The sequence below is a fragment of the Scyliorhinus torazame genome, chromosome 1 (genome assembly GCF_047496885.1).
Source record: "Scyliorhinus torazame isolate Kashiwa2021f chromosome 1, sScyTor2.1, whole genome shotgun sequence".
Lineage (NCBI taxonomy): Eukaryota > Metazoa > Chordata > Chondrichthyes > Carcharhiniformes > Scyliorhinidae > Scyliorhinus > Scyliorhinus torazame.
Window position 1 is genome coordinate 341,302,000 of NC_092707.1, and position 72,089 is coordinate 341,374,088.

The following is a 72,089-nucleotide window of genomic DNA, read 5'->3' on the forward strand; positions in this document are numbered from 1 at the left end:
CACATTCCACCTCCACAGTATCCCACACAAGCTGCAGATAGTGCCGAGCATGCATGTCGTACTGTCTCACCGTTCCTCGCACCTTGATATTACCCTTGTGCCTTTCTTCTTTCAGAAGTGTAACCTGGGCAGACAGTGGCCTGGAATCTCCGCTTTGCAAGGCCGGAAACGTGACTCACGATCGGGTGGAGAATCGATGGTCGTCAAAAAGTCGAGGTTAGCGCCCGGCGCGAATTCCAACACCATGTATCCAGTCTCTCGCTGGTGGCGATAACCATATTTGCGCATGTCATTTGCCTGGATTTCAATATCATTAGCGGCTTCGACAAATCTCCACCCTTCCGCAGTACATCATCCCTCTTAGGCGGATGTCTCGTGGGCGTGAACTAGTGCAAGTATTTACAAGCAGGGCCTGAGGAAGGGGAGCGGGTGGCAAAACAGCACTGAAAAACCGTTGAAAATTGTCGGGTTTGCTGGGGTTGGCTTCCCAAGCCGGGGGCAGTTGGGGGGATCGAATTAATGCCAAATCCGTGGACTCGGGGTGTCCCTCTTGCGATCAGGGTGGCCTGGCTCTGACTGTCATTGCTGGAGTCTGTTTTTTAAATGTACCCCTTTGGTGCCACTTACAGGCTCCTGGCTATTCATTTTGCTGAGTGAGCCCACCGAGACTGCCCCTCATACCCCAGCTGTTTCATCAAGGGGATGGACGTGGCCAGACGCACCAGGCCCTGGCACTCCTCAGAAGTGCTGTTTATGCAGGGAAAGCACAGCAGAAATCACCCCAATGAGAGGAGATCTGCACCGTGGCCTTTGGAGCCCTTCCTGGTTCTCTGCTCCTCTCAGGGCAGGGTTCTCACCAGTGACCCCCACCCCTCTGAATCTCCAGCTGTCTCCTGGTGAGGCTGACAGTGCTGTCGACCTCTGCCACCACCTCCCAGGTGCTATACAGGAGGGCAGGCTTGAGTCTGCGGCCCACCCTGGGGAAGAGAGTTTCCCTCCGCTCCTCACAGGCATGGAATTGTGGGCCCATCTCGGATTCTCGGGGAGGCAGGTCTTCTGTGAGCCATCTTCGTGGCTGCAGTGAGTGTGCAGTAAGTGGAACGCCTAAAAACAGCTCCGGCTGTCAGGTTCTTACGAGCTAACTCTTGCCTCAGTGGCTACAATACCCGCTCAGCTGGGAATATCTCTGAATTTGCGCCGGCTGAGTGCTGGCCCATTTACATGTCTTGTCTCACTCACCGAATAGCGCCCCCAACGGAAGTGCGAGTCACATGCTACTCAGTCCCGGGAACATTAGTCTCCCAAACAGAGAATTCAGACCACTCTCATTCCATTTCACTCCTGCAGCCACCAATGCAGATATAGACACTATGTGCAATTTAGAGTACAGCAAAGAAGCATAATCTGCATATTGCGAGACACCAAGCTTGAGTGAGGGGCAGCCAGGGCAAGGGAAAAGTGTCATGTGAGTGTCCCTTTAAGAAAGGTTAGGTCTTATCACATGACTTGCAGCACAGCTTCAATGATTTGTGGGAGAAGCAGTGTTTCCCTTTTTCATTTTTAAAAGCTGTTCCAGGGAACTAAAAGCACATTGGGTGGGGCAAACTGCCTTGATACTTTAAAGATAGAGTTGCTTTCCGGAAGGACTTTTGAATCTGATGGTTGAAGGCTGGATCAGAATCTCAGGGAAAGGACCAGTCTCATTCAAGTGAGATTACAATGTGCAGGACCACGCCCTTAAGAGGGGTTTTGATTGATTGGATTTTGTATTGAATTGGAACAGCTACTAAGGGGGATTCATTAAGAGTTATATACATAGATTACTGTAGCTGTTGTGTTTCTTTATGCTTGTAACTGAGAACAAATTATTGCTATGTTTTATATATATTAACTACATTCTGATAATAAACTTTGTTTTGATAAAAGCGCCTTGGAAGTCTGATGAATCACACCTGAAGTGAAGGCTCTTGTGCTCATCCTAACCAAATTCAACATAAAAGTTACAGGTCAGGTGAACTTCATAATACACTTTGGAGTTTCTAAGCCCTGGTCCATAACAAAAGGACAGTGCAGGTGCCAGTTTGCCAAAGGGTGAGATCAGACATGGGTTCTTGTCATGTGAGCGTACCTTTAAGAAATGGGTGTTTTTAAATGGGGGTGTATAAATATCTGTAGTGAGAGCACCTTTAAGAAATGGGTGTTTACCACTGCAGGGATGTCAGAGAGTGGGTGGAGCTGGGCTGTCTGTCAGCTTTTTACTTTCGTTTTGGAGCAGGCTGCAGGGTGCGTTTTTCATTTCGTTTTCAGAGCTGGATTGCTGCAGTCACAGCCAGAAGGTGTGTGAATCTCGCTCTGTAATCTAAGGACTGTAAATTGATCCTGGTGATTTAAACTCATAGTGACTTTAACCTGATGTGTTTCTGTTTTGAAGGTTTTTTAAAGTCTTATGGATGTTAAAAGGACAGCTTAATCATTACTTAGTGTTGTAATCTTTGGGGGTTGTATTTGAATTAATGGTTGCTAAGATGTTCACTGTATGTTTTAAAAAGGTTAACTTGAGTTCATAGAATAAACATTGTTTTGCTTTAAAAAATACTTTTCCATTTCTGCTGTACCACACTTGTAGAGTGGGCCGTGTGCTCCCCATACCACAATCTATTAAAAGTTGTGGGTCAGGGGAACTCCATGATACACTTTGGGATTCTCTAAACCCTGGCCCATAACAGTTCTGCTGTAGAGAGGACAGATGAACAATTTGATGGGACAGTCTACAGAGGAATGCTGATGGATACGCAGAACAAAATGTTTGGTGCACTCAGAATCCTGCCAAAAGCCTACAGGTGAAAGGAGCATGAAGGAGTCCAACACATATGTGGCACAGGGCTTTGTGCAGATCTTGATTCTCATCTTTCTGAGCATGTAGCTGTTGACCAGCTTCGTTCACTGATGTGGATCAATCCATGATGCAGCATCTGATAGTCGATGTCACAGCTTCTACTGCAGCATAAGCAGCAGCCACCCAACATCTGTACTGCAGTAGAAGCTCAGATTATGTAAGGCAAGTCCAGATTGTTTCCATTATGTCTGTGGATTACTATGTGAAAAGAGGCATGCAGCTTGCCATAAAGGTCCAACCATCTGTTATTCAACAGATTAGAGCTTGTGCATGACACGCCTGTACAGTACTGAGAGTGCTGCTGTGTTGGAGGTACCATCTTTTGGATGAGACATCAACCAGAGGCCCTGCCTGCTGCCTCTGATGGACATAAAATAACTCATAACACTAATTCGAAAAAGAGCATGCCTTGGCCAATATTTATCCTTTAAAGAAACATCACTTACCACTTGCTGTTTGTGGAATAGTCTGTGTGCGAAATGGCTGCCACATTTCCTATAGTGACTGCACTTGTTGGCTGTAAGGTGCTTTTGGTCATCCCGTGGTCATGAAAGGTGCTATATAAATGTAAGGCCTTTTTCTCTTTATTGGACTGATGAAATACTGTCCCAGGAGAGTGGCAGTGACTCCTTGGAGCACACACCTGCGTCCTCTCTCAAGAAGACAGCTTTCGTCCTCCCACTCAGCTACTTAACTAGTGCTCTTGCTAATGCCTATCAGTCAGTCAAGCCAGACTGCTTGACATGCCAATGCCTACCATACCAAAATAGTGCAGTCGGTAAGCAGGCCTTCTGGGCCCAGAACTGCTTGGGATTGTCCTCCAAGGCCTTCTGTTGTTTTGCGGCAATGCAGCTACTAATACAGACTTAAAAGAGAGTACAGTTATAAATAAGGAGTGATAAGATTAAATGTAGTAATTCTCCTATGAAGTAGGAATTAAAAATTAAAAGCAGAGATCATGTGCTAGACACACCTGGGAATATTTATGTGCTCAAGGGCATCACCGTCCTGTGGAATAGAATATGGTATATCATCTAATAGAAGGCAGTTCTGAAAAAACAGGAACTGACCTTTTCATCACCTCAGTAAGGTGTTGATTGATATCACAATCTAACAGTGGATAACCTAGAGGATGACCCAAAATAACTTGTAAACTGAATCTTGGAAACTGACTGCAATGACCACGACCTGCATCTCACCACATCCTGTTTGCTTAAAGGATGTTGACTAAAATGGGTGGCATGGTGGCACAGTGGTTAGCACTGCTGCCACATTGTGCCAGGGACCCAGGTTCAACTCCATATTTGGGTGACTGTGTGGAGTTTGCACTTTCTTCCCATGTCTGCATGGGTTTCCGCCGAGTGTTCCGGTTTACTCCAACATTCCAAAGATGTGCAAGTTAGGTGGGGTTACAAGGATATGGCAGGAGAGTGGGCCTAGGTAGCATGCTCTTTCAGAGGGCCGGTACAGGCTTGATGGGTCGAATGGCCTTCTTCTGCACTGTAGGAACGCTTTGGTTCTAAAATGAAGCATGTTGACGAAAGCAAAGGATGTTATCCAGCACGAGTGCTCAATATGCTTCATGCTGGTGTAGCTCTTTTGTGGTATAAATATTGTATCTACACTCCAGCATCTCTCAAAGTAAAGGCATAGCTGCTGTAGTGTAGTGATGATTGTTCTCTCCTTAATTGGAATAGAGGTATCTTGCTAGTGTCAATAGCTTATTATTGGGGATTTCAAGTAAATACTACTTTAAATAATGATGGATATCTCACACATCTCTCTCCAGCATTAATAAGACTTGGATCATCTATTAGAAAACAAGATTATACTTTCTTCTGTTAGAACTATTAATGTTGCAATTACCATCAAAAATGAATTGCATGTTAGATTCTTTGGTAAACGTTTATATCATTTAGGAAGTATGTTATTTCATACAACACTCTGTATCCAAACTCGAAAACCGATCTCCGAAAACTCTTTCAGTGGAAAGTTACATTGTTGAGACCCTTATAATATTTGGGTTGTTAAAATCTTGCAAAAATATGTTTATAAAGGCTATCTGGAGGACAGTAAGAATTCCCTGGTGTTCCCTTCCATTTGAAGAAAGTTAGATCAATTGAAGTGTTTGTGAGACCTTTCTCAATCTTAAGTGAGCACAGTACGAAGTCTTACAACACCAGGTTAAAGTCCAACAGGTTTGTTTCGATGTCACTAGCTTTCGGAGCGCTGCTCCTTCCTCAGGTGAATGAAGAGGTATGTTCCAGAAACACATATATAGACAAATTCAAAGATGCCAAACAATGCTTGGAATGCGACCATTAGCAGGTGTTCAAATCTTTACAGATCCAGAGATGGGGTGACCCCAGGTTAAAGAGGTGTGAATTGCATCAAGCCAGGACAGTTGGTAGGATTTTGCAGGCCAGATGGTGGGGGATGAATGTAATGCGACATGAATCCCAGGTCCCGGTTGAGGCCGCACTCATGTGTGCGGAACTTGGCTATAAATTTCTGCTCGGCGATTCTGCGTTGTCCTGAAGGCCACCTTGGAAAACGCTTACCCGGAGATCAGTGGCTGAATGCCCTTGACTGCTGAAGTGTTCCCCGACTGGAAGGGAACATTCCTGCCTGGTGATTGTTGCACGATGTCCGTTCATTCGTTGTCGCAGCGTCTGCATGGTCTCGCCAATGTACCACGCTTCGGGACATCTTTTCCTGCAGCATATGAGGTAGACAACGTTGGCCGAGTCGCACGAGTATGTACCGCGTACCTGGTGGGTGGTGTTCTCACGTGTAATAGTGGTATCCATGTCGATGATCTGGCACGTCTTGCAGAGATTGCCATGGCAGGGTTGTGTGGTGTCATGGTCACTGTTCTGAAGACTGGGTAGTTTGCTGCAAGCAATGGTTTGTTTGAGGTTGCGCGGTTGTTTGAAGGCAAGTAGTGGGGGTGTGGGGATGACCTTGGCAAGATGTTCATCATCAACAATGACGTGTTGAAGGCTGTGAAGAAGATGACGTAGTTTCTCCGCTCCGGGGAAGTACTGGACGACGAAGGGTATTCTGTCGGTTGTGTCCCATGTTTGTCTTCTGAGGAGGTCGGTGCGGTTTTTCGCTGTGGCGCGTTGGAACTGTCGATCGATGAGTCGAGTGCCATATCCCGTTCGTACGAGGGCATCTTTTAACGTCTGTAGATGTCTGTTACGCTCCTCCTCGTCTGAGCAGATCCTGTGTATACGGAGCGCTTGTCCATAGGGGATGGCTTCTTTAATGTGTTTAGGGTGGAAGCTGGAGAAGTGGAGCATCGTGAGGTTATCCGTGGGTTTGCGGTAAAGCGAAGTGCTGAGGTGACCGTCCTTGATGGAGATGAGTGTGTCCAAGAATGCAACTGATTTTGGAGAGTAGTCCATGGTGAGTCTGATGGTTGGATGGAACTTATTAATGTCATCGTGTAGTCGTTTCAGTGAGAGTGATCACACGAGGAGTATACCTGATCCGAAATAGTCCCAAAAAGGGGCTAGTATTATAAGAACTTTCAGTTGTCACCCAACATGAGGCTTGGGTTGATACAGAAATTGATACTTATAGTTGTATCTAAAATGTATCCTTTGTATCACGAAGTACCGAAGGAGTGTTTTACTGACAGTGGTGCTAAAACCCAGATTTAAGTCTCCAGAGGCAACAAGTCCCTGATCAAGCTCTTTTAGAACTTAAATCTGAACTCCCTTGATTGTGCATTAAGGTTTAGAAGTGTCTTATAAAGTTCAGTTTAAATCCTAGCCGAGGTTAGGCCCTGACAAAATGGCAGACACGATCAGAATTGGCTGAGTCTTTGCAATAGGAAACTCAAACAATTGCTTAATTCAAGCTCATAATCCTATCCCAATATCTCCACACAAGATTGGGTGATCTTTTATATCAACCTTTGCCCAGCTCTCATCACTCCTGTGTGCCAGAATGGGCAAGGTAGCAGAAGGTCCATTCATTTTTTCTCCAGGTCATTACTTAAAACTGCAGCAATTATGCCGTGACATACAGAAGGCCATAGACCTAGAATGAAGGACTTACAAGATACTCCCCTCCCCCACCTCCCCGAGTAGTCACATCAGGACATCACCTAAAGTGATGGGTTCTGTTTTCATTACATTGAGAATCACTTCATGCCTGTTCAGTTCCATTCTTAATTTTTTGAATGTTGAGAGAAGATACATTTAAAAACAATCATGACTATGGTATTTCAATGCCTCATTAAGGCATTACCCCTTCAAGGTCTGATCTGTATAGTTTGCAACTTTTGTAAAAGAGAATGTGAGGTTAAGCTCGATGACAGAAAGAATGAGTTAACTGAAACCCTGACTCACCATCAGTTTGGAGAACATTAGCAACAGGACAATCCCATTAGTTAACTGCAATTATGAATCACTTATCAGTTAAATGGAAGTAGCAATGACATTGGAACAATGCTATGAGCTAAGCGTCCATCACTGTGAGGGAAATCACCTTATCTGCTGTTGTGTAAACTGCAGGGAAGGAGATAAGGAATTGTTTCTGACCTTGCAGTTTGCATATTTCAGGAGATTGAAAGGCCAATACACAGAGACTAGGTAATCCTGCTGGCTGTTCCCTGAACCTACACCTGAGTCCCATGTATGTGATAGTGTAATTGGAACATATTTTTAAAAAAACAACAGTGTAGAGACTACAGTCAGGCGAAGAAGGACAGAGACCGGTCATCTCCAGATCCAGGTCTATAATCAACACCAGTAATGGCCAGCCGCGTGGTTGATTGGGACTTTCAGGCAAATCATAAAGGGGTTTGCATTTGGATTTTGTTGGTTGAATAAACTAGAAAGTTTAAGCTTGACCCCAAACCTGTTTGTCACGTGTTTTTTGTTCTTGTAGTTCCGGGGTTCAAGAATCACTGTGAGGAGGAAGGGAATGGAACCCTTTACAGATATAACCAGGGCTTAGTGTTCTGGGAACTGGTAATTGTGGGAGAACAATCTCCATTTGAGGACGAAAAAGCAAAATTGTCAGGTTATTCCTCTAAATGGGCAAACTGTTGGCACAGTACACTCAAAAGGCAACATTCTTGCAGACGAACAGGTAAAACATTCGGTCTACATGATATCCCCTTATGCACCCAACAAAAGAGAGACCACCTGGTTATCCATCTTGGAAACCCCTACTAGTGATGTACTAGATACATTGCCCAAGGGAAATCGAGAAGTTCCCCTGAGTCACAAATGAGAATAACTCTTAAAAGAAGCTCACAAGGGTATAGGTTGAGCACAATGGTGGTGCAAGAATAACATTCTGTAAATTAATTCCTTTTTATTCATGGTTAGGTATGCTTAAAGCATGTAAAACATATGTGGCTAATTGGGAGCCATGCAATTTAATTGATAAATCATCATTTATTAAACCAACACCATTGGCTCCAATAAAGCCGACTCACTGAATGCAGAGATGTTTTGATGATTTCATTGGACCTCTTCCCCCATCATTGGGATATAAGCATGTTCTCATTTGTATTGATGGATGCACTTCCTTCTGTTGGCTGGTTCGCATAAAAACTCTTTTGGAAAATGCACTTATGACTGCTATTACTGACATCATTACTAGAGCACTCAAAATCCTACACAATGATCAAGGTGGAGCCTTTATTTCCAAGGTCTTCAAAGATTATTGCAAACTATGGGGCAATGGCTTAGAGTGTAGCATGTCACATCATCCACAATCTGTGGGACTGATGGAACATAAAAACCAGGAGGAGAAGTTATTGTCCAAACTGTTGAGTGTCGGTGGAATGAGTTGACTACCATTATATTAGAAGTGTAACTATTGCCTAATAATGTGCCCTCATCTACATCAGCGAGAAGGTTCCCTCAAACTCTGTATTGTTTAATGCACGGGATTGATGTGCATACACAAACCACCAGTCCCACGGCTGTGGAGACATGTCTGTAATGTGTTTTCCAGAAAATGATCTCTGAGCGAAGGAGAGTGCAGGTGAATGCAGTGGCGAGTCTTCTTCCAATGGCTCCTCAACTTCCACATCTGAGGTGGTCTTGGGGCTGGGATTTATGTTGGCTCTGTAGCTTTGTCTGGATCCTCGAGCGCCTCTAACAGAGAGAAGATAGATTTAGTTCATGAACAGTTTGAATACTACATTGCATGTCACTCTCCGAGAATGTCAGAATGTGATGAACTCATGGAGAGCTCATCCATACTGGCTTGCTGGGAGAGAGCAATGTCACCTTCCCCACCCCCAGGGGTGGTCTCTGTCCTCGCCCACCAACTTCGCGGCATCCTCCTCAAATTTGCTCAGCTCCAGGATGTCGGCCCTCCCTCCTTCAGTCTGAGATCTCTTCCTCGTGTTGTGGGCAGGCTTGGTCTGCATGAAGAGAAATGGATGGAATATTATGAGACAAGAAGGACGAGAGATTTGGAAGCATGCATACCTGCTGTGTGTTGAGCCCTCCCTAGTAAGGACTGAGGATAGAGTTTGTGCAGCATGATAGGTGAAATGCTGGTGATGTTAATGTTCCATGAGACAATCAGTGGTAATGTGTCCCCCTCTAATATTGTGTGTGATCCCTGGGCAGTGTAACTGTTTGAATGCATGAATCGATATGGGAGTGTGAGGTTAGAGAGAGCTAAAGCTGCATTATGTTATGATCCAGGTAATTGCCATGCAATCCAAATCCCAGAGGGAAACTTGGCCCACATATCACAACACGTTTTCTTTTGTATTTTGATGATGAGAAGATACGTTTTGCTGAATTCAGAAACAAAAATTCCAGTCACACTTTTGGGATTTTAAATATTAAATTAAAACATTTATCAACAAAAGAGAAGAAAACTGAAATGCACAATATTACATTTACACATTTGAAATTAGTCTTACAGAAGATTCCCCCAAAAAGACTTCCTACTTGGTTAGACTCACAAATAAAAACCCTTTTAGGCAACAATCCCTTGTGCTTAGCTTCAATAATTCCTGTAATATTGCCACAAGGCAACCCCACCATTGCTATAGAGAAGGTACGTCACAGGGATTCTCACGCTGCCATTCTGCTGTGGAAATTCAAGAAACGTTTTAAAACAAAACCCTGCTTTCTGAAAAAGGGACACTTCTCTGGGTTGGCTGGAAAGCTGCCTCACTTTGCCTTTTCACAGCTTTTTTTGTCAGCATAGAGCAGCAACAAGGATGTCCCACAGGACCACCTCAAACCTTAAATATTATTTTTGTTCTGCCACCTTGACTCCGTTGTCTTTAGCTCTTCTTTGAAACGTAGCTTTCCCAGAATATAAATTCTTTCATCTTTGCCTTATTGGCCCCCTCTCGAGATAATGGGTGGGATTTTCTGCGGTGTGTTCTGTGGCAGTGGAGGCAGCCCATCACTGGCCGGCAGCAGGATTTTCGGTTCCGCCACTGACAATGGGGTTTCCGTTTATTCACACCCTCCGCCGCTGGAGAACCCACAGCGGGGCTGGGGGTGGGTGTTCGTTGTCGGCGGGACCAGCAGGTCCCGCTGGTGGGAACAACTGGAAAATCCCACCCATAGCCATGGTTACCTTCTGCTATTAAATCTACAATTGTCTCAGGAGCATTTGGAAGTAGTTTTAGTTTCTTTCATACATCCTTCCTGTACTCACTGTGTTTGGGATTGTGATCCTTAAGTAGTAATATGCTATGTTGTTACCTTTTGCAGAGCTTACATATGAACATATGAATTAGGAGCAGGAGAAGGCCACTCGGTCACTGGGGCCTGCTCTGCCATTCAATAAGTTCATGGCTGATCTGATTGTAACCTCAATCCCACATTCCTGTCTATCCCCGATAACCTTTCGCCCCTTTGTTAATCAAGAATCTATCTAGCTCTGCCTTAAAAATATTCAAATATTCAACTTCCACTGCCTTTTGAGGAAGAGAGTTCCAGAGACATATGACCCTCTGAGAGAAAAATGTTCTCCTCATCTCCGTCTTAAATGAGCAACATTTTGGTTTTAAACAGTGAGCCTATTTCTAGATTCTCCAACAAGAGGAAACCATCCTCTCCACATCTAGCCTTTAAAGACCCCCCAGGATCTTAAAGGTTTCGACCAAGTCGCCTTTTACTCTTCTAAACTTTATGGATACAAACCAAATGGGCTGGATTCTCTGATTTCCAGGTTATGTCCGGAGGTTCCGTGGCGCTTTGCGTCAAAAAAATTGGTGGCGCCCTAGCACCGATCCTCAGACCGGTGAGGGACTAGCAGCCGGGCCACGTACAAATGCCTGGCCTCTACGACAAAAACAGGCGGAGAATTGACGGGTCCATGGACCCGACCTGCCAGATAGTTCACCCCTGGACGCCCCCTCGCCACCCCCCCGGCAACCCCCCACATGTGCCCTTACCCTCACCGAAGCTTCCCTGGCCAGCATCATGGCTCCTACCCTGTGGAGCAACTAGGGATACTCCTAGACTGTGGCAGCGCTGGACACAGCCGGCAGCCGCCACGCCGGGCTCCCGAACACTGAGACCACACGTCCCTTGCACTGTCGGGAACTCGTCCTATTGGGGACGGAGCATCGGGGGAGGGCCTGAGGCCGTCCCAACGGCGTGCGGCATGTACCTCGATGAAGCCGATTTGGAGGTGGCGGAGCATCTGAAAACAGGCACCGCCCCCAATTCCATTGTAAAAAGGGATTGTCCGCCCAATCGGTGATTACGAAATCGGCTTCGGAGAACAGAGAACCCCGCCCAATGTCTCCAACCTTTCCTCATAAAATAACCCACCCATTCCTGATGTTAGTTTAGTAAATCTTCTCTGAACTGCTACTAGCACATTTACATCTTTCCTTAAATAAGGCAACGAATACTGTACACTCTACTCCAGATGTGATCTCACCAATGCTCTGTACAACTGAAGCGTATCTTCCCTACTTTTGGAATCAATTCCCCTCACAATAACAAGTGATTTCCTAATTACTTGCTGTACTTGTCTGCGAGCCTTTTGTGATTCATGCACTAAGATACCCAGATCACTTTGCACCTCAGAGCTCTGCAACTTCTCACCATTTAGATAATAAGCTTTTTTATTCTTCCTGCCAAAATGGACAATTTCACATTTGCCCACATTATACTACATTTGCCAGATTTTTGCCTAGTCACTTAACCTATCAATCTCCTTCTGTAACCTCCTTACATCCTCTTCACAATTTCCTTTCCAAACAATTTGTGTTGTCAGCACATTTAGCAACCATACCTGCAGTCCCTTCATCCAAGTCATTTATATAAATTGTAAAAAGTGAAGGCCTTAGAACTGATTCCAATGGCACACCCTTCCAACCTGAAAAAGATTCTAACAGGACTAGACAGGGTGAGTGGTGGAAGGATGTCCCCAATGGTGGGACAGTCTGAGGATACGGGGTAGACCATTTAGGACAGAGATGAGGAGAAATGTCTTCACCCAGATTAGTCGACCTGAGGAATTCATTACCACAGGAAGTAGTTGAGGCCAAAACATTGTATGTTTTCAAGATGTAGTTAGATATAGCACTTAGGGCGAAGGGGATCAAAGGATATGGGGGGAAAGCGAGATTATGTTATTGAGTTTGATAATCGGCCATGATCACAATTAATGGTGGAGCAGGCTCGAAGGGTGGAATGGCCTCTTCCAGCTCTTATTTTCTATGTTTCTATGGTTCTATGATCCATCGATGCTAATTCTGTTTCCTGTTAGCTAGTATAGGAATCTTTAATTTATGGGAATCTTAACCTGTCGAACTACAGCAAGTTTGGGGGAAGCTTAGTTGATTAATCAAGTCCTGGCGCAATACGACAAGTTGTAAGATTTGTAATATTTCTAGACTGTGTTAAGTTGTTCGATTCCTTGTATTATTCGACTGTGTATAGTTGAAGGAATTTATATCATCTCTGCTATTCGGTTATCAGTAGCACTTTGCGAATACTGGAACTCAGCAGAAATTTGCAGTATAAACTCCTCAGGTGCCAAAAAGAATTGTTTTATTTGTAGTCGCTTGATTACAATTTGAAAGTCATTTAAAAGGCAATTCGTAGACAATTCGAAGCTTTCAGAGAATTACAGACATTATCTTTCTTTGCTTAGGCAGACAGCTCGAAAGTAACTTTTAAAAGGTCAAAGTCTGGCAATGAAACATGAAGAGAGAGAGCGAGCTAATCTTCAGCTAAACTCAAACTCAAAGTCAAAAGTGGACTAACATCACTGACACAGACTGTTAGACTGACAGAACCCCCAAAGACAATTACCTAAAAACTAAACACTAAAACAAAACTGGAGACTAGAATCAAAGGCAAAAACTGACTAAACTAACAGAAAGACAACACAGCACAACACACCTTCAAAGACAATAAAACCACAGACAACACACGAAAAACTAAACACTAAAACAAAACTTACAAAGACAATACTCACAAAGACAACAAAACCCAAAATGGCGGGGAGAAACTTTTTAGTTATACACTTTCATATCTGTTTTAAGTCATCTAATCACACCCCAATATAATCCTAATTGGTTTGGGTTAGACTCAAACACATTTGATTTGATGGCAAGCCGTCCATCTTCAATGTGCAACATCAGCTTTTCTGACCCAGCTGTTATCTGCATTGTGAACAATGTTGCTGTGTATTCAGTCCCTGTCCTTGACAATTAGCACAAGCAGTGTCAAATTATCTTTGAAAATATGCATTTGCCAGAACAACGGACTTCAGTAAAAGTGAATTATGCTGTATAAATGGGTATTAAAACTGGGGCTCAACATTTATGCTTAAACAGCTATCTTTTACCTATACTAGTTGTATTCGAAATACCTGGCTTCTACAGCTAGCCAATCTTCAATTGATGCTAACACGTTACCTCCTGCACCATGAGCTTTTATTTTCCGCAATAGCCTTTGATGTGGCACCTTATCAAAGCTGCGATGGTCAGTGACAGAGGAATGGAAGGTGTGGAATGTTTGTAAATCGGGATTTGGAGATGTGGTTATTTATGTCACACTCTGATAGGCTCTTACTTAGCCCAGGCAGAAAGTACCTGTCGAGCTTTTCTCCTCATGTTTTCGCACTTCAGCTGCTCATCATATAGCACGTGGCAAGGACTGTCCCTCATGTTGGTGAGGCGCAGCATGCAGGAGACCACCACAAGCCTTGACACCTGCTCTGCCAAGTACTTTGCATGGACCCTTCAGAGTGGCACAGGCAGTGGAAATATCAATGGTCTGCTGTATTACAGTCCGAATGGCAGCATGGTTTTATAATATATTTTGTACATGTATGCATGGATTGCACTCCAATTTCATCAATTATTTCATTAGGTGACAGAACTTGTCCCTCAACAGTCACAGAATGATTACTGCTGACAGGATACCAAACAATTACCTGCACGATACACTACCTGTGGTAGCACACCAGCTGGAATGTGATGGAGTAGAATCCCTTCAGTTCAGGGATAGTGTGGTACTAAAAAAACAATGTATGCAGTTAATGGTACCCTACGCCACAGGAAAGCCTGCAATCTAGTGAAGTTATGTGTTCACTCCGCCTACCTCTCTCTGGCAACAGAAAGTGAACGGTAGTTAGCTTTCATTAGGTAAAAAGTCTCAATGACTTCCCTTAGACAAGAATGGATGGCAAATTCAGAGATGTTTCAAATATCTCCAGCTTCATTCTCAGCACGGTAGCATTGTGGATAGCGCAATTGCTTCACAGCTCCATGGTCCCAGGTTCGATTCCGGCTTGGGTCATTGTCTGTGCGGAGTCTGCACGTCCTCCCCGTGTCTGCGTGGGTTTCCTCCGGGTGCTCCGGTTTCCTCCCACAGTCCAAAGATGTGCGGGTTAGGTGAATTGGCCAATGATAAATTGCCCTTAATGTCCAAATTGCCCTTGGTGTTGGGTGGAGGTGTTGAGTTTGGGTCTGGTGCTCTTTCCAAGAGCCGGTGCAGACTCAAAGGGCCGAATGGCCTCCTTCTGCACTGTAAATTCAATGATAATCTATGATTAATCTAGGACAAAGGTTCGGCACAACATCGTGGGCCGAAGGGCCTGTTCTGTGCTGTATGTTCTATGTTCCTATGTTTCTATGTAAATGAGAATCATAAATATCTTCATAGCTACAAGCAATACAGCCTGGTAATGCTCTCAGCTTGCAACAGGGAGAACATTTCAGTGAGGATGCCATTACTGCGGCAGAGGTCTCACAATTTGTTTCTCACTGAGCTTAAGGTAAGGGAACTGTTTTTTTAAAAACATTCTGGGCATGTATGGCCTCTTACTGAGAGCCTCATCTCCCTCCACCCTCTTCTAGCAGTTTGCCCTGCTCTATGCGATCTCTGTTCAATCTCCAAGAAATACTGTATTGAAAGGGGAATGCCTATTAGTGCATTTGTGTCATGGAGCAACTAGTTTGTGCACAGGCCTTAAAGTCATTAAAAGGTCCTGCAACACCTGCCACACCTCCTGTAGAATTTTGCATCTTGAAACAACTCCAGAAAGTATCACGGGGGCGATTCTCCGAGCCCCACATCGGGCCAGAGAATTGCCGTAACCGCGCCCCGACACCGGCGCGCGATTCTCCGAGGTGCGGAGAATCGGCAGCACTTGCGCCGGCGCATTTGGCGTGGCGCCGGCTGCGGGCCGCTGGAATCGGCGGGGCCACCGATTTTCCGGCCCGGATGTGCTGAGCGGCCGCGCGGACACGAGAGAGTCCCGCCGCCGTGTTCACCTCTGGTCGCTGCCAGCGGGAACTCTGCACAAAGGGTCGGGGGTGGCCTGTGGGGGGGGGTCCGTCCCCGGGGCCTCCGATGGGGTCTGGCCCGTGATCGGGGCCCACCGATCGGCGGGCCAGCCTCTCCCCACCCCGGGCCTACTTTCCTGTGCGGCCAGCCCCTGAACACCGACGCATGTTGAGTCGGGGCCGGCGCGCATAAGAAGTCCCCAGCGCATGCGCAGGTTGGCGCGGTCGAACTGCGCATGCGCGGGTTGGCGTGGCACCCATTTGGGGCTGGGAAGGGAGGCTGGAGCAGCGTGAACCACTCCAGCGCCGTGTGGGAGCCAGAATCGATTGTCCCTGTGCCCGTTTCGCGCCGTCGTGAAACGCAATGGCTTTCACGATGGCGCGAACACTTGGGCTCCATTTGGGAGAATCGCCCCCCCACAAGTCTATAGAACCCTAGCAACAGTTAGAACAAATCAACCAGCAACTAATCTGTGAGTAATTGATAATCCATTTAAAATAGCACTGGTGGGGGTTCCTACACACTGCTGATAATGAGTCCGGCTGGGCAAGGTTAAGAGCGGGCATTAATAGAGTCGAACTCCAATATGGCACCACTGGTGTTAAATCAGTGTTGCACAGAGGGCTGGTTTAGCTCAGTGGGCTAGACAGCTGGTTTGTAATGCAGAACAAGGGCAGCAGTGCAGATTCAATTCCCGTACCGACTAAGAATTCTGAATTCTCCCTCTGTGTACCCGAACAGGTGCCGGAATAAGGCGACTAGGGGCTTTTCACAGTAACTTCATTGCAGTGTTAATATAAGCCTACTTGTGACAACAAAAAGATTATATTATGTTATACATTGATTAATGTCATGATCTGCTTATTCGGCATACCTCCAGTGTTAATTCATTGCATGCTCATCGACACCCATCTCCAAAACGACATCCTCTGCAATTTGCTCCATAGCAGATGCCAGTAGTTTCAAAGATCCTCTTAGAGCCCAGAAAATGGGCGCAAACAGTCCCAATTTATGCTTACTAAATACCTTGTAAGATTTTGAATAGTAGATACTCTAGTATTCTAAAATCTCAAATTAAATTAAATCTAGTGGAAGGGAGTGGAGTTGCACTGTTCTATTAAATCTGGGCTCTGGAACAGAATCCAGTCCAGACTGATAGAGTGTAAATTTCCTTTCCCTGATGGGCATTAGAGACTTGCGTTGATGGAGTTTGGGCAGTCTCAACTAAAGTTCCCAGAGGGACACTGAAACTTAGTGTGACACTACACTGAATTAGTGTGAAGAGAAAAATAGCAGACTTGCTAATGTTTGTAACAAGTCTCGCATTCCAAAATTGCCCTTTCAACATTGGTATAAGTCAGCAATAGATGCTTTCTGGCAGTGGAATAATGTAAATTGAGCCAACTGTTGGGGCCATTTGATGTATTAAGAGTGAATTATTTTAGCCGTACTACCAGTGATTATCAACCCCAAGCTAAAAGCAACCTTGATTATACTGCCTGCCTGTAATTCATGCTCTCAGAAGTCACTAACTTGAGGTCACAATTATTCAGAAGATTTGAATAAACACTGAATAAGTTTACAAAATGCTATCAGGAAATACTTGGAAGACAAAACCTTTATGTCTAGAGCTCCTGTTTGAAGCAGGCAAGCACCTCATAAAGACATTCAAATAGGGGATAAGGGATGTAGTTATGAGGTTGATACAGTTTTCTGGCCTTTTCTAATTCTTTCATGGAATGTGAGCATTGCTGGCAAGGCCAGCATTTGTTGCCCATCCCCAATTGTCCTTGAGAAGGTAGTGATGAAACACCTTCTTGAACCACTGCAAATCATCTGGTGCAAGTACACCCACATTGTTGTTTAGAAAGGAGTACCATGTTCAAGAGATATTTTTGAACGCTATTTAAAAGGATCCTCAATTGCACTCAAGTAAAGCTGTTTGGAACTTTTGGAGACCTTTTACTTCTTATTTTAGCTTGTATCTTTTGATTTTAAGAGATTTATAATCCGTAGCCCATTGTGAATTAAGCAGTTGATTGTTCCTTGTTTATTTTTTTACATTTGCTTACTAGAAAAAATACATTCATTATTTCCCATTAACACCCTGAAGCAATGCTCGGCCTTTGAGATGCACACAGATTTCGGGATTATACCAGCAAAGGATGAACAGGGCATGCAGTTTTTCCACTGAAAAAGAGAAGACAGAAGAGTGGACTAATTAATACAGGTGTTTAAGATTATGAAAGGTTTTGATAGAGCAGACACAGAGAAAGTGTTTCACTTAACGGAAGAGCAAAACCAGAGCCCCACTAATATAAGATAGTCATCAAGAAATCAATTATAAAATTCAGAAGAAATTTCTTTATCCAGAGAGTGGTAAGAAGGTGGAACATCAGGGAGCTGCTGAGGTGAATAGTATGGATGCACTTAAGGAGAAGTTAGATAAGCATATGAGACAGTAGGGGATGGGAGGAGGTTCAATTGGAACACCAGATTCGGTTGAGGCGAATCACCTGTTACTATGACTTATATTTCATTGAATTCTATGTGGTCTATGTAAAAGTAGCCTCTCGAGGTCATAAGGCTGAAAAAAGAGATAGCTGAATTCTAGCTTTATCGCAAGAGGTATAGAATATACAAGCTACCAGCTAATTATGAGTCTATAAAAATTTTTAATAAGCCCTCAAGTACAGTATTGTGTGCAGTACTGGGCTCCACTCAGTGAGAAGGATAATGAAGCTTTTGAAATGGAACAATACAGATTCACGACGCTGCTGCCTGGTATGCAAAAACAAAATACAACAAAGATTTGAAAAATTGGACTTTTTATTATCAGAACACCACAGATTACAAGGTGTCATAACAGTGTATAAAATTGCAGAAGGATGGTAGAGAGAATTTGACTATTTTCAGTAGCTGAGGCGACCAAACAGGGAACAGAATCAGGTGTAAGAGATTTAGAACACCAGGCAAGAGAAACTTATTCAGAGTAATTAGGCTATGGAAATTATTTCTGGGGTCAGTGTTTGAGGTGAAAACTATGGGCGCGATTTTACAGCCATGCTGCACACGAAAAGCAGCTCGCCACGGCGCAGCATGACTAATAGAAGCCGGGATACCCCACTCCGGAGATCTACCCGGCTCACGACGCCTCGTGAGGATCTAATGTGGTCTCGCGAGGCATTGCGATGTAGATCCCACCCATTGTGGGCAGGGTACCTTTTTTGGCCAATCTGCATATTAGAGCGAGACAGTTCGACTCACTGTAATATGCCGTTTCCCAAGGTACCTGAAGCGTTGGGATCTATCCCCTTCACCGCGGAGATGTCAGGCGAGCGCAGTTCAGTACTGGTCTCCACAAAAAGGGACCAGATGGAACGGCACTTGTGAGGATCTCCTAGGGGATCGGAGGCCCCTAGGTGCATACCCTTTGGGCAGGGTGGTATCTTGGCACTGCTTGTGCCACCTGGGCACCCTGTCATTGCCAAGATGTCAAGCTGGCATATTTTGGCAACCAGGCAAGATATGCCCTGTGTGGGTATTTGGGGATGCAGGGAGGCCTTGGGATCCCCCCCCCCCTATCATGGGTTGGGGCTTGGGGGTGGGGTTAGGTTTCGAGTGTCGCTTCGGGGCTCCAGAGATCGTCACACCATTTCTCTCGCTACAATGAGGAGTTCCGGCGAGTGGAGCTCCTCAGTGCAAAAAACGGGTCTATGTGAGGCCTTGGCCGTGCATTCCCCACTGAGGTCCCTTATCTAATGCGAGTGCCGTTTTATAGATTTGTGTTTCTGGAGGCTGCAAGCACCCGCTAAATGCGCTCGGTATGGGACTTTGTTCCCATTTAGTTAAATCTTGCCCTATGTTAACATTAGGGGGATGAAGAAAAAGTGATTGAAGGGATATGAGTACAGGTTAGGCACATGTAACTAGAACTTCTGCTTTCGTGGATGGTGAAAGCCAATATACACTGAACCAAATGGTCTGATTTATATTTAATTACTAACTTTTCTATTGGCCTTTGAAGTAGTAGGAAAGTTAGTATTCATCACATTCTGGCTCCCTGCCAGGTCAAACCAAGATGACATAGTCTATTAGATCATTTTATCACATTTCAAGAGTTGTTAATTATCAATTTATGTGGTTCTGCTTACTTTATGGTTTTCAACACACAGAAAAACCAGACCATTGTTGTTTGCTTAGTTCCTCAAGGTTAATGAAATATTTGGACACCAGAAACCGACAACATGCTTGTGAGCCTACATTAAAGCTACTGCAACAATAAAACTCTCTGCAACTTCTTAATGAAACTTATTTTAAGGGACAGCTGAATGAAGAAGTTGTACATTGATGTATGGAGTGTGCTTCATGTATCAAGAACTTGGATAAGTGCTGTCAGCGAACATATTTTTATATTTGTTACTGGCATTTTTGTATATTCGCATTCTGCAAAAGCCAAAATATACTGTTTCAAAATAATCTTTTCAAAAAAAATGTATTCAACCAAGACCCACCACAAAGCCAACTAGATTCTCAATGTTTCTTCAGAAGTTAGTGCCAGAAAGTTTGTCCTGTAACACATTCACACCCAAGATATTTGGCAACTATCAGTTATTCAGAGCCAGGATTAAATAACTTGGCTCTAACGTTATTTCTTTTTTAAAAACTTAAATCATTAAAATAAGCAATTTTATCCAGGCGGTCAACTATTAATTATGACAAGTATACTTCAGTGGCTTTTATATTCAGCTTATGCACCTTTGAAACAAATTGAATTGATGCAAAAAATATGCCTTATCTGTGTCTTCCTATAAAAAAAGTGAATCTCAAAGGACCAGTAAATTCTCAAAAGTAGGCACAGATACACTAATCAGTTTGTTCCATATCATCTATCTGAATTATCACCCAAAAGAGCTAATTTATTTCCTTGTGAATAAAACTAGGCAGATGCTATGTTGGTATAGCTGCCATCTTAGGTTCTTGAGACCATTAATCCAAAATCAAGAATAAAATACAATAAATCTTGAGAGTGAGCACATCTGGTAAATGTTTTTAATGAATGATAATTCTGAAGCATAACTCAAAATAGAAGAAAATTAATGTTAATGACAATTCTTTCAGTACATTTGGGATATATTTTCCTGCGTCCACTAATTTCAGTAGACAGGACTATAATTGATGCGCATAGCTTAAATCACCTTAAAAGACATAACAAACTGTGATCAACCCATTTGCTCTCCCTCTCACCTCTTCCTCTTCTCATCCTCTGCTTCCCTTTTTTTCTCCTTTCCTCTCCCACTTCTCTATCCTTACCCACTTTCCCTCCCTCTCACAAATCTCTTTTCCATCTTCTACCTTACCCTGCATCTTTATTTGTCGTATCTCTCTTTAGTCTCTCTCCCATCACCGTATCACACCCCCCCCCCCGCCCCACTCCTGCCTCTTTCTATTCCTACTCTGCCCCTTCTCCCTCCCTAAGTTTCTCTTCTTTACATGCCCATCCTCCATCCTCCCATCTGCCTTCTTCATCTTTCTTGATCTAATTCAATTACCCACCATCTGTTAACATGGCTTGGCCTCAATACTGCCCTTGGTCTTGACTCCCAGATGCAATGCCAAAGGAGATCAACAAGCCATCTATTAAAATCAATGAGTGGTTTAAAAATTTTAAAGATGGTTCTGTGAAAATAACAAAACATGACTAATAAAGTGCAATGAGGCAGAAGATAACATTACTTGACAGCACTAAACTGAACTCTTGCCTGCACAGAGGTCTTTTCTAAAAATAAATGTGATTATGGCCTCCTAGAAATTAGTAAACTGCACAGACAATATTGTACAACTGGGTCTTCATTTGATGGCCATATCTTCTGAATAAAACTGTAACGTGTAAAAGTAAATGCAGCCTTATCAGAGGTCAAGTGGCAATTTTGAAAGGCACCACAGCTAACAAATATTAAAAACTTGGAAAGGAATGACAAAAACATTGGAGAAAAAAACAATAAGAGATACTCAGCAGTCACTGTCACATAAGGCACCATATTTAACTTTTACTGTGATAGGAGAGGAAACCTGATTGGAGAAATTCAAAATGTGGAGTTCCAGGAAAGATGGACATGGATCTGGCAATGACAACATCTTTAGGGATCTTGAAAAGGAAAGGCCAGTTGAAGATTATTTGCAAGGACAGAGGGATCAATGATTTCTTTTTGAGGAGAAGAATAATGACAGCAAATTTGGAAGAGTGGGACAATACTTGTGGAAAGTTAACGGTTAACAGTGTCAGCTAACACGGGAGTCAGGAAGCTAAGTTGTATGATCGGCCATTTAGTGGGAATAGAGTCAATGGAGCAGGAGGTGTGTCTCATGGACAAGAGATCAGAAAGTGCATGAGAGAAGATCGGAATTAAAAAATAGAAAGATGTGAGTGCATGGAAGGGCAGGTGTAACTTTCGAGAAAATGTCCAGTGGGCTGGTGGAAGGGAGTGAAGTGGTAGAGACAACTGAATAGATGATCTCAATCTTAATGACAGCTGTCTGGTCATGGCGCCTGAAGAGAGAGTCATGAGTTTCTTGACTTGTTGTACCGGAGGATGAGGAGACAGGGGAGAGGAGTTTAAGAAGACAGCTTCCAGAAGAGAAAATAAATAAGGGATTATCTTCCCATTCCAAGATGACCCTGGAATAATAATCAGTTTTGGCAAAGGAGAGTTGGATCCAATCTTGTTTTATGTGGTCTAGTCAGATGTGGCGATGATTTTTTACAACAGTTGTCCGCCACATTTATTCAAGCATTTGATCCATGAACGTAAGGGAGCAGTGATGAGGGCCATACAGGGGCAATGACCAAGCTGAAGTGAATAATGATTTTACTTGATTCAAGGACGACATTTAATCAGGGTCACAAGTTTCTGCATGGGTCTTCGTGTAACTGAACAAGCCAATTTTCGACCCGCAAATCATTGGGCACATGGGGCAGGATGCCCCACAAGGTACTGGAATCTTGAGTGCAGGGTTTGCTTACTTTTCTTCCATTCTCTGCTGTCATTCTGCTTCATCACTCGATTGTTCACTGGTGTAATCTTTTTCCTAGAAGGATCACTCACTGCCTTGGATCTCGTCTGTCTGTCCTATAATGCCCTTACACAGGTCAATTGCATTCAGTCCATTATATCCATCATCCATTTTCCGTCATTTTTTCCATCCAATAATTGGTTCTGTCGACTCTAATGTGACCAAATTATTATCTCTCTTTGATGTTATGCACTAATTCCTCTTTTCTCCAGCCATTTCTGTCTGTTTAGGATATGCAGAACATCCTGCCATATGTCCACATCTCAAACACATCCAGTTTATGAATAGTATCTTTATTGTCGATGTCTCAGACGTACACATCAGATGTTGTAACTCAAAGCGTCAATATACCTGCACTGATTTCCCCCACTCTCTACCCATCAATAAAGGTGTTTTTATTTTCTGATTTCCCCCATTTATAATATTTTCCCCAATGCTTAAATTTGGAAATGTTCCAATCCTCTAGTAATCACTTGCACAGCAAACACGTGGTACGATGAAAATAAAAGGATTAATTTACTTTTACACACGCTCTCACCTGAAGTTACATTTATTTTGCTGGTCAAACAGGAACTGCTTGAGTTAAGCTCCAACAAGCATTATCACAATGCGGCTTGACTGGGGGGAGGGGGGGGGGGGGGGGGGCGGCGGAGGAGGTTATGTGACACCTCCTCAATGTGGATCCAAGGATGTATATTCCAACAGATGGAATCGAGATGTTTAATTAGAACCGGGACTCCTATTTTTGGAGATACTGGTGCCAAGTTAACTAACTGCTTCTCCTTTTGTTGAACCCAGGTGCGAAGTCTAATAACGTTTTGACCACTAGCAGTATGAGCGATTACGTTTTGGGAAGGTTTTCCTTTGTGCGGAGGTAGATGGTCCAGACTCCTTGTCGTGGTGGCTACTGTCACCTTGACATTTCTTCAAGACAACATGGAACTGGCTAAACTATTTGTTAGTTCAGCACTTCTCCATTTTTGACAGCACAGAAAAAAAATTATATTATAAAAATAATTATAAAATGAAGCAAAAAAAAATTTTCTAGCTGTAATTGAGAGTGCTATCCTTTTTGGATGTCTTGTCTTGTATTCTTCTCAGGAAATCTGGCTCTTTAAGGGTGCAGACATGGCAACTCAAACTAATGTATTACAAAGAGGTGATTTTTAAGTAAAATTAAGCCTCACTTGCATTCTTACAACAGAATTTTTCATAGGCTTTCTTGTTGACCCACCTTTTGTAGGCTCTATATTCTATTCCTTCTCTGGGTGGATCATGTGACCAGGTGCAAATGAACATTTATGGATGAAGATCTCCACTGCACCACCAGGGCCTGAAGCAGCTGTAAACAATGGACCAAAACAGAGCTGCAGCAGAGTCGGAGTTGCAAATCGTTCCCTCGAGCATGAAGTTTATTCGGTACTGGGCAGCACTGAACCGGGACTCTTATTTCGCAGTACCAACTCCAACACGCTCAGCCAAGTTTGGGCAAAGTTTAGAGCCTCGCCTGGCATAGCCTAATGGACAATAAACTTCCTCAGGTGAATGAATGTACCTGAGGAAGGAGCAGCGCTCCGAAAGCTAGTGACATCGAAACAAACCTGTTGGACTTTAACCTGGTGTTGTAAGACTTCGTACTGAGTTCACCATCAATTAGAGGCCAAAATTCTGCTCGACTTCCCATAAAATCAACAGGAGATTGACCTAGCTATAACAGCATATTTGTACAGTGCCTTTAACATCATCAACTGATGTCCCAAGGCGCTTTCCAGGAACATTGTGGAACAGAATATGAGCCAGAGAAGGAGATATTAGATGAAATGACCAAAAATCCTGCGATATTATGGTCATGGTGCAAACATAAAACAACAGTTTTCAACAGAAAAAAATGACTTTAACACACTGGTAACTTCCGTGGGTACTTTCCACCTGGGGGCGGCAGAGTGAGTGCACGCTTGCGCGCATTATCCTTCGCGGCAGCGTGGACCTTTGCGCCTTCCGTCATCGCGCCTCGTTACGTCAGACGCATCCGGTTCCCAGGAAGCGTCAAGGAGCACGCGCGGTCAGCTGTCCCTTCGCTTCTGGTCGGAGAAAGGCACCAGGTGTGCACATGGCGGTGCATTTACAGAGAAACATCGTTGCGCAAACTAAGAAGCACACTGCGAGTGTGATTTTCCTTCATGGTTCAGGTTAGACCTCAGTGATTTTTATCATCAGCGAGTGCAGTCGGTCTGGTCACAGGGGTGAGCTCACCCCCAGTGTTCAGCCCTTCACACGGAGGGGCGTCTGAGTGACCCATCGTACATTAAATGTGAAGGAAAGTGTCTGACCAGCCAGAGCTACCAAACAGTAAACATTCACCATTGAATTGTGCCACTTTCCCATCATCTTCAATATGTGTCCAATATGTCCAAAGATGGGCAGGTTAGGTGGATTGGGCATGTTAAATTGTTCCTTCGTGTCCAAGGGTGGTCAGGTTGGGTTATGGGGATAGTGTGGGAGAGTGGGCCTTGTTGAGTGCTCTTTCAGAGGGTCTGTGCAAACTCGATGGGCTGAATGGCCTCCTTTGCCACTAGGGATTCTATAGCATGAAAATATCTCGACATTTGGATACTCGTGTTTCTCCCCATGAGCCTCCCTCCTGGCCTTTCTTTTATAAAAGCAAAATAATAAAAATCTTTATTAGTGTCATAAGTAGGCTTACATTAACACTGCAATGAAGTTACTGTGAAAAGCCCCTGGTCGCCACACTCCAGCACCTGTTCGGGTACACTTGAGGGAGAATTCAGAATTTCCAATTCACCTAACAAGCATGTCTTTCAGGTTCAGGTTCTCGAAACTGGTGCCCCCGGTGGAAATCCACGCAGACACAGGGAGAACGTGCAGACTTCGCACAGACAGTGACTCAAGCCAGGAATCCAACTAGGGTCCCTGGTGCTGTGAAGCAACAGTGCTAGCCACTGCTATCATGCCCCCTCCGCAGATGCTGTAAATCTGAAATAAAAACACAAATGCTGGATAAGCTCAGCAGTTCTGGCAGCATCTGGGGAGAGAAACATAGTTCCTGCTTTTGTTGGGTTTCCTCTCGTACCTCACCTTGGCAACAGATATTTTCAACACTTGTCAGTGGTAGGGAAATTACTGGAATGAATTCTTCGAGACAGGCTCTACTCCCATTTGGAAGCAAATGGACGTATTAGTGAGAGGCAGCATGGTTTTGTGAAGGGGAGGCAGTGTATCACTAACTTGATAGAGTTTTTCTAAGAGATCACAAAGATGATTGATGCAGGTAGGGCAGTGGATGTTGTCTATATGGACTTCACTAAGGCCTTTGACAAGGTCCCTCATGGTAGACTAGTACAAAAGGTGAAGTCACATGGGATCAGGGGTGAGCTGGCAAGGTGGATACAGAACTGGCTAGGTCATAGAAGGCAGAGAGTAGCAATGGAAGGATGCTTTTCTAATTGGAGGGCTGTGACCAGTGGTGTTCCACAGGGATCAGTGCTGGGACCTTTGCTGTTTGTAGTACATATAAATGATTTGGAGGAAAATGTAACTGGTCTGATTAGTAAGTTTGCAGACGACACAAAGGTTGGTGGAATTGTGGATAGCGATGAGGACTGTCAGAGGATACAGCAGGATTTAGATTGTTTGGAGACTTGGGCGGAGAGATGGCATGTGGAGTTTAATCCAGACAAATGTGAGGTAATGCATTTTGGAAGGTCTAATGCAGGTAGGGAATACACAGTGAATTTTAGAAAGTCAGAGAGATCTAGGTGTACAGGTCCACAGGTCACTGAAAGGGGCAACACAGGTGGAGAAGGTAGTCAAGAAGGCATACGGCATACTTGCCTTCATTGGCCGGGGCATTGAGTATAAGAATTGGCAAGTCATGTTGCAGCTGTATAGAACCTTAGTTAGGCCACACTTGGAGTATTGTGTTCAATTCTGGTCGCCACATTACCAGAAGGATGTGGAGGCTTTAGAGAGGGTGCAGAAGAGATTTACCAGGATGTTGCCTGGTATGGAGGGCATTAGCTATGAGGAGCGGTTGAATAAACTCGGTTTGTTCTCACTGGAACGACGGAGGTTGAGGGGCGACCTGATAGTCTACAAAATTATGAGGGGCATAGTCAGAGTGGATAGTCAGAGGCTTTTTCCCAGGGTATAGGGGTCAATTACTAAGGGGCATTGGTTTAAGGTGCGAGGGGCAACGTTTAGAGGAGATGTACGAGGCAAGTTTTTACACAGGGTAGTGGGTGCCTGGAACTCGCTGCCGGAGGAGGTGGTGGAAGCAGGGACGATAGTGACATTTCAGGGGCATCTTGACAAATATATGAATAGGATGGGAATAGAGGGAGACGGACACCGGAAGTGTGGAAGATTTTAATTGAGATGGGCAGCATGGCCGGTGCAGGCTTGGAGGGCCGAAGGGCCCATTCCTGTGCTGTATTTTTCTTTGTTCTTTGTTCTTTGAGTCCGTTCCACTCCACTTTCAGCCTGGCTGCAGGCCAACCAAGATCTGCTCCTCCCTCCAATCCAAGCCGATAAGCAGAAAGGCAGCTGTTAACAAGTACGAGTTGCAGGCGGGCCACTGCAAACAAGCACTCTCCTCTCTCTCTCTCCTGCAAGCAAATGGCATCAGCAACAGGCACCTCTTCCCCCCCATCCAATCGGTCATAGCACCATTATCCCTTGCCATAGTCCAGGTTTCAAAGTCTGAAAAAGGCAGCCAGCACATAGAATAACATACCAGGTCCAGAAGCACGGTTACAGCCAGAAGCAGCAGGAGCTCAGAGACAGATTCCACTCCTGCACCTCAGAGTGTGGGCTACTCAGATGGAGTGTGAGCTCCCCCAATGAGGGGGGTGGGGAAACCATTAGCAGTTTTGTTTATTAAAGAGCTGGCCAGTGTGGTATCAGCTAGAGAAGGAAGCAATTTTGAACTACTGCTGCTGTGTACATATTATTGGAAATAAAGTCCTTTTCTTTTTGACTCTATAAATTTCTGCTGGATTCTTCATGGCCCTCACAAAACCTAGAGACATTGTGCTGATGTCCAAAGACAGAAAAAATAGAGAAAAACCATGACATGCAAATAAAATGAAACAAAATAGGGGCAGACATCATGGCATGAAATAGTTAAAATCGTAGTTGAGTTCAGAATTGCATCCTGAAAAGATAAGGGGCGCGATTCTCCACTCTCGCGCCGGTTGGGAGAATCGCCTGGGCCGCCAAGTTTTCCCGTGACGCCGGTCCGACGCCCTCCCGCGATTCTCCCAAGCGGCGAGAACAGCCCCGTTGAGCTCCGCGCTGCACAGGCCGGAGAATCGCCCGAGACACCCAACATGGCGATTCTCCGGCACCCCTGCTCTTCTCAGGCCCGAATAGGCCGAAGTCCCGACGCCGTGACCCCAATGAGGAGCGGTTGAATAAACTCGGTTTGTTCTCACTGGAACGATGGAGATTGAGGGGCGACTTGATAGAGGTCTACAAAATTATGAGGGGCAAAGACAGAGTGCATACTCAGAGGCTCTTCCCAGGGTAGAGGGGTCAATTACTAGGAGGCATAGCTTTAAGGGGCAAGGTTTAGAGGAGATGTATGAGGCAAGTTTTTTCTACACAGAGGGTAGTGGGTGCCTTGAACGCGCTGTCGGAGGAGGTGGTGGAAGCAGGGACAATAGTGACATTTAAGGGACATCTGGACAAATACATGAATAGGATGGGAATAGAGGGATATGGACCCAGGAAGTGTAGAAGATTTTAGTTTTGACGGGCAGCATGGTCGGCACGGGCTTGGAGGGTCGAAGGGCCTGTTCTTGTGCTGTACCTTTCTTTGTTCTTTGTACTTGAGGTTAGGTTGTTAACCATCAGTGGGCTATTTTATTATCCTCATCATTACATCCAGAGCTCCTGCGCGTGTTAACAAATTGTCTTAATCTAAATTGGAGAAAATTGCAACGCTGGTGAGAAACGTTGATAGGTTTATTAAAATTGCTTTCCAAGATATTCTGGATTTTTCAAAAAGCTACATATATTTGTCACATTTTTAAAAAGACATCATCTTGGGAATATCATTCAACTGTCATGCCATGGTTGGACAATAAAATGTAATTGGTTCAATTACCTTTCTATTAAGTTAACAGTGACTCAATGTGAATAGTTTCTTTGGCCATCTGGATGTTATTGATGGTGAATGCCCAAGGTCCTGCATCAGTGCACATCTCCTTGTTGGGAGGCACCCAATTTCCTGAAACATTTGGAAATGGGTTAACGAACACCAACGTGCAGTCATTTATATAGAGAATATCAAACCAAGCTACAGCCACAGACAGACTCTCGGCGATTGCGGCAAGGACTAAACAACATAACGGGCTACACAGCGAAGCCGAGCAGCGCACCCCTCCCCGATGAACTCAATGCATTCTATGCTCGGTTAGAGCAGATAACCAACAATCGCTGTCGAGTGCCCCAGCAATCCGTAACTCACCCATACCCACCATCACAGCTTCCAAGGTCAGATCGGCCTTCCTGAAAGTGAACCCTCGGAAGGTGACGGGCCCGGACGGGATCCCTGGTCGTGCACTCAGAACCTGCGCGGACCAGCTGGCAGAGGTATTCACGGACATCTTTAACCTGTCCCTACTCCACTCCGAGGTTCCCACCTGCTTCAAGAGGACCACCATTATACCGGTGCCAAAGAAGAATCAGGCAACGTGCCTCAATGACTACCGTCCAGTGGCCCGAACAACAATCATAGCACGGTAGCATTGTGGATAGCACAATTGCTTCACAGCTCCAGGGTCCCAGGTTCGATTCCGGCTTGGGTCACTGTCTGTACGGAGTCTGCACATCCTCCCCATGTGTGCGTGGGTTTCCTCCGGGTGCTCCGGTTTCCCACCACAGTCCAAAGATGTGCAGGTTAGGTGGATTGGCCATGATAAATTGCCCTTCGTGTCCAAAATTGCCCTTGGTGTTGGGTGGGGTTACTGGGTTATGGGGATATGGTGGAGGTGTTGACCTAGGGTAGGGTGCTCTTTCGAAGAGCCGGTGCAGACTCGATGGGCCGAATGGCCTCCTGCACTGTAAATTCTATATGTATGTAATGAAGTGCTTCGAGAGGTTGATCATGAAGCGCATCACCTCCATACTCCCAGAACACCTTGATCCACTGCAATTTGCATACCGTCGCAACCGGTCCACAGCAGACACCATTTCCCTGGCCCTACACTCATCCCTAGACAACAAGGACCCCTACATCAGACTCCTATTTATTGACTACAGCTCCGCCTTCAACATCATAATCCCAGCCAAGCTCATATCAAAGCTCCAAAACCTAGGACTTGGCTCCCCACTCTGCAACTGGATCCTCGATTTTCTGACCAATAGACCACAATCAGTAAGAATGAACAACAATACCTCCTCCACAATAGCCCTCAATACCGGGGCCCCGCAAGGCTGCGTACTTAGCCCCCTACTCTACTCCCTGTACACACACGACTGCGTGGCAAAATTTGGTTCCAACTCCATCTACAAGTTTGCTGACGATACGACCATAGTGGGCCGGATCTCGAATAACGACGAGTCAGAATACAGAAGGGAGATAGAGAACCTCGTGGAGTGGTGCAGCGACAACAATCTCTCCCGCAATGCCAGCAAAACTAAAGAGCTGGTAATTGACTTCAGGAAGCAAAGTACTGTACACATCCCTGTCAGAATCAACGGGGCCGAGGTGGAGATGGTTAGCAGTTTCAAATTCCTAGGGGTGCACATCTCCAAAACCTGTCCTGGTCCACTCACGTCGACGCTACCACCAAGAAAGCACAACAGCGCCTATACTTCCTCAGGAAACTCGGCATGTCCACATTAACCCGTACCAACTTTTACAGATGCACCATAGAAAGCATCCTATCGGACTGCATCACAGCCTGGTATGGCAACTGCTCAGCCCAGGACTGCAAGAAACTTCAGAGAGCCGTGAACAGCGTCCAGTCCATCACATGGACGTGCCTCCCATCCATTGGTTCCATTTACACCTCCCGCTGCCTGGGGAAAGCAGGAGCATAATCAAAGACCCCTCCCACCTGGCTTACTCACTCTTCCAACTTCTTCCATCGGGCAGGAGATACAGAAGTCTGAGAACACACACGAACAGACTCAAAAACAGCTTCCCCGCTGTTACCAGACTCCTAAATGACCCTCTTATGGACTGACCTCATTAACACTACATCCTGTATGCTTCATCCGATACCGGTGCTTATGTAGTTACATTGTATACCTTGTGTTGCCCAATTATGTATTTTCTTTTATTCCCTTTTCTTCCCATATACTTAATGATCTGTTGAGCTGAGTGAGAGAGCACAAGACAGGTGAATGAAACTACAGAAAATTCCCTAAGTGATACTATGAGACGGGTGAGCAAAATACAAAATGAAGTTGTACATGCATTTTAGAATAGGTGGCGGTCCCAAGACTCAGCTTACAGAGGGCAGCTGAATGACATAGAATAGAATCATAGAATCATAGAAGTTTACAGCATGGAAACAGGCCCTTCGGCCCAACCAGTCCATGCCGCCCAGTTTTTATCATTTAGCTAGTCCCAGTGGCCCACACTTGGCCCATAACCCTCTATACCCATCTTACCCATGTAACTATCTAAATGCTTTTTAAAAGACACAATTGTACCCGCCTCTACTACTACCTCTGGCAGCACATTCCAGACACTCACTACCCTCTGAGTGAAGAAATTGCCCCTCTGGGCCCTTCTGAATCTCTCCCCTCTCACCTTAAACCTATGCCCTCTAGTTTTAGACTCCCCTACCTTTGGGAAAAGATGTTGACTATCTACCTTATCTATGCCCCTCATTATTTTATAGACCTCTATAGGATCACCCCTAAGCCTCCTACGCTCCAGGGAAAAAAGTCCCAGTCTATCCAGCCTCTCCTTATAACTCAAACCATCAAGTCCCGGTAACATCCTAGTAAATCTTTTCCGCACTCTTTCTAGTTTAATAATATCCTTTCTATAATAAGGTGACCAGAACTGCACACAGTATTCCAAGTGTGGCCGTACCAATGTCTTGTACAATTTCAACAAGACGTCCCAACTCCTGTATTCAATGTTCTGACCAATGAAACCAAGCATGCCAAATGCCTTCTTCACCACCCTGTCCACCTGCGACTCCACCTTCAAGGAGCTATGAACCTGTACTCCTAGATCTCTTTTGTTCTATAACTCTCCCCAACGCCATACCATTAACTGAGTAGGTCCTGGCCTGATTCGATCTGCCAAAATGCATCACCTCACATTTATCTAAATTAAACTCCATCTGCCATTCGTCGGCCCACTGGCCTAATTGATCAAGATCCCGTTGCAATCCTAGATAACCTTCTTCACTATCCACTGTGCCACCAATCTTGGTGTCATCTGCAAACTTACTAACCATGCCTCCTAAATTCTCATCCAAATCATTAATATAAATCACAAATAACAGTGGACCCAGCACCGATCCCTGAGGCACACCACTGGTCACAGGCCTCCAGTTTGAAAAACAACCCTCTACAACCACCTCCTTCTGTCGTCCAGCCAATTTTGAATCCAATTGGCAACCTCACCCTGGATCCCGTGAGCTTTAACCTTCTGCAACAACCTACCATGCGGTACCTTGTCAAAGGCTTTGCTAAAGTCCATGTAGATAATGTCTACTGCACTGCCCTCACCTACCTTCTTGGTCACCCCCTCAAAAAACTCAATCAAATTTGTGAGACATGATTTTCCACGCACAAAGCCATGCTGACTGCCCCGAATCAGTCCTTGCCTCTCTAAATGTTTGTAGATCCTGTCTCTCAGAATACCTTCTAGCAACTTACCTACTACAGACGTTAGGCTCACCGGTCTGTAGTTCCCAGGCTTTTCCCTTCTGCCCTTTTAAACAAGGGCACAACATTCGCTACTCTCCAATCTTCAGGCAAATCACCTGTGGCTGCCGATAATTCAAATATCTCTGTTAGGGGACCCGCAATTTCCTCCCTAGCCTCCCACAACATCCTGGGATACATTTCATCAGGTCCCGGGGATTTATCTACCTTGATGCGCTTTAAGACTTCCAGCACCTCCTCCTCTGTAATATGCACACTTCTCAAGATCACTATTTATTTCCCTTAGTTTCCTAACATCCATGCCTTTCTCCACCGTGAATACCGATGAGAAGTATTCATTCAGGATCTCACCCAACTCTTGTGGCTCTGCACATAGATGTCCTTGTTGATCCTTAAGAGGCCCTACTCTGTCCCTAGTTACTCTTTCTCTTTATGTATCTGTAGAAGCTCTTTGGATTCTCCTTTGCATTATTTGCCAAAGCAATTTCATGTCCCCTTTTTGCCCTCCTGATTTCCCTCTTAACTCTATTTCGACAATCTCTATACTCTTCAAGGGATCCACTTGATCCCAGTTGTTTATGTACGTCATATGCCTCCTTCTTTTTGACCAGAGTCTCAATATCTCGAGTCATCCAGGGTTCCCTACTTCTACCAGCCTTGCCCTTCACTCTAAAGGGAATGTGCTTACCCTGAACCCTGGTTAACACATTTTTAAAAGTCTCCCATTTACCAGCCGTCCCTTTGCCTGCCAACAGTCTCCCCCAATCTACTTCTGAAAGTTCCTGTCTGATACCATCAAAATTGGCCTTGCCCCAATTAAGAATTTTAACTCTTGGGCCAGACCTATCATTCTCCATAGCTATCTTAAAACTAATGGAGTTATGGTCACTTGTCCCAAAGTGATCCCTCACTAACACTTCTGTCACTTGCCCTTCCTTATTTCCCAAGATGAGGTCAAGTTTTGCCCCCTCTCTAGTCGGTCCATCCACATACTGAATGAGAAATTCCTCCTGAATACACTCAACAAATTTCCCTCCATCCAAGCCCCTGATGCTATGGCTGTCCCAGTCAATGTTGGGAAAGTTAAAGTCCCCTACTATTACCACCCTATTTTTCTTGCAGCTATCTGTAATCTCCTTACATATTTGCTCCTCAATTTCCCGCTGACTATTTGGGGGCCTGTAGTACAGTCCTATCAAGGTGATCTCTCCCTTCTTATTTTTCAGTTCCACCCATATAGACTCAGTGGGCGAACCCTCGGATATATCCCCTCTAAGTACTGCCGTGATGTTCTCCCTAATCAACTTTGGGGTCATCTACATTACATACTTACCCCTGTTGCTCTTTTATAACCACTGTGTGTGTTTAACCCGTATACGGTGGACAAATGATCACAAGTTTGTTTAGTACAACAATAGTTTATTTGACATACTGTCAAATTTACTTAATTAATCACACGTTCATGCACATTGGACTACAAACTAATACATTTAAACAACCTTGGCTTAACGTCCAGGTGACTGGCAGATAAAGAATAGATAAGGCCTTATCTGGATTCTAGTAGTCTGGCAGTTGGACTCTAGTAGTTCTGATAGGTAGTCTGTGTACACTGTTGTTGTCCTTCTGTGGAAGGCGTGGGCTCTTGTTCTTGGCCGGTGATGAGTTCACCGTTGTTGGTAGCTGTTGATGCTGCAGTTGAGAGAGTGACTGGTGGCCTGCGCAGTGCCTTTTATCCTCCTATCTTTCGTGCCCTTTTGGGCAGTCCCAGGTGAAGGTCCAATGGATCAATAGGGTCTCAATCACCGTGATTGATCCTGACCAATTAGGAGCGGACACCTTGCTGGCTGGGTGGGTCCCGGTCGGCTTTGGCCGTTCGTGTCCAAGGCACATAGGTCCTCCCAGATAAGGAAAGCAGGCGCCGCTGAGTCTGCCACTTCTTGTTAGTTTCTATCTGGAGTCCATTGTCCCGGGAAGACCTTTTGCCGGTGTTAGTTTCTGGGCTGCAGTTATATATTTGCAGGCTGCAGCCTGTCTGTGTACCAGCTTGGCCAAAATTTCCCATCACTCTTTGGGGGCGGCCATTTTAGATGGCCACAACCCATAGACCTACCGCAGGATTCACTATGTCAGTGCCATGCTTGAAAAAAGTTGCACCAATCCACCCCTGTGAGAATCGCAGTCTAGGGAGCTGGAGCATCACAGGGGCATGGGAATCACTCTTCCAGCCCGTTAATCAGATGCAAATGGGTTAAAATGGTCCATTTGCATCCTCCTGCCGCCGCGGGGCATAGAGCTTGCTGCCACTGTTAGCGGGGAAGTCGGAGCATCAGAAGGGGATCGGCGCCGGATGCTTGATTCTCCGCCGTATTGGTAACCCTGCTACCAATGGCGGGTGGCAGAGAATCCACACCACAGTCTCAGGATAATGGGTCAGCCATTTAGGACTGAGATGAGAAATCTCTTCACTCTGTGGGTTATGAATCCTCGGAATTCTCTACCCCAGAGGGTTGTAGAAACGCAGGCGATCAATATATTCAAGATTGAAATTGATTGATCTCAATAGAGAAGAATTGAGGAATGTGGAACAGAGCAGGAAAGTCAAATTGATGTTGAAGTTCAGCTATGATTTAAAACCGAAAACACTGGAAACACTAAGCAGGTCAGGCAGCATCTGTGAAGAAGGAAATAAAGTTTCAAATCACTTAACTTTCATCTAAACTAGGGAAAATTTACAATGTGAATAAAATATGATTTTATTGAATGGCGGAGCAGACTCAATGGCTGTATTGGCCTACTTCCCCTATTTCCAATGTTCTGATGCCAGAAATTGTCTGATTATCTGTGACCATTTTACTGTGTGTGTATGAATAGCGTTTATATTTATAAACATAGATATTTTACTCAGTTCCCACTGCACATTTCCAACTAAAATGTCGATGAGTTCAGTTGCTTCTTTGCCTCTGGCACTGATGATCTCTAACTAGCTGTTGATGGGAGTGCATCAGGTTAGTTCAATTTTTTGCATTTTCTTCAGTATGAAAAAAGTAGTTCCAGCTGGTGTTCAGCAGTGAAACCAGGTGAAGAATTCAATTATGGCGAAATGCAGCTGCACTTTGGTACATTAGCATGTTAAGGTTGTTTCAGTGTCCCTGCTGTGACACTAAATGAGTATCTAAGAAATCTTTGGGTGTTGCATTAGAAAGTATAATATCCCGCAAGAGACCTACAGGGTGGGAATGCTTGTCTTCCCCATGCTCCTTGCAGAATACGAGCTCCCCTGCAAGGGGCGGGGTATTTCAATCAATACGCTGAACAAATGTGTTATTTCTTAAGAGCCAATGTTTTGGAGCACCACCCTTCACGTGGTTTCCTCGTGCTTCGGAACGGACGCTGATGCGACTCTCGGTCTCTGGACGAAGATCTGGCCACCGAGACGTGACATTCCTGGACTCAGCTGTAGGTGATTCTGGCCCTTGTGCGACGTGTGGAGGCCAGTCTAAACATACCTGCAGGCAGCAAGAGGGCCAGAGCTCCAGGTACTCAAGTCGAGTAGGTGTCAGCCCCGGACTGGGCCTTGCATCTGGATTGGGTCAGGGATGAACTAGCTGCATGGATTCAGAACTGGCTTGGCCATAGAAGTCAAAGGGTAGCAGTGGAAGGGTGTTTTTCCGAATGGAGGTCTGTAACTAGTGGTCTTCCGCAGGGATCTAAATAGCTGGCTTTGAAAACAGACCAAGGCAGGCCAGCAGCACGGTTCAATTCCCGTACCAGCCTCCCCGAACAGGCGCCGGAATTGGCGACTAGGGGCTTTTCACACTAACTTCATTTGAAGCCTACTTGTGACAATAAGCGATTTTCATTTCATTTCATACTGGGACCTCTGCTGTTTGTAATATATATAAATGACTTGGAAGAAAACGTCATGGGTCTGATTAGCAAATTTGCGGATGATATTAAGATTGCAAGAGTTGCGGATAGTGATGAAGATTGTCAGAGAATACAGCAGGATACAGATAGGCTGCAAAATTGGGTGGAGAAATGGCAGATGGAATTTAACCTCGACAAATGCGAGCTAATGCATTTTAGTAGATTCATTCAGGTGGGAGCTTAAAATAAATGGCAGAACCATCAGGAGCATAGAGAACAGAGAGGTCTAGCGTGCAGGTCCACAAATCCTTAAAAGTGGCAGCACAGGTGGAAATGGTGGTAAAGAAAGCATGTGACATGCTTGCCTTCACAGGACGGGGTATCGAGTATAAAAGCTCACAAATTATGTTACAGTTATATAGAACGTTGAAACCAAAGAGAAAATGGTGGAAAATCTCAGCAGGTCCTTCAGTATCTGTAGTGCGAAAAAAGAGCTAACGTTTCAGGTCCAGGTGACCCTTTGTCAAAGCTGAGGAATGTTGGTTAGGTCACATTTGGAATACTGTGTCCAATTCTGGACACCACACTACCAGAAAGATCTGGAGGCTTTTGAGAGAGTACAGAAAACGTTTCCCAGGATGTTGCCTGGTATGGAGGGTATTAGCTATGAGCAGAGATCTAATAAACTGGGATTGTTCTCCCTAGAGAGATGGAGGCTGAGGGTCGACCTGATTGAAGTTTATAAAATTATTTGGGGTATAGATAGGGTGAACAGTTGGAGGCTTTTCCCAAGGCGGAATCGAAAATCACAACGGGATACAATTTCAAGGTGAGGGGAGATAGGTTCAGTGGAGATGTGTGGAGAAGTGTTTTTACACAGAGGGTGGTGGTGGCCTGGAATGCACTGCCAAGTGGGGTGGTTGAGGCAGATACGTTAGCGACCTTTAAGACTTATCTGGATAGGCACAGGAACAGACTGGGTATAGAAGGATACAGGCGGTTGGTCTAGATGGGACTCATGATCGGCGCAGGTATGGAGGGCCGAAGGGCCTGTTCCTGTGCTGTATTGTTCTTTGTTTGGGTGGGAGGAATGTAATGTCCCGCATGGGACCTATGGGGTGGGAATGCTTGTCTTCCCCGTGCTCCTTGCAGAGTACAATCTCTTGCTGTAGGGCTGGGGTATCTCAATTAACCTCTGTATATAAGGTCGGCCAGTAAAATGAAATGAAATTAAATGAAAATCACTTATTGTCACAAGTAGGCTTCAAATGAAGTTACTATGAAAAGCCCCTAGTCACCACATTCTGGCGCCAGTTCAGGGAGGCTGGTACGGGAATTGAACCGTGCTGCTGACCTGCCTTGGTCTGCTTTCAAAGCAAGCGATTTAGCCCTGTGCTAAACCAGCCTCTGCAGTAAGGCACCAACCAGAGAGGAACCCGGTCGGGATCTGGCGGGTAGTGTATGTCGTTCGTGTAAATAAAACTTTGTTCTTACTTTACTCGGTGTGGACTCCCCCTGTCCTTATTACAGAAAAGCTTGCCAAAACATTGCTTCAATAATGATAATGTGTCACTTGTGTGTTCTACTTGACAATTTGCTGCTTTACAAATCCAAGTCTAAGTTGAATGATGGGTCATAGAATTTTGTTTGCTGGATTGTCTTGAACTCTGCAGCAAACCTTTGTAGGCCACATTTATTCACAATGTGGTAAACAGTCTGAACCAGGTGACCACAGTCACATGCTGGACTGTCATTGAAATTCCATTTGTGGAGAATGTGGAGAGTGGACCCTGTTCAGTTTAGGGCATTTGTTTTCAAGAGAGGTCAGACCCTGGAGGTATGCTAGACAACTCACCACATCTTTGAAGACATTCACGCCATTTGTGCTTCCTCTCAAAACCTACAACGCTGTAATTATTCGCTGAGTTCCAGAAAGGTTTGCCCAATTTGAGCTGCATATTTGGGAAATTCTGAAGATCTTCACAGATTGACCGATATGGCTGATGGTAGTGGCCTAACATGCATAACATTCTGTATGGTATTTATTTTTTCTGTCTTTTAGGTGATACTGGGCAAGGTATTAGAGCATGGATAAAAGATGCACTGAAACAAGAACTGATTTTTCAGAACATACGTGTAATTTATCCAACAGCATCTTTAAGGTATCTCTTGAGTATCAGAAAATAAATGTTCAATGCAAGTATATCTAAATCCAGTAAATTCTAACTATATTCCCTCAGCCAGAGTTAGAAATGAACTAAATAACTTTTTGTTTATAAGAGAGAAGAGTTATAAATACTGTATTTCATTTTTTCTGAATCGCTCAATTCTAATAATCTTGTGAAATTACTGTCCTTTGACCTCTACAGTTAACAATGTAATTTTGAATATAAATATTTAATTGGATAAAACATTAAAATATTCAACTTTTTGGCATCTTCTGAAATATGCTATGGATATATCTATTCAGAGATACTAGTGAATTTTGCATGCCGTTTTCCCAGTGAGTTGCAGGATATGTTCTCATTTCTATGTGTCTCTGTACTTTTCTATTTACCTTTTCTTTTTCCACTGATTCTTTCCACTTCTCTCCTTTTCTAGGTTTCCTTTGCTTGAACTTTTGGTTTTCTTTTCTGTGCATCCCTTTTAACCTTTCTATTTCATTGTCTTTTTGGGAAGAAATGGTTTGCTCCCCACATTCCCTCGATATCTACCCTTTTCCCAACGAGATGTTGTTTGCTTTAAAAATTCAACTGAAGAAATGTTGGAATAAGTACAAAGAACTTGTGAACCTACCGCCACTATCTGTAACACTCATTTTTCCCTGCCTCTCTTATAGCCTCCAGTACTTTTTCTATCTCATCTCCCTGACTGACCCCTTGCCATTCACTCTGTTGTTACTTTCTCAATCCGGCTGCTTTCAGTCCACTCGCTCATTCTGACAGTCACGCATCGTTGCACTCGCCCTCTACTCACATACTCTCACATTCTCGCACCGCACACCACGTTGTACTGTTCTTGCCCACCACTCTTTCTCCACCCTTGCTCGTTCCTCCCCATGCTTATCCCTCACCTTGTACCAGTTTCCACACTTGCTGCTTCAACTCCTCGCTTGCAGATCTCCTCTCTTAGCTTAATCCTTCCTCCCTCACTCCTTCCACCCCCCATCGCTCCTTTCCCCCCATGCTCCTTCGTCACTGCCACCGTTTCAATCATCCTCCTCCCATCTCCCATTTGTCACCCCTCTTCCCGGCGGCACCACTCCACTCGCCTGCCCCATCCCCTGCTCTGTTCTTTCCTTTTCCAGTCCCAGTCTCTCTTTTGTACAATATCCTGCAGTTGGACAAAAAAAAATAGGAGATGGGAACAATCACCATTGTAGGCAAGTTTCGAACAAAAGTAATTTAATTGGCTTCCAGGTTAATGTTTATGCACACAGTCAAAGTAAACAACATAAAAGTCAGCTTTTTAATTATATAAATCTGGGTCGTTGTGCAAACATTTCAAATGTATCTTGTTTACCTTTATGTTGTTTTGCAATATTTTTAAGTGGTCTTCATTGCAAATAATGATTATTACGAATTTACTGCCCCAACTTTGCTTTGCGCACATAATTACTTTTTGTTATTACTTTTTCAGACCATATACACCTATGAAGGGAACTCTGTCAAACGTGTGGTTTGACAGGTACAGCATTTCGAATAACTGCCCGGAACATCTTGAATCACTGGATTCTATGTGCCATATACTGGGAAATTTGGTGGATGAAGAGGTCAAAGCTGGAGTTGCAAAGGACAGATTAATCTTAGGTAAAATATGTTATCAGTTTTCCTAACATTTTTAAAAAATCACAAAGTAATCTAAGAATCTACCTTTTTTCCATTCCTGTTTCCTGTCTGCTATCCTTCCTTCGAGCATGTTTATCCTGGCACAGTCACTGGATTGTATCACAGATTCACTGAATAAAAATAAAGATGCATGCGGTTGATCATATCCTTTTGCACTTACAATTTGGTCATATTTAGTTTGTGAAGTCAATCGTTTTTTGACTCCTGGGCAAAAGAGGATTGTTTTGCTTAGAAAGTATGTGTACCTGTCTAATCAGCTTCCTTCCAACATGATTTCTTTACTTGATACTGGGGAAACCTGATACCATTATTTCAATTCTGGCCGGAGAAAATGCACATTTGTAGTGGATTATAAAATCTGGTACCGCTGTAACTTGAATCATTTAACTACTCAAAAGAATCTGGTGGTTTTTAGCATTCATAGTAAATGGTAAATTAAATCAAGGGCAATATACTTCTAATTTTGTATTTTATTTTGCTTTTAGAAAGACCAAAAAAAAGATTACCAGTTATATTTCCAGCATAATGCTAAAATTTATTTCGGCAAATGTGTATTCTTGTTATTCCCACTGACAAACAGATCTGGTATTAAGTGGTATATCTGCAGTTCGTAGCTGTTGCAAAGTTACAGCTGTCATTTGGAATGAAAGTATTAGTAAATTGACCCAATTGAAACAAGAATAAAGAGGTAGATAGCTCACCCATCCTGTCATTGGTGTAGATAGCATTTGCCAGCAGGATATCTGTTTTATGAGAGTCAGAATTTTTAGCAGCATTATTGGCATCAGACTTACAAACACAGCCTCAAGTTACCCAATTTATAATTGTCTGGGACTGGAAACACATATCAAACTCGCAATATAGCTTTCTTTGTTCCCTTCGAGCACAGGATTGTGCTATAATTTGCTAACTTTGAGTCAGTGCAAATTCAAAATAGCCAACTTTAGTGAGGTCGGAGACAAATTAGTTATCAGCTGTACATTTTTGCTGCAATTAACACTGCAAAATTTAAAAACACATTTGGAAAACCTTCAGCTTGGTACCACAGTCATTGGAAATATTAAATTAGGAGCTGTGTAGAAGTGAAAACGCGCCCCAGTATTTATGTTTTCTCTGATTCAGACATTATACAACAATGCAAAGCAGGAGAGATTAAATGCTCGCTCAAATTTCAAAATAGGTGACATACTCTTTATTAGTGTCCAACATTCTTATTAACCAGTGGGCCACTTTAGATAGTTCATTGCCATATCTGTTGGTATATGACTTCAATTTTCTCTATCTTTCTTTTTGTAAGTCTCTTTTACCTGTGCCCCATCTCCTGTACATCTCCCAGTTTCAACGTTTTTCTGTTGTATTTGTTCATTTATTAATATAGTGATTCTCTATCCATTTCCTTTTTGGAAGCGGCATGTGAATGCAGAATGATCATCAACTTACTGTGGGTTGGAAGTTAGTTGGATTGGCTCGGAAGCTGCTGCCACGTGCAATAGTGAGGAAACTAGGGCATAAGGGTCAGACAGGGAGGGAGGAATACTCAACTGGTCAGTGCAGGTATCACATAATTAAGGTACTAGTCAATTATCTCATGTTTTAATAAGTTAAATTAAAAGCACAGAGTTCCACTTGTAGCACTGTGTATGTGTTTTTCTTTTCTTGAATGTTTAATTATTGCTGCTGATGACTCATGCATTGCAAAATGGAACTGACGCCAAATGTTTAATGTCACTAATTAATATAATTAATGTAATGTAATAATTAAGTCCAGAAATATTTTTTCTGTTAATAAATAAACTAAATTGATAGATGGTAGTTGAAAACCTACCAGTGTACATTAGCAATCATTGATGATTAAGCATATTTATGGAGTACCAGGAAATAACATTAATTACAGTGACATTTAATATTGAATAACAAACTCAAAATATTTTTGAAATAATAAAAACATTCAATGTTAAGATTAGCAACAAGATGTCTTCCAAAATTCCTTCATGTGATTATCATTATGTTTCTTGCATTTTATTTGGTGTGCATTCTAACATGGCTGTGGAGTCCATTTGCAGACCTGCATGATTTTCCACAGCATGGGCAAAAATGAATTGTCCTATTTTTGTCTGGTAGGACTTCGGCGCCAGCATGTAGGGAGAAGTCCCACACGAGGTGGCTCCCACTAGGGTACTTGTTTTTTGGCCCTTTTGCCCAGTTTTGAGGAATATTTTTACATAAAATCTCATCTGATCGATGGTATAAGGTGCCCACATTAAGGAAATGCCAAAAAAGACCAGGCAACTGATAGAAATTCGTTGACGGATTCTGAGGCTCCCCATTGGAGGAAAACTTGTAACTCCAGCCACTCCAATAACGGCCGAGATGTTTGCCGGCGTCTTGGCTGTGAAGTTTGAGAAGTACTGTAGTGTTTTGTCCAAGGACCTCCATAAGTCTATAGAGAATGCAATGGAATGCAAGTCCCACACGAGGTGGCTCCCACTAGGGTACTTGTTTTTTGGCCCTTTTGCCCAGTTTTGAGGAATATTTTTACATAAAATCTCATCTGATCGATGGTATAAGGTGCCCACATTAAGGAAATGCCAAAAAAGACCAGGCAACTGATAGAAATTCGTTGACGGATTCTGAGGCTCCTCATTGGAGGAAAACTTGTAACTCCAGCCACTCCAATAACGGCCGAGATGTTTGCCGGCGTCTTGGCTGTGAAGTTTGAGAAGTACTGTAGTGTTTTGTCCAAGGACCTCCATAAGTCTATAGAGAATGCAATGGCTCCCACTCGATCAAAATTGGAAAAGACCTCCAAAACAGTAAAAACTCATGGCGCAGCGATGAAGGACGTGGAAATGGATCTTTTGAAGCACGGTGAAAAAATCGACTTGCTGGAGGCTGAGATCTCTCTGATGGCTGGTGAAAATAAAGCACTCAGGGCAGAGGTAGATGATATGGAGAACCGCACTAGGAAGCAGTATCTCAGAATTGTGGGGTAACCGGAGGGTATGGAAGGCCCAAGTCCCACAGAGTACTTCTCAAAGATGTCTGGGAAGATGGCGGGGTAGAGTGGATTCCCGTCCCTTCCCAAGCTGAATCGGACACACGGGCAGAAGCCCCAATCTGACGATCCACCATTGTACAGTTCCACGGCTTGCAAGGGATGGAACGGGTCCTGAAATGGACTAAGGAGCATCAAGACTATAAATGGGAAGGCCACGGCATCAGGCTTTACCCCAGGACGTTGGAGCTGAATTGGCAAAGAAGCGGGAGACATTTAACAAGGCCAAAGCCACCCTGTATAAGAGTGACGTTCGGTTTGAGGCGGTGCAGCTCTGAGTGACTTATGAGACGAAGGACTATTATTTTGATGCGCCAGCAGATACGGACGCCTTTTGTTAAAGAAAACATGGGGCTCGGTTCGAGTTGATTGTGTTTTTGCGAGGTTTTTGGTTGTTGGGGTGGGTGTGGAGAGTTGCTGGGGTTCCTTGTACATACATATTTGCATTTCTCTGTTCTTGGGTGGGGTGATTGTTTCATATGTTGGACGTTGGTGGTGGGCTTAATGTTACGGGGAATTAAATGAAAATCGCTTATTGTCACAAGTAGGCTTCAAATGCAGTTACTGTGAAAAGCCCCTAGTCGCCACATTCCGGCACCTGTTCGGGGAGGCTGTTACAGGAATTGAACCGTGCTGCTGGCCTGCCTTGGTCTGCTTTCAAAGCCAGCGATTTAGCCCTGTGCTAAACAGCCCCAGGAATGTTGTTCTTTATCTTTCTAGCTTGTCTTTTGGCTGTCTGTATTCTTTGCTGTTTGAAGGAAGCAGCACCACTACTTGAGATCGCTCCCTACATACTCCCTTCTTATGTATTTATTTCCCAGTCTTTCATGGACATGCTGCATTTCCTGCGGTCGGTCTTCAAGGAGTCCTTGAACCCTAATCTCGGCCTACTTTGCATGGGATGTCCCAAGTTGTGAATAGATGACTGCCTTAGGGATTTTTATCATCAGTCCTCGGTACTACATGTGCACTCTATCTGAACTGAGGGCAGCACGGTAGCACAAGTGGCTAGCACTGTGGCTTCACAGCGCCAGGGTCCCAGGCTCGATTCCCTGCTGTGTGACTGTCTGTGAGGAGTCTGCACGTTCTCCCAGTGCCTGCGTGGGTTTCCTCCGGGTGCTCTGGTTTCCTCCCACAATCCAAAGATGTGCAGGTTAGGTGGATTGGCCATACTAAATTGCCCTTCGTGTCCAAAAAGGTTAGGTGGGGTTATTGTGTTACGGGGATAGGGTGGAAGTGAGGACTTAAGTGCAGACTCGATGGGCCGAATGGCCTCCTGCACTGTATGTTCTATATTATATGTCTTTCCATGTTCTTTCCATTGCCAACGCATCGGTTGGGAAGAGAGGCACGTGTCACGCGGTGGTGGAGAGAGGGACTTCACCAAGTCTTCTGTCACTAGGGAATGTAGAGAGCTTAAATGAAACCTACGTGGGACCTCTGATCACATGGGAGGCACCCCCCAAGTGCAGCTACGCCTGGTCCACATCTGTGGGTTCAATATTGAATTTAAATTTCACTATCTTCTCTGGTGAGATTCGAATCCGGGTCTCCGGAGCATGACTGGGTTACTAGTCTAGCGATAATACCCCTATACCACTGCTTCCTCATAAGAAAGGAGTATAGCTGCCATGTAACTGTTCTATACATTTGATTTTGAAAAAACAATTAATGAAGTACATTTGATTGAATTAGTGATAATTCTAAATACCGTAGCACAGTGAACTATCTGTATCTTTGTGCTTTAGTTGGTCCTTGCCCTTGTATTTTGTTACTGTGGCATTGTGCAGTAAGTGGACATTCTAGAAACTCCATTGATTTAACATCAAAATTCAATTTCAATAACTCTCCAAATGTTTGTTAGTACTCACAGTACCCAAAGTTATACAAAGGGGATTTCTGTAATAGAAAAATCTTCTGCTCCTATGCTTATAACCATAACACTGATAATGAATCAGTCAGACCATTTAGTATTTGTAATATTTTGGATTATCTGACAGTCAAGTAGAGTACATTCCCCTTGAAAAGCCTGTGCATTTTGATATACCATTCTGCATTTTACTGATTGAAGACCGAAATGAACCCTCGCAAGGAAACAAAGCAGGGTTTACAGTTATGTGGAGAAGCTTTATTGAATCTCTGATAAAATCTACTTACTGTCACCATTAGGAAAATGCCTTTGCTAGTTGCGAACGGATATTCAATATCGCTAGACTAGTGATGTTGGTGTTGAAAGGTTTTTTGTGTTTTATGTTTGAAGAAGCTGATGACAAACTTAAGAAATTTGAGATTTAAGTAATTAAAACTGCGCTAGCTATGGAATAAAATAAAATTAATGGGATAAAATTGGACTCAACTGAAATATTATCCAGGTTCTCAGATAAGAATAGTTTGTCATCAAACATTGGCTGAAATCAGCAAGGGTATTACAGTTACAGTTACTCACTGGAAGGCATTCTTGTACTGACAGACAAATTGCAGGATTTTTCCATAGAAAAGTAAATCAGAGACTAAACCTTTTTGTATATTGTCATGTCAAAGGGAAAATCAATTGTTCAACCGCATAAAATATGTAATTACATAGTCATTCAAATCTCATGGTGCTTATATACATAAAAGACGCCATGATGACTAACTGCAGGCAATGTTGCCAGTCTGTGACTAAATAGGTGCAGTAATTTACCTTATAATATATGAGTTATTTAAAAGACTGTTACTGGAATTGTACTGCTTTGTGTGGGAACTTTACTTTCATCTCTTTATTGCTTTTCAAAAATAATGCAATTAATAAATAAAGCTCATTGTGTTTTGACGTGTTTCTGTGATGTGCTTATCATTGGAAGTTACTGTTAGTAGAGAATTATGACAAGAATATTTGGGAACTGTAATATTTCAAAAGGACCAACATTTTTTTTCTTGTGGAAGAAAAACCACCAAAGAGAAAATGTAATTTTAACTATACTTTCAGCAAATTAGTTATCTCATTACGACATCTACTTAAGAATGTGAGAAAAGTAGGGGGCGGCATGTGGTGCAGTGGTTAGCACTGGGATTGCAGCGCTGAGGACCCGGGTTTGAATCCCAGCCCTGGGTCACTGTCCGTGTGGAGTTTGCACATTCTCCCCATGTGCGTGAGTTTCATCCCCACAACCCAAAGATATGCTGGTTAGGTGGATTGGCCATGCTAATTTGCCCCTTAATTTGAAAAGAAAAGTAATTGGCTACGCAAAATTTTTTTTTTTTTTTTTTAAATGCGAAAAGTTAAAAGTTAAATCCTTGATTTTTCTGGAGTTCCCCTTGTGGGAGAGTCTATGACGAGAGAGCATAAACTCTGGGTAAGAGGTCGACCAATAAAGACAGAGATGAGGAAACTTTTCTGCTTTCAGAGGGTAGTAAATCTGTGGAATTCTTCAGACGTTGGGTCATTAAGTATGTTCAAGACCGAGTTAGACTGATTTCTAATCCGTAAGGGAATCCAAACATTATGGGAATAAAGTGGAGCTGAGGATTATCAGATTGATCAGTCATGATCTCATTGAATGGTGGAGCAAACCCGATTGGCCTAATGACCTTTCTGCTCCTGTGTCTTATGGTCTTTTAATTGTGACGTTTGGTAAATTAAAACTCTTTTGAGTTGTAGCGTAATGCCTCCATTCCATTAAAGTTAATGGGTAATGCTAACTCATTCTACTACGTTAATGATGGTGCTCTTACTTAAAAACAAAACATGATACTAGAATATCTGTGTTCCTTTTTCAAAGGCACTACTTTACAACAGCTAGGATATGACATGATGGCCTCCTATGAGAAAAGTCATTTTGAAATTTAGAAGTGTCTTTGTGCATTGTAAAATGTTTGTATATGACAATATTTATTCAATGAAAAAGGCTTTTTAATTCCTTTGCTTTGTCCCTAATAATAGCTCTACCTCTCACCTAACTCTCCCATTCCTCTGAATTTAACCTCGCTCCAGAGCATGGTAGCACAGTGGTTAGCACAGTTGCTTCACAGCTCCAGGGTCCCAGGATCGATTCTCGGCTTGGGTCACTGTCTGTGCGGAGTCTACACATTCTCCCCGTGTCTGCGTGGGTTTCCGCTGGGTGCTCCGGTTTCCTCCCACAGTCAATTGAAATGAAATGAAAATCGCTTATTGTCACAAGTAGGCTTCAATGAAGTTACTGTGAAAAGCCCCTAGTCGCCACAGCGCCTGTTCGGGGAGGCTGGTACGGGAATTGAACCGTGCTGCTGGCCTGCCTGGGTCTGCTTTAAAAGCCAGCGATTTAGCCCAGTGTGCTAATGTGCAGGTTAGGTGGATTGGCCATGCTAAATTTCCCTTAGTGTCCAAAAAGGTTGGGTAGGGTTACGGGGGATAGGGTGGAGTCATGGGCTTAAGTGGGGTGCTCTTTCCAAGGGCCGGTACAGACTCAATGGGCAAAATGGCCTCCTTCTGCACTGTAAATTCTATGATTCTTCAGACCTCCAGACAGCTTATTTCTCATGTTGGGTTCATTTATCCTGTGCTATCTATTCTGCTTCATCTGAAGACTACGTTTGTTCCTCACAGTCCTCATTTATGACACCTAGTTGATCAACTAGTACCTGTAAATTTCAGAAGTTGATTTTAACTGAGAGAAAAGATAGCCACACATTTACAAAGTATATCTTACCTCATAGAAGGGTACAATTTGACAGAAACATTTTGAAGTGTCATTTTGAGCGTGATTGATGGGGTGTTTCTCGACAGATGCGTTGGCGAGATCACGGCTTGTAATTAACGCACTTAGTGCCGGAAATGAGCCCCCACGAGCTTCTCACTATTACTGGCTTTCTTGCCGCCTTATTTGCCAGACTTGCGACACATCGTCTTGCTGCTAACAAGGAAGAGCTGCTTCTAAACGCTCCCTCATCACTCACTCCAATCAACACACAAGCATGGCAGCGTGCAGATCTGCTCCTTTGGAGATGTCGACCTGGCCAGGCTTCTCGACACTGTGGATGCGAGACGGGACATCCTGTTCCCCTGAGGGAATTGTTGGACCAGCAGCCGGTTCACTAATACTGCCTATTATTAGGCAGTGGCAGCGGTTGTCAGTGTGAGCAGCATGACCAGGAGGACCAGCGTCCACTGTAGGAAGAAGACCCTTAGTTTCCAAAGGTTAGGTGAGGTTACAGGAATGGGGTGGGGGAGTGGGCCGAGGCGGGGTGCTCTTTCAGAGGGTCGGTGCAGACTTGATGGGCTAAATGGTCTCCTGTATTGTAGGGATTCTATGACCTCCACCAAGCTGCATGGGTAAATTATCACCTCACTCCTGCCAACAGTTCCACCTGACACCCCTCAAACCCCCCCCCCCCCCCGAAAAATCACTGGCTGACACCTCGCACCCTCCCCACACCCGATCTTTGGGCTTGCTCCTCAGAACCCCCTGGCACCCACCAGCACAACCCCTTCATGTCCAGGTGCGGTGGCTACACATGCCACCTGCTATAGACCCCCACGACCCATCATGCTTGCAGCTCACAATGCCCTCTCTTTGTCCCCACAGGAGAAGATAGACCATAATAAAGTGAGAAAGAGCTAAGACTGGGGGCAGAGTAACAGAGATTTGAGTCCTCGCCCCCTACGAGGAACTGGCCCTGGAGATTTTGGGTTTGACCGAGGAGAGAGCAGTCACTGATAGCACTGCACCTTCACTTAGATGGCCTATCTCAAGTGAGTTCTTCATGTCAGACAAAATGTGTCTTCCTTCTCACTGACCAAATGTCCATTGTCGCACAGAATCTCCATCTGATGAGGTCGGACCACCCGGAGTCATTCCCATGCCTGCCACCCAAGTGAACACCTTGGAGGTACGTTCCGAAGAGACCACCATCGGAACATCACCGCTATCATCCCCACCTTCCACCAACGCAGAGACACACACCTCCTTGGGCGACCTTAGTGGACAGGCTTCTGGGGCACAGTGTGGTGTGTACCACACAGTTGCTGATGCACATCAGGTGGCGACAGGAACATCCAAGGGAGTCAGCAGTTGGAGGTCTGCTGGATCCCAGGACACAGCTGAGCCCCAGTCAGATGCTGAGTCTCTGGACAAGGTTATCCCAGAGCTGATGCAGATGATAGGACACAGCTGTGAGATCCAGGAAGGGATGTCTGTGATATTCCAGCAAGTGCATTGCGAATTGGAGGAGCCCCAAAAGCTACTGGCGCAGGTGTTCATGCTGGCAATGTGTGACACTGTGGACAACACTGCTATGGTGGCGACCACAGTGGACAGCCTGGAGCACAACGTCAGTGTCTTGAGTCGTGGTTCCCAAGGCATTGCTCAGTTTGTGTCGACCATGGCTGAGGGCCTCGATATCATATGGCACTGGTAAGTTGGCTGAGGGCCTCCTGCTCCAGGCCATCCAGAGGATGGCTATCAAAGGCCACAAGGCACATAAAACAGCAGAGTGCCTCCACCCCAGATGTGCATCCTGGGGACACCTAGACATAGCAGTAGACCAGTAAGATCAAGAAGAGAGAGGATCACAGTTGACACTGGGGACAGGGGGGAAGCACTATCTGTAGCTAGGGGGAAAAGAAATGTCAAATGTTCACATTTCTGATACATGTGAAGCCTCTTTCGGGTTAATCTTCACACCGGGCCTGCCTGCCTCCTCCTGCCCCCCCCCCCCCCCCCCCCCCCACCCTGTTGCCCTCCAAAGTATTATCCTACCGAGGCCCACAGCGTCTTCTTGCTTCAAACCAGATTGCCTTCTGGACTTGTGCGTCCCCCTGAGCCCGGTGTTCCAGCATGCAGGTATCCTAGAAAAAATTGTCCTTCCCGGCTAAGAAAAGGAAGGAAACTGCAACAGAAGCAAGCAACAAACTCAACCTGCAGCTGTGAAGTGCTCTCACAACTAACAAGGCCAATTCATAGATTCATAGAATTTACAGTGCAGAAGGAGGCCATTCGGCCCATCGAGTCTGCACGGGCTCTTGGAAAGAGCACCTTACCCAAGGTCCACACCTCCACCCTATCCCCATAACCCAGTAACCCCACCCAACACTAAGGGCAATTTTGGACACTAAGGGCAATTTATCATGGCCAATCCACCTAACCTGCACATCTTTGGACTGTGGGAGGAAACCGGAGCACCGGGAGGAAACTCGCGCACACACGGGGAGGATGTGCAGACTCCGCACAGACAGTGACCCAAGCTGGAATCGAACCTGGGACCCTGGAGCTGTGAAGCAATTGTGCTATCCACAATGCTACCGTGCTGCCCTAATTCCTCATTAGCAATAGCCTGCAGCTGTGAAGATAGAGGCTGCTCACACTCAAAGGGAGTTAAAGTAACCTTCATCAGCATAGAACAAGAGCAGGGCTCTGTCCTTTGGTAGGACAGACAGATAGCAGCTGTAGTTGTCCCTATATGGGTATCCATAATATTTAAAGATGGCATGAAGGCTTCACAGACGAAAAGCCCCTTATTTCCCCCCATTTGAAGCTGTTACTTATGAAGCCCAATGCCATTTTTTTTCTTTAACTTTACCAATATATCTCATCTCTCAAAGGGACCGCCATACCTCGCTACTATTTCCTCTCCTTACACTTTGGAGTACTTTGTATGTGTCTTCATAAAGGCCGCAGATGGTGTGAAGATTACACTAGACGAGCAGAGGAAGCTATGATAGGATGGTAACATAGAGCTAATAAGATTAGCATTAATGAAAGTTGCCAAGTCAATGATATGTATCCTGGATTACTCAAAGAAGCAAAGGTAGCAATAGCAGACCTACTAGTTGCAATCTTGCAATCCTCTTTTAGTCAGAGTACTAGATGATTGCTAGTGTTATACTTGCTACTCAGGAAAAAGGAAATTGATAAATCAGTATGCCAACTGATCATCGGTAGTAAGGAAGTTATTGGAAAACAACGAAATGTCACACAGGAGGCTTGTTAAGAAGATAGAAGTCCTGGAAATAAGTGGCAACATGGATATGGAATTAGTTCAGTGATGAGAAGCAGAGGGTGGCAGGTAGACAGACGTTTTTCAGACTGGGCGGTGGTTTGCACTACTGTTCCAAAGGGTCAATTTTTATAAACCACCTGGAGTAGAATGTAAGGAGCAGCATTATAAAATTTGCAATTAATATGATACTTGTCAACATAGTAGATAGTGATGAGGATGGTTGTAGACTTCTAGGTGGCAGAGGCAAGATTGTGAAATTGGCGGAAGCATGTCTGATGGTGTTCAATGTGGAGAAGTGTATGACACAGTTTAGGAGGACTAATATGGAAACAATGGTACACTTAAAAGTGTAGATAAGCAGAGAGATCTTGAGACCCAGGTATATAAATCCTTATAGGCGGCAGGGTAGGTTGAGAGAATAGTTCAAAAAACATAGTGGGTTACTTGGGTTAGAAATAGTCATAGAATTTAAAAGCAAATTGAACAGTGCTGGAATGTTCTAAACCACTGGTTAGGCCTCAGCGGGAGTATAGTGGAAAATTTTAGTTACCACTAAAAAAACTGTTTGAAAACTGTTTTCCTTGCAACAGAGGATAAAGGGGTGACCAATTAGAGGTTTCAAGATGATGAGAGTTTTGATAAACTAAAACTGCCTCTTTTGGTGAATGGGCTAATACCCAAAGGCCATGGATGTAAAATCATTGGCAAAAGATCCAGAGGGGAGATGAAAATAATTTTTTCACTCCGATTTGTCAGGATCTGGAATCTACCCGAAAAATGGGTGGGAGCTTATTCTATAAAGGAGCTGGACAGCACTTGAGGATAAGGAACATCAAAGGTTACAGATGAAAAGTGAGAAAGTGCGACCAGTACTTCTCTTTGAAAGAGCCAGCCAAGACATAATATGCAAACGGTTTCCTACTGAACCCTACGTTTCCATGAACTATTGAACAAAATTAGCATATAAGTAAACTTTATGAATTAATAATTTGTAGCAGTTTGACAAAATAATGTGAAATGTGGCTCAAACTGAAATTAAGAGATTATGGAAATGATTTAACTGGTTGATTAAGTAATAGATTGGTATGCTACCCAGTTTCTTCAGTATTGAAAAACTGGAAATTAGGTGACTGCTACACTAATTAAAATAATTAAATTGTCCATGCCACTAATGAGACAAATTCCAGTTTTTGTAGAATGAAATTCTTAAAGCTCTTTTGACTTCACATCAATCTACAGAATTATATTAAATTTGATTTGTATTCTACAGAACTGTTGATTTAGATCTATATTTGACTTTGCAGGAGGATTTTCAATGGGAGGAACAATGGCTATGCACTTAGCCTACAGATTTCATCAACAAGTAGCAGGAGTGTTTGCTCTATCCAGTTTCTTGAATAAGGATTCTGTTGTCTACCAGGTAAGCAGAAGGATGTTTTGACGAAGTGCCAAAAGGACTCAAAATGCGAATATTTACAGATGCTGCCAGACCTCCTGAGTTTTTACAACACCCTTTATTCTTGTTTCAGATTCCAGCGTCCATAATATTGTGCTTATTTTTATGTTGTTGAAGCAGAATAATGGAACTTGTGTATTACTTACACACCTTTCACAACCTTGGGATGTCCCAATAACTTCATGGTCAATGAATGCCTTAAGTGTAACTATTTTATGGTCAAATGTGGTAGTGGATTTGCACAAAAGTCATGAACAACAATGATCGTACTGGTTGAGGGACAATGTTGAGTAAACAGGTAGAGAATTCAGCTGTTTTGATCCTTTCTGCCCAGTTTAACAGGCATTTGGAAGCATAGTTTAATGTCTCATTTGAAAGACAGCTTCTCTGACAATGCAGCAATTGTTTAATAATTGCGAAAGAATAGAAATTAATTGCAAATGTCATATTCATAACATTTGGCTGATATATGTTTTTTGCCTCCAGGCTGTCCAGAGTACGAAAACCTCAATGCCTGAATTGTTTCAGTGTCATGGAAAGAATGACCAACTAGTTTTGTATGAGTGGGGTAAAGAGAGCTGTTTGCATTTACAGTCACTGGGAGTGAAAACCACTTTTAATACTTTTCCTAATCTGAATCATGAACTTTGCAAATCAGAGTTGGAACAGCTGAAGTCCTGGATTTTACATAAACTACCTAATGGTGAACAGTAATGCTATTCACTCTGAATAAAATAGTGTTTTATGTATATTTAACATTTGTAATTCATTTATTCATCAATAGCTAATATTGTCAGGAATGGAAATATATCACGGATGAATCCATAAATAGCTTTACATAAAATAAGCAAAAAGTGTTTTAGAATCACAATGATAGAGTGTAGTATTATGGATTACTTTTCTTATAATGCACTATTGGTTTATATTGTTGTATGAATATACATTGTATTAAACAGTTTACTTTGATCATTATGTTTTTAAAATCACTTACTGATTGATGCATGGCAATCTGGTTGCATATTCCAGACTGCTTGTGTGTATGTTGTATTCAAATTCTCTTGATTTAAGACAATATTGCAATTCACAACTTTATAATATTTTCAACCTATTGTTACCCTCAACAATTGTTAACACCAGACTACTCCATTATTATCTACTTAAAATAACATTTGTTGCAAAGTAGGGCAGAATGTGGACCTCTCGTTTAGAAGATAACCAAATCTAGTTCCTATTGTCTCTTGCGGTCCCTCACTGCAATTCATTGAACTCTAAAATTGACAATTCTCTTCACCTACCTGGTTTAGTATGTAAAAGCTGGAACTAATCTGTTGATCCTGTAAAGCTGCCTATATTAGAATGTACCCAAACTTGTGGTCCAACATCCATTTATTTTTCAAATAGTAGATTGCCCTCCCACGTTCTTGGTCAAAGTACATTGAAAAAGCCCATCTCAACTGATCCTTATAAAGTAAGTAAAGTTACCATAGCCCCAGATGACCATAGGCTATTTTCCCCTTTGACAAGTCGATTTAACTTGAGGATTAACACACCTCAGGTGAGGGGCAAGGTTGAGAATGCAAGCCTTCATGAATAACCTCAGCTGGTACGGGAACTGAACCAGCGCTTTTGGCCTTGCTCTGCATCACGAAGCAGCTTTCCAGCCAACAGAGTTAAATCGGCCCAGACTGGATTCTTTGCCAGTAGCAGAGTTCCCATTACGGCTGAGAATCCATCAGGGAAAAAACTGTATTGGCGCCTGGCCGATTAGGGGTCTCTTTATTTAGGGGGTCTCTGGGGGATGGGGAGCGTCTCTTTAATTAGGGGTTTCTGGGGGGGGGGGGGGGTTCTCTTTAATTAGCGGTACTCTGGAGGGTGGGGCCCCGCTATCGGGCCACCAACTCAAAATGGTGGCCTGAGAACGGGATGCCCTCTCAAATCCCTCAATCCTTGTCATTCAAAAATGTGAAAGGCTAAGGATTGGGATTCGCTTCCTGATTTGCGATCCCAGCATGAGCGCAAGTCAGGTGCAATTCTGCTCCAGCAGGAGAACGTAGTCTCCCAAACACTGAGTCTTGCCCATCGACTTTGATCATAGAATCCCTACAGTGCAGAAGGAGGCCGTCTGGCCCATCTGGTCTGCACTGACTCTTCAAATGAGCACTCGACCCATGCCCACTCCCCCCTATCCCCATAACCTGACCGAATCCCTGAATATGAAGGGGCAACTTAGCATGGCCAATCCAGCTAACCTGCACATCTTTGGACAGTGGGTAGAAACCAGAGCGCCCGGAGGAAACACACGCAGACAAAGGGAGAACATAGAAACTCGACACAGAAAGTGGCCAAAGCCGGAATTGAGCCCGGATCCCTGGCACTGTGAGGCAGCAGTGCTAACCACTATGCCACCCTTACACTGGACCTTCAGAATCAGAATGCTTTTGCCTAAAAAAATGATCTGACTTCCCATTTTAAAAGTGTTATTTTGAAGAATATTCATATTATTCTGGCATTGACCTGTTGGACCAAATCACATATTGGTCGTGTAAATTCTGTGTTGATTATGAGAAGCGTAAATTTTGTATTCTGAATAGTACTGCTGAACATAATGCATATTTTCTATCTTGCTAAAATATTTGAGGGAATCAGTGACCTTTCACTGATGCCGACAATTCTTTTGAGCTCAATCCAAGTAGCGCCTTTAGTAGTAATTTGGTCACCTTGGCTCAAGATACAGCCTGAATTTTCAGTGTTTGGTATGTTGAAATGTTGTCTTGTGAGTGAATCTCATCAGGTAATTCCAATTTTCTAAGGTTGTGCCAGTCCCAATGCGATATCCTGCATGAAATTAACTGCAGCAAGGCAGAAGCATTCTGTGCAGATCATCAGAGTATGTGCGGCACGGTAGCACAGTGGTTAGCACTGTTGCTTCACAGCACCAGGGTCCCAGGTTCAATTCACGACTTGGGTCACTGTGAGGAGTTTGCATGTTCTCCCCGTGTCTGCATGGGTTTCCTCCAGGTGCTCCGGTTTCCGCCCACAGTCCAAACATGTGTAGGTTAGGTGGGTTGGCTGTTCTAAATTGCCCTTAATGTCCAAAATGGTTAGATGGGGTTACGGAGATAGGGTAGAGGTGTGTGCTTGGGCGGGTGCTCTTTCCAAGGGTCAGTGCAGTCTTAATGGGCCGAATAGCCTCCTTTTGCACTGTAAAATCTATGTATTTCAGTAAAACAACGACTAATTAAATCCTAAACTTGTCAATTCCAGAAGAGATTAACCAAAAACCATTTCTGTCAATTCTGCATTGCAATAAAGACTAATGAAAACTAACAAATCTAGATATCCAGTCATTGAGTGTTAGGCTGAGTTTCACAAGCTACAGTGATCTCAGGAGAGGTTTCTGAGTTCATGATTTGACAGTTAAAGAGTTTATTAAAGGATTTGATATGGGGTTTGCAGTTGTTTTTGTAAGTGAATAACCATTTGAGATTTAAACGCTTTGAATGGGTCCCATGAGTGGGAATTTTGTTCATATCAAGTGTGAAGGAATGAGAGCTGTATTAGATTGTTAGACGTATTTTTTTCAATCTCCATATAGTTCTTAAGGTCTGCTCACAGTGGATACTGGCTGAGTTTGCATGGAATGTATGAGGGTCGAAGGGAGGTGGATGAGCGCTAGAGGGCCTAAAAGTTTTGAAAAAAATTGGACCGATGTTCCAGAGACCCAAAGTGGGCCTTCTTACCAGTCAGCCTCACCACATACCCATCCCTATAGATCACAGCAAATCTGAATAAACCATACAGGTCAACCATCATATGACTCACCTGAGAAGAACACCAAAGCTTTTCAAGAAGTCAGGCTGAAATAAAAAGGTGGAAGTCAGAAGATACCAAGGGAGTAACGTACTTGGAGATGGAGACCAGGAATTTCCTACATACTTACAGACTGATGCACATCAATCTGGGTATAGTTAACCATATGATTGGAATTTTTTTTTTAAATATTGGACATGATTTGTAGGCATATCTATAATGTGGCCAAATCGTCTTGAAATTTTATGATCTTTTATTGATAACACTGTCAAACCAATCTCCATCCAAATAATTTGCCCCCACTCTCAATTTACAGAGCCTTGTATTAGGGTGCCCTGTAGCTTAATTTGCTAAGAGGCGCTTTTCAAATTATGACTAGATTTTCAGGCACAACAAAAAATAAGTAATTTTTTCTGTGTGTTTTATTGACATTCTTTAAGCATTGGAAAGGAAATTACTGTCAGACAACTGCATTCTATTCTCAGTTCTTTGAACGGATTATAAATCACGTTTAAAATAAAAAAAACACCCCCAAATGGAGGTTCTTAACATGTTATATTGTACCTGATGTTCATAAATGGTGGTTGAATGAGTTGAAACTTTAATTTTCATGTCTAACAGAATTAACTCATGGTGAATTCAGCAGTTTCCTTGGGCCCCGATTGTTTACACTGATTTATGCTCATTTAATATTTAGGTGTATTCTAATGAGATTCAAGGGAAATTTGAAATTATAAGATCAGCCATATTGGTCTACTCTTAGGTATAATTTCCCTACAGTGCCCATGGAGGAAATTCCAGGCCATTGTTCCATAGTTTAGCAACCAGGTACAGGTTTAGACTGTATGACCTGCTTCATCTAGCTCATCATTTGTAAGCTATTAATTACAGAACAGAATGCCCATCCATATAAATATGCTGAGAGTGCTAATATCAGGCTGATACATCACTAGACCATCAAAATAGAATTGGCTTACTTTATTGACAACCCAACTGAAGTCATACAGAGGTCCTAGGGGCTGCACGTTAGCATAGTTGCTTCACAGCTGCAGGGTCCCTGGTTCGATTCCCGGCTTGGGTCACTGTGCGGAATCTGCACGTTCTCGCCGTGTCTGCGTGTGTTTCCTCCGGGTGCTCCGTCCGGTTTTCTCCCACAGTCCAAAGATGTGAAAGTTAGGTGGATTGGCCATGATAATTGCCCTTGGTGTCCAAAAAGGTTAGGTGGGTTTACTGGGTTACGGGGATAGGTTGGAAGCGTGGGCCTGAAGTAGGGTGCTCTTTCAAAGAGGTGGTGCAGACCCGATGGGCCGAATGGCCTCCACTGTAAATTATTTTTTTAAATTACAGAACTTAAGCATTACCACTCAAATTGTGTAATCAGGTTATTGAAAGCGAGAATTCACCATTAGGTGAAACATTTTTAGTGTGTGTTCAAGAACTGTACCATGTGGTTTTATGATCCATTTTTAGCTTTTTTTAAAAAAAAGTACGGATTTCAATCTATTCTGAGGTTTTTTAATAATTTAGAAATGTATTTTTCATTATGGCATTGTGATCTCTTAAAATGTACTGACTGACTTGTACACTTTACAGTTAAAACACCAGTTACTAAAAGTGAACTTTTATAATAGTTTTCCCTCATTGTTTTGTCAAGGAGCCAGAACAGTAGTGCCAATAATGATTTCAGTGTTTGAAGCACATTACACAACTTCTATGTCATGCTATTTCAACATTGACATTTGCTTTTGGGTCTGGGTCAAATTGGATTACTGGTGGTGCTTTTTTTTAACGATACCCTATTATTTTTTCATCATCACCTAAAAATCCCCAACGCCAATTTATCATTGTATTCACTGTATCATCAAGCAACAGCTTATTGCCCCCACATTTACCACCAAAGATCAGGGCTGTCCTGAAATGAGTGCAAAATTGAGTAATTGCTCATACTTCTTCAGAAAGTAAAAGACTGTTTGAAAATTTGATCTACCTTTGAAACATTTTTATGTGATTGAGCTAATACTTCATATTAAAGTGCTTGCGTAGTGACACATATGCCTATGTACAAGCAGCTTTCATTATATTAAATTTTTTGTAACCACTGTTTCACTTTGCGTTCTCAGACTTGTGTGCTTCACATGGTGATCAATTTTGTCATCAGATCTGTGCAGCAACTGTTTTTCCAGTGTTCTCTTTGAAGAGCACAGAAGTTTTTATAAGCTCTTTAGCTCACCAGTGAGTCCATTAGTTTGCGTTTTAAATATCAAATGTTCCTGATTTTAACAATCCAGCCACCTCTCCAGATGAGTGGAATTATTGTTACATAAATTAGATATAGATGGGACAGAAACGTTAAACGATGCCTGAAAATTGGTATCTTGGGGGAAGTGAAATACAACAATGACGAGCTCAGACAGGTATTATCTTAATTTCATATCACATTTTTGAGCTTCCACCTAAAGTTTCACCCTTGGGGGGCTTTTAAATAAAAGAGACTTTCTGGTGCCATGTTGAATAGTAGCTTTCTTATTGAGATATGATTTTAAATCTCTTCCCAAAATTGCCATAAGAGGTTTAGGTAATTGAAAATTGATCCAGATCCGAGATACTGAAATTCAGAAGATATTTAAATATTCCACGTAGGAAAAAGTATTGGGCCTGAATTTCCACACACGGCAACAGATTGCCACTCCGTACCCAATTATTTACTGTGCCGGGGTAGTGCCAACTTGTGCCAGGGCTGACCTTAGTGGGAAACGCATGGGGGGGTTGCATTGATGTGTGGTGAGCCAGGGGGAGAGAGGACATTTATGGCTGGTGACGGATGGGGGGGAGCTGGCCCTACTTATGCGGTCTTAAGGTTGGGGGGGGGGGAGTTGCAAATGCCGGTGGGGACTTTCAAAGGGGGGTGCCAGTGATGAATATCAAGGGGGATTTGCTGGTGAAGATTGTCAGGGTGGAGGAAGTGCCCCCGAAATCTCCGTGATGGCGGCTGAGAGCCATTAGGCTGCAGTGCTGATCGGTGTGCCCTTTACAGACGGCGCCCTGATCTCTTTGGAGCCGGTTCCTGATTCCATGGGGCCCCGCCAGAGTGATGGCATAAAGTACGCCCACTGATTTCCTTTTGGCAAAGAGGCTCAAGATTTAGTGAGAAAACCGGCCTGCACAACTGGAGAATTCCATGCCAGTTTTCTGTCTGAACCTGGCATTTTGCCAAATTCAAGGACGATTCCATCAAATAACAGCAAGTTCCCAAGTGGGGGTAAAACGGACACCAGAAAGGTGTAGCTGGACAAACCAACCAACCAGGAAATACAAAATTTAAAAATTATCTAAATACAACCTACGGAAGACAGTCTGAAGACAACCAAAACCAGGTATTTCAAAAATGAGAATTGTTCATTTTATGGCTAAAATAATTAAAACATGCATATTTATGCATTGAAAGCTAACAAAAAGATTTTAAAGTTTACATTCATGAAATTTACTTGTAAGCTTACTTAACTGTAAGCAGAAATTCAAGATGGAGGCTGGCCTGACACGCTCAGAAAGCTGTTTCATAATCACCCATTGTGTGCAATAAGCATGAAAAGTTAAACGGGTGTTTTCCAAAAAAGTAATGTTAACGTTTATAACCGGGACAAACTGACCAAAAAGTGGGGCAAAACATACGGTTGAATTGTGCAGTCAGAAAAAGTGCACCATGATGCAAGATGTATAATTTAGATGTACTTTTTGAGCTGTTTTTAAAAATCTGTCAAAGCATAAATATATTTTTTGTCTAGTTGCCATGTCTAATTAAAAGGTGCTCTATAAAATTTGAACACTATGTGCAGGTTTCATTTTTAAACCAAATGGAAACACTTTTGTGTGTGACATTAAGCAAAAATATTGTTAATATGAGAGGTTATATGTTGGTATTGGTGTAAAGGTTAAGTTAGAAAACCTGGTGCGATAATTCATGGTCTTCATATCTTATAATTTTCAGAATTAGTACAAAAAATGACAAGCTTCTTTTACTTTCAAACACTTTGATCTAAGTCCCAGGAGATTAATTGATGGTATTTCTTTCCGCAATAAATAAATGTATTTTCACATACACATCACAGTTAAGCTGCACCAACATCAGGAACATTCAAGATATTCATTAAGGATGCTGTTAGCTTTAGGGGTTGCTTTACGAAGTAGTGTACAAGGTCATTCATATCATCTCACTTGCCCTTTCATCGGTCATTGCTTTTATTTCTTATTTATATCTTCTTACAAAGTTTCCTTTATCTCAATCTCTATTAGTCATAATGGTCCACATTTTGCAGTCAACAGCGAAGTGACAAGAGTCACCTTTGACTTCCAAGAAAGCTGCCCACAAAAATCTAGCAATCTCTGTGGTGTGGGTTTTACATTTCCCAGCATTTGTTTCATTCCTGTGCCAGTTCACGGGAACTTCAGGCATGCAGTCATAATTATGTCAGAAAGGAAGCCAAGTAGCTACTCACATTGCTGAATTCTCACAGACAGCAAATCAGGAAGTAAAAATTTTTTTAAAATCATTTTACAGACAGTAAAGATTTGGACATACATGTGGTATTAAAGTGGAAGCTGAAATCTCATAAACTTTAAAGTATATATTATTCAAAAAGTATATGGCTTTGAATTTCATACACCCCGCTGAGGGTGGGGGTGATTTTAGGCGGCAGGGGGTCAAGTGAAATGGAAGGACCCGGTTTCTGCCTGCCTTGACCTTGCAACAACTTTAAGCAGGGGTGAGCAAAGCCTCTGATGGGTCGTCCACCATTTTCCCCAGTTGAGGCCCGTAAGGGCCACTTACCCCACAGCCTCAATTTTTAGGTTGGCAGGAGAATTTACCTAGCATGAGGGAAGCCCAAAAATGAATGGGCTTAGATCATGGGTGGGAAAGGGAGTGGGGGGAGTGGCCCTCTATCTTCAGATGCCCCCTTCCCTAAGGTCCGGTTGTCGCTGGGCTTCCCTTCTACTCACCCTCTCCCTCCCCACCAAAATCACAAGCACCCAATTTACAACCTCTCCCAACACTTTCCCTGTCCTTCCCACCCTTGGAGCCCCAAGACCTACCTTGCCATTCGGTCCCAGGGCTTATATTCTGGCATGTTGATGTACTTCCTCTTCTGCCCACTGCAGGGACTAGAGAGCTGCTGGCGAATCAGATTGGCCAGCAGCAATCTAAGGCAGGACTTCCTTACGATAAGGGACGGAAATTTCCACCGACAACCAATTAACCCTCATTCGAGCTTGAAATGATCCCCACCGACTCCATAGAATCTATCATGGAGAAATTTGACAGTCTGCAAATATAAAATTATTTTTTCATGTTCAGAAAGATTGTTCACAGTGATAATCTATTTATTATGACATTAAAAACCCAGTTACACCTCATTCAACAAAGTGGAACTTTTCAAGGATTTTCACAGTGAACTTAATTTCTTAACATTCTGCAGTTTGATTTTTTTAAATATAATTTATTTTCAATTTCATGAGAATTAAGTACCACTGCAGATTTTGACGCCCAGCCTTGAATCTAGGTAAACATAACTGCGCACTGAAATTATAAGTTTTTAATGCTGCATTTATGTGCTAAAAATAGGTTTTATTTTTATATGTGTATGGTTTTCTCCACCACTATTGATTTTAATTGGTTTTTATAGGCTTCAAATAATTGCAACACAATATATTACTTTCATCTCAACAGCCAAAAACAGGGGGGATGTTGGAACCAAATTCTATCCCATCTGAGTGCAGCAGTCTCAAAAGCAATATGGAGCTAGTAGTTCTGATCATAACGCCAGCCATCTATGTGTTCTTTAAAATCCATTTTGAAGTTTAAGTGCATTCCAGATTAAAAAGGGAATGCATTTCATGAGAAATATACTTTCAAGATTGCTGGAAAATTTTGCCCCTCAGTGTCTAGTCTGTAAGCGATTAAGCAACCTTCACACACATGTGTAAATCTTCAAATGTACAAAAACAAATAATGGAATAGCCGTTTTGATTTTCCCCATATCTGCCAATTTTAACATCTATAATTATGATAGTAATTTAACTTTCTACGTGTTACACAAATATACAGTTCTGTTTAAGTACAACTTCTCTGATTATTCTTTCATGTGTGATATTGAACAAATACACATGACAATTATGACTGTAATCCAGTACAGGTATTTTCCTTATTAACATTTTATAACAACATCCCTCAGAGCCAATGTTACAGATAACGTTTGCATAATTACTTGACCGATAATTACAGCATTTAGGTATTTTAAAATCAAAATAGTCTGCTACCGTGCCTGTTAAATTAACTGCAGAAACTAGTTTTCAGACTCAGACATAAAAACAAGAATATGTCACCAAAATTGCACTGCATTTGGGCATTTCTTTTACAACACATCAATGTGTATTTAACACTTTGGTTTCATCAATTACTGCTAACAACTATTGCTAACAACTATTAACTGATCAAAATGTTCCATAATCCTTACTTCTTTTGTTACCAGACCACTAAATTACCGTACATGTCACAAAGCTAAACATGATACAGTAGCATAAGCCTTAAATTGCATGCATCCGTTTGAAAATATATTAACTTGATCCACTATTATGTGGTTAAGCAGCCTCTGAATACATTCTTCTGTGACATGGAAAAAAGTTTGTAAGGCATTGCTTCAGGAAATTACAGAACATTCATCCCACATCTGCTAAATTATTCTTCACTGTTTTAGGTTTGAGAACCTGTATGTACCTCATTATTCTGTGTTAAATGAGAACTGGAAAGGAAATAACTCTTTTGTAAACTTCTCTTTTATACAAATGTACAAATCAGAATGCAGTCGAGTGCCAGGTGGCTCCAAATAACTAGACACAACATGAAATCATTCATTGTCTTTGGTCTTTTAAAAGACCATGATTCATTTATTTTGGGGAATAGGTTTCAGCAAAATGGTTAAATAATCCAGATTGGTCCATGGTTCAAATGTGTATACCCTTTCTCTTTTATCGCATCCTGGTTAATAATATTGTTTAGAAGATGTGTATATAGAATATTAACTTAAAGTCATTGGCTGTTATATGGAACTTTTTGAAAAGAGTACTTTTGTTAAGCAAAGGGCACCTGCCTACAGCAGGACACAGGCTGTTCTGCAGAGACATAGACTGGAATTGTCCAGCCACTGCCACGGCCCTTCTCCCCTCATGCACAAGGCTAGAGAGTCATTGAAATCTCCATTCACATCAAGTGGGACTGGAAGATTCTGCCAGTGTGAAGGGCTGGAAAATTCCGACCATAAAGTCCACGGAGGTCTTAAAGACAGTAGCTAAGAAAAGCCCAGATTGAAACTAGAAAGAGATAATGTTACCCAGTTCTTGGATGTAAAATACACAGGGCGCGGTTTAATGGCCACGCGGCTCCCGAAATGTAGCTTGCTGCGGTGCAGTGAAGCTGATAGAAGCCGGGACACCCTGCATCTGGGATCTACCCAGCTCACAATGCCTCGCGAGATCTAACGAGATGTTGCAATGTGAATCCTGCCCAATGTGGGCAGGATCACTTTTTAGCAAATCTACATATTAAAGTGAGACAGCTCGTCTCACTATAATGTGAAGATTCCCGAGGGGTAGAATCAATCTCCCTCACCTCGGAGACTTTGTGCAAGCACCATTCAGTACTGGTCTCCACAAACGGACCAGACGAAGCGGCACTTGTGTGGGTCTTCCAAGGGATCGGAGGGCACCAGGTGCATGCCCTTTGGGAAGGGTGGTACACTGGCATAGCTGGTGCCACTGGACAACCTGGCTCTGCCAGCATGGCACCCTTGCAGTGCCAGCCTGGCACCTTGGTGGTGCTACCTGGATGCTAGCCTGGCACTGACGAGGTGCAGGAGGGACTAGGAACCCTCCCATAGTGCATCGGGACTTATGAGGGGGCCTCAGAGATCAGGACGCCATTTAAAAATGGCATCCTGCTCTCTCGCTACACAGGAGTTCCGGTGAGCAGAGCTCCTCAGTGTACAAAACGGGGCTATGTGTGGTCTCAGCCACACGTTCCCCATTGAGACCCCTTACCAAACATGAGTTGCGTTTTATAGCCTTGTGTTTCTCGACACTGTGAGCGTAGGGAAACACAAGGCTAAATGCACTCACTTTGAGACTTTGATCCCATTTAGTTAAATCGCGCTCACTGGATTTGAACTAGCAATCAGAGAAACTGCCACAGGAACAGAAGGGGAAACAGCCTCACCCCCTTTCTGAAACCTCTCATCAAATCTGAGCTGTTTGTAGTTTTAAAATCCACCAGAGGATCTCATTGCTGTAAACTGATATTTCTTGGAGGATTCCAAATCAATAATTCAGCCTCCACGACAAAAGAGAATTATTCAGCCATGACTGCAAAGTGACTGCTCCAATGGAAACAACCCCCCCCCCCCACCCCGCCCCGGCGCCGCAGTACCAGCAACTACTGTGGAAAGCAACCTTTCATCTATGAACAATTGTAAATAATTTTTTGACTTTGGCAGTAGCATAGTAGTATTGTCACTGGCTTAGTAATCCAGAGACCCAGTTGCTCTGGGGACCTGGGTTTGAATCCCACCACAGCAGATGGTGGAATTTTAATTTAACAAAAATTGGAATTAAAAGTCTCATGATAACAGTGAAATCATTGTTGATTGCCATAAAAACTCACCTGGTTCAGTAACGTCCCTTTAGGGAAGGAAATTTGCCATCCTTACCTGGTCTGGCCTACATGTGATTCCAGATCCACAGCAATGTGGTTGACTATCAGTTCAACCACTCCGTTCAAGGGCAATAAATGTTGGTTCAGTCAACAAAGCACACATCCCATGAGCAAATAAAAAATACATAATTTCTGTATCTTTAGCTCAGTAAGGTTTTACAATTAACAATTTCTTGCACTGAGATATACAGTTTTTTAAAAATAAATTTAGAGTACCCAATTCTCGATGGGCCGAATGGCCTCCTTCTGCACTGTAAATTCTATGAAATTCATTTTTTCCAATTAAAGGCCAATTTAGCGTGGCCAATCCACCTACCTTGCACATCTTTGAGTTGTGGGGGCGAAACCCACACAAACACGGGGCGAATGTGCAAACTCCACACGGACAGTGACCCAGAGCCGGGATCGAACCTGGGACCTCGGCGCCGTAGACTGCAGCGCTAACCACTGCGCCACCGTGCTGCCAAGATATACAGTTAAGTGTGTATATTGAATTCACAATATCATCTTTTTAAATTATTACTGATTCAGGTGTGGGCCAAAGAGAGGAGTCAGTTCACTCCTCCTAAATTGAGTATTCAATTCAGAAGAATAATGAATATTCTAACCGATTGTGTGATACATCAAAAATATGTGGATAATACTCTTCAAACAGAAATTTCCCAATTATAGAATGCCTTGAAGAGTCACAGGACTCTTGGAAACATCATATTGGGACAAGGTTGCATCGAAGCTGCTGAAACTGTGATTGCTCTCCTTTTGAACAGAGAAGGTTAAGGGGATATTTAATGGAGGCTTCAAAATTATGAGGAATTTTGGTAGAAATTTCCTGAGAAAGTGTGCTCAGTCTGCTGTCAGGAACCCAAAATTGAGGCCTGTTCCAGGCTTCCATCCCACATGATATGTTACAAAAGCACCCACACTTTTGAAAAGGCCAGGCCAGTTGATAGCAGGGAGCGAGCTTGCCATCCTGTTAAGCATGGTGGACCAGTTGCAGAGGCTAGCAGGCTAATGGGAGGTCCTCCAGCAATGACACGTCAGAAGCCTCAATGGCTGAAATGGGAGCTGCAAATTTCTGATGGAGAGAGGGCTTCAACATGGAGGCGACTTCTGAAGAAAAAATCAGCGTAAGTTTCATATTTAGAAATGCCACAGCTGCTTGGGTGTGATCATGTATGGACAACTGTTCTGCAGGGTGGCCATTGGCTGCAGTTCTGTCCTGATGGGAAAGTTTGCTGTGCGTTGGGAGGGGTCCTTTATGTGATGAAGCGCAGTAGCTCCATTTCCCGATGTGAGCCCACTGGTTGCCTGGCCCTGGTACAGACCAGTGCCTCTCGCCCACAGGGCCGACTAGAAATCCCAGTCAACGTGGAAACAAATTTGCCTTCATTTCCTTTAATTGACTGCCCGCCATTTGTGGATGGGTAGTTTCCAACCACCCCTGGCCTTTCCATAAATGGCTCAGCATTAGGATCATAGCACCAATCTGGCACTACTGCCGGCAGCATGAAGTTGTGCGCTAGCCTGCCTCTGATCCTGATCCCGGCCTACTTTTAAAAGCCAGCTCACTTTTTCCACTGGCAGAACGGTTAGTAACCAGAGAAGATGTGTTGAAGATCATTGACAATAAAAGGCAGAAGGAAATGAGAATTTATTTTCCTCAGCAAGTTGTTGGGCATACCTTGAGAAGGTGGTGGAAACAGATTCGAAAGCAGCTTCTGGAAGGAAATGAGACAACAAACTGAGACAACACATAACAGCAGAGGTTTCAACTTTCCTCTTCTTCCTGTATCCTAAACTACACCATTTTGTGTTTATATGCTTGCTGACCTGCATTGGTTCCAGGGTCAGTTGGTCCCTCCAATGTAAGGCTTTGGTCCACTTATTGAATCAGCCTCACCTCTTCCTATCTCGGTCACCTCCACTAGTCTTCTTTCAACCCTAGTCTCTTATACATCCCCACACCATTCAACCATCCCATCTTCAGATGTCCAGCTCTATAGTCTGGAATTTCCCACCTAAATCTTTCTGCCCTTCCATCTCTTCTTCTTTGGCGATCCCTTAAAAGCTACCTCTTAAGATATTCTTCCTAATTATTTTTTGAAACTACTTACCGGATAAGTTCGCATATTTATATTTGCAATTGTGGTACATGCTACAGCACTAGGTTTTATGAATCAGAGAATCATAGAATTTACAGTGCAGAAGGAGGCCATTTGGCCCATCGAGCCTGCACTGGCCCTTGGAAAGCGCACCCTACCCAAGCCCACATCTCCATCCTATCCCCATAACCCCACCTAACCTTTTTGGACACTAAGGGCAATTTAGCATGGCCAATCCACCGAACCTGCACATCTTTGGAACTGTATGAGGAAACCGGAGCACCCGGAGGAAATACACGCAAACACGGGGACAACGTGCACACTCCACACAATGACTCAAGCCAGGAATCGAACCTCGGACGCTGGAGCTGTGAGACAACTGTGCTAACCATTGTGCTACCCTGCCGCCCAAAGTAGTGTTTTGTGTGATTGTATTAATTTTTAATACAATTCTTAAATATATTTTTATAGAGAAGTAATTGGTAGCCTGAATGACATTGTGTCATATGATGATGCCCACATATTGCAGATAGAAATTAATACCTCCACCACTCCCTGACTGAAAGCAGGCTGGGAGGCAGGCAGTTTCAGAATATGGCAAGAAGGCATAAGGGTGGAGAGGCTGTTCCTTCCCAATTTCCCCCAATTAATTCCAAGGTGAGAAGGTTCACAGCTGGTCTTACCACACAGAGGCCATCTGAGACCCTGAAGTGTTACAAGTGTCTGCCCATTATCGCTGGTTGAAACAGAGGAAAGAGGGGTCATGCCATGTGAGCAAGCTATGGACATTCCTGTGGTCTGGTGAGGAGGGTCCCTCCTGTTCGGGCCCCCTATGCCCAACCGAGGGGAGCTGGGGGGGGGGGGGGGTGGAGAAACTGCCAACAGCTAAAATTGTACTCATCGGTTGACCCGCCCCACGTCCTTTACACTAACCCCACCAAGCCACACCCCACCATCACCAGTGCGTGCCGGATTGGCACTGCCGAGAATACCTCGCCCGTCTTCTGGGGTTCCGGCAGTGGTCTTTTCTCCTAGGATTCCTGAAGTACCAGCAGAGCCAACCACTCCCACCTGCCACTACTTGCTGGTACTGATTGGCCTTCAGCTCTCGGAGGTGGGATATCCACCATGCAGGATCCAGGAATCCCGGACAGTAGCCTTGCAGAGTGCCTGACTGGTATATAATCCCACCGAGGCCCCTGGTTTGTCCAGAGGCAGGGCTATCACCTGTCGACTGGTCCACTGTCACAACGATTCCCTCCCACGTGTACAGATGCTGGTGAAGGACTTGGCTAGCAGCTTTATTGTGGCTTTTTTTCCCTCCTTGAATAATCTTTCCAAATGGCACCACAAAACAAGTTTGGATCTTAACAGAAATCATTCTAAGTCTACAATCCCAAAATGGCTTTCTAGCGTACCATGAGCTATTACATAATATCATTATTTTTTTCTGATTTGATGCTATTACAGAACCAATATGAAACACTACCATACAACATTATTGTAAATAGCAATTGGAATTAGGTTTTTTAATATTATTTTCATTATTGATTAATATTTCTGTTATCTAGATTTTTTTTTAATGCTCCGTGCCATTACAAGAGTTCCAGATGTATTTTAACAGTACTGCTCTTGTCTAAGGTTTTTATTGCTGTAGCTACTGCTTGCAGGGAATGTATGTGGTGCACCACAGTGCATTTTTACTTGAGGACACTTCAAAACACACCAGACAGCCTCTGAAAATAATTGGCTTCTGAACTCAATAACCATTTTCGCCAGCACTTATGTGTAAAACTAACCACTTGAAAATAAAAAGACCTGAAATCTGTAAAAAAAAAAAAAAATTTTTGAAGTAACAGCCAATTGCATATGTTCCAGAATTAAAAGAGCTGTTAACTGCTATACAGGGGAGGTTCTTTAGCAGGTCTTAGTTAAAAGGATACATTTCACAAACAGTACTCCTTTTCAAAAGAAAACTTATGAAATATTTACTGTGGTACGGCAAAATGTGTTGGAAAGCATTTCAATATATTCATTTAAAGACAGAATGATAAAACTAACACGGTAATGTAATTGTACTATTTTGGATGTAACTTTTGCCTGACGTGTATTTTCAGAACAAGTTGGTTTTTGTACCGGAGGCTCTGCATCTACTTTTTTCCACAAGCACATTTTTGACAAAGTCCAGTGACTTCCTGAGCCTCAGAATCTTGACTTGAAGATCTTTTCCAGCACCTCTAAATCACTCCATTACCTTGGCCATTTCCTTCAGCCACCCGTGTCCAATGTTCACTCCTCCTAGATCGGTTAGTTTTTGTCAGCTGCCCCTTCAGCCTCTATGACCCCACCCATTGGAATTCTCCCTATTGGCACCCCCATTTCACTTTCCTCCATACTTTCAAAAGATTCCCAGAGAATCATCCCACTAATTGTGCTTTTGCCCACCCTTCCAATCTTTTCACCCCAATCATTTCCCCTTATTCCTTTCTATGCAATATGCTTGCTTTGTCCATTGCCCTGTAAACCAATCTGAAACATCTCACTGGAGTTGAGTGTAATTGAGGAACCTATGTGGAAAACCATGGCCCATAGTGTAGGATCCCAACTATTTATATCAATTGTAAAGTAAGCTTACATTAACACTGCAATGAAGTTACTGTGAAAAGCCCCTAGTCGCCACATTCCGGCACCTGTTTGGGTACACTGAGGGAGAATTCAGAATGTCCAATTCACCTAACAGCACGTCTTTTGGGACTTGTGGGAGGAAACCGGAGCACCCGGAGGAAATCCATGCAGACTCCGCACAGACAGTGATCCAAGTCAGGAATCGAACCTGGGACCTTGGCGCTTTGAAGCAAAGTGCTAACCACTGTGCTACCGTGCCACACATGAGAAATAACAACACCCTTTATGTTGGAATGATTTGGGTCCTTTCACTGTTCTTGACTGTGAACAGTCAGGCATCAAGCAGAAATGGCAGACAACTAAAAAACAAGTCTAATTTTTGCAGTACAGTGACAGTTGAGCCAAATAGGCCCTTGGGAAGAGGCTTCCAAAGCCACAATGCATCAAAATTAATCAGTTTAAATCAAGAGAGATGATCCATGAAAGTTGGAAAAGTAGCACATTCATTATTTTCATGTTTTCAGGGGGTACAGTGGTGTGGATACATTGCATTACATTTCTCCCAAGGCATCAATAAATAGAGTGGAGATAGGGAAAAGCCCATCAGCAGGGCTCTCCATAGGCCAACCGCGAAATTGGGAAAGGTGATTGGGTGGAGAATCAGTTTTGACACCGAAATCGTGGCGGACGCCAAGTTCACGCCAAATCGCAATTCTCCAGCGCCTCGACAGCGGCGTCAATGCGTTCCACTCCACACGTACAGTAAACACTGCTTTGCAGATCATTAGCGGGCCTGACCTGGTATTCTCAGGGCCCCCGTGATTTTCTGCGTCACCGGGGGAATTCCCAGTGGCGAGGTTCACTTGTGCTTTGAAAAATTAGGTGCCGTGGCTGGTGAAGGGGAGAGAGGGGTTTCGGAAAGTGTCCAACCTCGCCATAGTCGCCTGTGTTGCTAACTTTGCCTAAGTTCAATTGCTCTGTTTTTATTACCTTTGCTCTTGAGTCACCATGTATCTTTATGATACCGCCACGTGGTTCAAGTCCGAGTAATGATCAATAATCCAATACACCGATTAGTAAGGTTTAAATCAAAGCACATTTATTATACACAGTAATCGTTACTCATGCATAAATTCTACGTCTAAGCTTCTTCTACAACTAACAGGCCTATACTTAACTTGGAACTGGCCCACCAGGTCAGGGAAACAAATGGCCTTTCGTTCGGGTTCTGAGCCTGTGGCATCCGAAGTTGGTACAGATTGGTAGCTAGGAGCGCCTATCTCGTAGCGAGCGTTGAATTAAAACTTACGATTCGATCTTTACTGCTCCGGTCACGGTCAATGTTGGTTCGTTGTTGGTGGGTGACCCGGGCAGGACGAAGAGCTCGAAGAGGTGGAGAGGAAGAGAAGAGAGCTGAAGAAGAGCTGCTGAAGAGTGAAGAGCTGGAGAAGAGAGCGACTTGAACTTGGGCTCAATTCTTATAGCCCCAGGGGCTTCCCGCCTTTCGGGGAGGACCCTGTACCTGGTCCCAAGTGATTGGACTTTGTCCCAATCGCTTGGTTCGATTTTCTCCAATGCTGGAGCGGTTCCCTGATCGATGGGCGGTCTTGAGGTGCTCGTTCACCTCCTTTTGTGTAGGCTCCTGCTGGCGTCGAACAGTCTAGTTTTGCTTTGTGTATCTAAATGTTGCTTATTGTTCCCGGGGATTGCTCATTAGTATGCAGATGGCTGGTGTTTTGTTATGCTGATGGTTGCTGGTATCGATAGTGTCTGGCCTTTCCAGAGATAAATACACAGCCAACCTGCAGCTGCTCGTTTTTGTCTTGTTGGCTGACTTTCCCATCAGCCTTTGCCGTTCACCATTTTAAATCGGGAGTTGGCCATTTTAAGTAGCTACATTCCCTCCTTGTGATCCTAACGCGAAGCGTGAAGGATCACATAACTATGTTGCTTTCCATTCCCTGACCTGAGGGCGGCACTTCCTTCATGGCCTCTGCAC

At 43.6% G+C, this 72,089-nt stretch overlaps 1 protein-coding gene across 1 annotated transcript; it reads left to right on the forward strand.

Moving 5' to 3' along the window:
- The first annotated feature begins 24,756 nt into the window (after window positions 1–24,756).
- Window positions 24,757–53,765, forward strand: lyplal1 (lysophospholipase like 1). Its single transcript, XM_072509392.1, has 5 exons — window positions 24,757–24,923; window positions 38,543–38,642; window positions 40,120–40,289; window positions 52,644–52,759; window positions 53,282–53,765. The coding sequence occupies exons 1-5, from the start codon at window positions 24,845–24,847 to the stop codon at window positions 53,507–53,509; spliced, it is 693 nt and encodes a 230-aa protein (XP_072365493.1). The 5' UTR covers window positions 24,757–24,844; the 3' UTR covers window positions 53,510–53,765.
- The last annotated feature ends 18,324 nt before the right edge of the window (window positions 53,766–72,089 follow it).

Coding starts and splice junctions, on each gene's coding strand:
- lyplal1 (XM_072509392.1), top strand. CDS start 24,845: ATGGCGGTGCATTTACAGAGAAACATCGTTGCGCAAACTAAGAAGCAC. Junction 38,643..40,119: donor TATCCAACAGCATCTTTAAG/GTATCTCTTGAG, acceptor TTACTTTTTCAG/ACCATATACACCTATGAAGG. Junction 52,760..53,281: donor AGGATTCTGTTGTCTACCAG/GTAAGCAGAAGG, acceptor TTTTGCCTCCAG/GCTGTCCAGAGTACGAAAAC.